The sequence below is a fragment of the Procambarus clarkii genome, chromosome 69 (assembly GCF_040958095.1).
Source record: "Procambarus clarkii isolate CNS0578487 chromosome 69, FALCON_Pclarkii_2.0, whole genome shotgun sequence".
NCBI classification, from domain to species: domain Eukaryota; kingdom Metazoa; phylum Arthropoda; class Malacostraca; order Decapoda; family Cambaridae; genus Procambarus; species Procambarus clarkii.
This window is the reverse complement of record NC_091218.1, coordinates 9,526,131-9,598,219: the sequence shown is the minus strand read 5'-3', so window position 1 is coordinate 9,598,219 and position 72,089 is coordinate 9,526,131. Positions and strand designations below refer to the sequence as shown.

The following is a 72,089-nucleotide window of genomic DNA, read 5'->3' as shown; positions in this document are numbered from 1 at the left end:
CACTTCTGGGCCTACTATGCAAGGCCCGATTTGCCTAATAAGCCAAGTTTTCATGAATTAATTGCTTTTCGACTACCTAACCTACCTAACCTAACCTAACCTAACTTTTTCGGCTACCTAACCTAACCTAACCTATCAAGATAGGTTAGGTTAGGTTAGGTAGGGTTGGTTAGGTTCGGTCATATATCTACGTTAATTTTAACTCCAATAAAAAAAAATTTACCTCTTACATAATAAAATGGGTTGCTTTATCATTTCATAAGAAAAAATTTAGAGAAAATATATTAATTCATGAAAACTGGGCTTATTAGGCAAATCGGGCCTTGCATTGTAGGCTGAAAAGTGAGTTCTGGCTACTAGGTACGACATATATATATATATATATATATATATATATATATATATATATATATATATATATATATATGTCGTACCTAGTAGCCAGAACTCACTTCTCAGCCTACTATGCAAGGCCCGTTTTGCCTAATAAGCCGAGTTTTCATGAATTAATTGTTTTTCGACTACCTAACCTACCTAACCTAACCTAACCTAACTTTTTCGGCTACCTAACCAAACCTAACCTATAAAGATAGGTTAGGTTAGGTTAGGTAGGGTTGGTTAGGTTCGGTCATATATCTACGTTAATTTTAACTCCAATAAAAAAAATTTGACCTCATACATAATGAAATGGGTAGCTTTTATCATTTCATAAGAAAAAAATTAGAAAAAATATATTAATTCGGGAAAACTAGGCTTATTAGGCAAATCGGGCCATGCATTGTAGGCCAAAAAGTGAGTTCTGGCTACTAGGTACGACATATATATATATATATATATATATATATATATATATATATATATATATATATATATGTCGTACCTAGTAGCCAGAACTCACTTCTGGGCCTACTATGCAAGGCCCGATTTGCCTAATAAGCCAAGTTTTCATGAATTAATTGCTTTTCGACTACCTAACCTACCTAACCTAACCTAACCTAACTTTTTCGGCTACCTAACCTAACCTAACCTATCAAGATAGGTTAGGTTAGGTTAGGTAGGGTTGGTTAGGTTCGGTCATATATCTACGTTAATTTTAACTCCAATAAAAAAAAATTTACCTCTTACATAATAAAATGGGTTGCTTTATCATTTCATAAGAAAAAATTTAGAGAAAATATATTAATTCATGAAAACTGGGCTTATTAGGCAAATCGGGCCTTGCATTGTAGGCTGAAAAGTGAGTTCTGGCTACTAGGTACGACATATATATATATATATATATATATATATATATATATATATATATATATATATATATATATATATATATATATATATAAAAGGGGGTGGTAGGAGAAGTGAACACTCTTTCGTATTCAGAGTTAAATGTCAAGTTTTTCCCTGAGTGCTCTGTGTTCCCTTCTCTGAGGCTGTGGGTCCCTATAATTGCACCAGTGGTGGTACCCCCCTATATATTTAAAAAAAAAAAATATATATATATATATATTTATATATATATATATATATTTATATATATATATATATATATATATATATATATATATATATATATATATATATATATATATATATATATATATATGTCGTACCTAATAGCCAGAACAAACTTCTCAGCCTACTATGCAAGGCCCGATTTGCCTAATAAGCCAAGTTTTCATGAATTAATTGTTTTTTGGCTACCTAACCTACCTAACCTAACCTAACTTTTTCGGCTACCTAACCTAACCTAACTTTTTCGGCTACGTAACCTAACCTAACCTATAAAGATAGGTTAGGTTAGGTTAGGTAGGGTTGGTTAGGTTCGGTCATATATCTATGTTAATTTTTACTCCAATAAAAAAAAGTTGACCTCATACATAATGAAATGGGTAGCTTTATCATTTCAAAAGAAAAAAATTAGAGAAAAAATATTAATTCAGGAAAACTTGGCTTATTAGGCAAATCGGGCCTTGCATAGTAGGCCAAAAAGTGCGTTCTGGCTATTAGGTACGACATATATATATATATATATATATATATATATATATATATATATATATATATATATATATATATATATATATATATATATATATATTGGAGTATACTGACAGCAGGTTTTCTTTCAAACATGTTTCATTGAATATGACCGCATATTCTGTATTTATTATTTTCTGGTTTAGGGCTTCTATCCCTCTAACTATTTTCTAAGCATCAGAGCTTAGTTGAAATAGGAGTTCTCCAAAACTCATTTTCGTACTTTTAAGGTAAAGAAAAGAAGTGATTTACTATAAATGCTTCTGGACGATATCCATAAGCTAGAAGACAACAAAAAAGTCATCACCACTGACACACTTCAAGCTGAACTACTAGCAGAAGCGGGGAAAAAACGAGGAACATATTCATCTACAATCTTAACCCCACGACTCAAAGAAGCAGCGAAACAACTAAAAAATCTGAAAGACGTAACAATAAGAAAAGCCGACAAGACAGCAGCATATGTATTGATTCCTACCCATGAATACATGAACAAAATTAGCGACATCCTTACTGACGACTCCAAATTTCAACGAATCACGAGGAACCCCGTAGAAGACCTTAAGCGGAAAGTAAACAAAACAATTACAGCAATCAATGCAAAGAAAGGTAGTGTGCATTTCAATAAACTTCAAGGTGACTATGGCTTAGGATATGCCTACGACAATGTTAAGACGCATAAACCAGGTAACCCACTACGCCCTATAATCAGCCAAATTCCAACCCCAACTTATCACCTGGCAAAGAAACTCAATGAACTCCTAACTCCATACATTCCAAGTAAGTTTAGTCTACAATCATCAGCAGATTTCCTAGAATTGATCAAATCTACCCAGCCCGATGGAATCATCGCATCCCTGGACGTTGAATCCCTATTTACCAACGTCCCAGTCGACACAACCATAGGAATGATATTGGACAGAGTATACAGAGACGAGAGCACCCCCAAATTATACATACCTGAGCCACACTTGAGTCTTCTCGAACCATGTACAAAGTAAGCCCCTTTCATCAGTCCACAAGGAGACATGTATTTACAAATAGACGGAGTAGCACTGGGCTCTCCCTTAGGAGTTTTATTTGCTAATTTTTATATGGGAACCATCGAAGACAGGGTTTTCAGTAGCAGACAAAAACCAACTGTATATTGCCGTTATGTAGATGACATATTCGTAATAGTAAAAGACTCAGATGAACTAATTGACCTAAAAAGACATCTAGAGAGAGAGTCAGTACTCGGATTTATACATGAAAATAGTGAAAATAACAGTCTGCCATTCTTGGATGTACTAATAACAAAAACAGGAACCTCTTTAAGCACCAACGTATATACCAAGCCCACCAACATAGGATTATGCCTGAACGGTAGAAGTGAGTGCCCCCAAAGATAAAAAGCTAGTGTTCTCAATGCTTATATTCGTCGAGCGCTTACCCACTGCTCTGAATGGAGCAACGTGAGTAGAGAGTTTGAAAGAGTAACTCAGGTATTGGTGAACAACGGATATAGCAACGCGGAAATAAACGCTGCTATAAGAAGACACTTGGACCGTTGGTATAATCCAGAACCTAGAACAGAAACCACAACACCTCCAATAAAATTATATTACAAATCAACCATGCACAGTGAACATATAAAAGAGGAAAGAATAATGAAAGAAATAATCCGTAAAGGAGTAAAAAGCACTACTCCTAACCAAAACATAAACCTGATAATATTCTTCATAACCAAAAAGACTTCTGAACTCCTTATCAAAAACAGCCCGAAGCCGACGGAGAACCCTCTACAGCAGTCAAGCGTTGTATACATGTACACTTGCCCCCACGAAGGATGTAACCTTCAATCTAAGTACATAGGTATGACGTCGACCAAGCTGACGAGGCGTTTGATATGCCATCTTCAATCCGGTGCCCCTAGGAATCACACGAGACAAGCCCATGACATCACTCTAACAAGAGAAATGTTGAACAAGAATACCTGCATAATAGACAAAACCCAAGATTCAAGAAGATTACAAATTCTTGAGGCAATTCACATAAGAATAGAACAACCTACCATGAACACCCAAATCACGGAACTATTTACTCTACCCACCATGAGAGTAAGGACAAGACAAGAACATATCGATGCCGACACAGAAGACAATGTCCAACATAACAGGCCAATTACACTGGATTAATCTTTGTGTTTAGATAGGAGCTGCCTCGTATGGGCTAATAAGCCTTCTGCAGTTACCTGTATGTTTCACCTCACATTTATCCCTTATGTATCCCCCCCCCATGTTTTCACCTTTATTGTATTATCACCTGACCCAGTGCGGGTATAAAATCAATCAGCATTGTAAGATCTGCTCACTTGAGAATGAACCATGGAGGTTCGAAACGTTGTGCAAATTGTATAAATAAGTGTAATACATTCTATAGTAAATCACTTCTTTTAATCACCTTAAAAGTACGAAAATGAGTTTTGGAGAACTCCTATTTCAACTAAGCCCTGATGCTAAGAAAATAGTTAGAGGGATAGAAGCCCTAAACCAGAAAATAATAAATACAGAATATGCGGTCATATGTAATGAAACATATATATATATATATATATATATATATATATATATATATATATATATATATATATATATATATATATATATATATATATATATATATATATATATATATATATATATATATATATAGTGGTAATTCGAAAATCAATTCTCCAAAATTCAAATAAAAATAAATAAAAAATAAAAATGAATTTTGGAGAATTGATTTTCGAATTACCACCAACAGTGAAAAGAAATGTACGAAAGATTGAAAAAATTCGTGTTAGAATTATTAATCTTACTTTTTCGGTCATATTTAATAATATATGTCTACAGGAAAGACTGCTACCAAAATATACTAATATTAAAACGCACGACCCAGCAGCAAGGAATCAAGCCTTCACGATAAAATATCGCCAGGATCTGATTCGTGATCAGATATACAAGGCAGAGAATGAAATCAAAGACAACAAAACGCAACTACTTCTTGCTACGAACGAGTGGAGAAATAGCAACATCGACGAAAGTATCCGTACCCGCATTGAACAACACCTCTACATCCTCACAGACCGACATCACCTCAGCACTGAAACAAGGATTATCAAGAAAAAAAATAAAATATATATATATATATATATATATATATATATATATATATATATATATATATATATATATATATATATATATATATATATATATATATATATATATATATATATATATATATATATATATATATATATATATATATATATATATATATATATATATATTATTAAATATGACCGAAAAAGTAAGATTAATAATTCTAACACGAATTTTCTCAATCTTTCGTACATTACGCTTCACTGTTGGAGGTAAATCAAAAATCAATTCTCCAAAATTCATTTTTATTTTTTTGGAGAATTTTATGAATTTTGGAGAACTGATTTTTGATTTACCTCCAACAGTGAAGCGTAATGTACGAAAGATTGAGAAAATTCGTGTTAGAATTATTAATCTTACTTTTTCGGTCATATTTAATAATATATGTCTACAGGAAAGACTGCTACCAAAATATACTAATATTAAAACGCACGACCCAGCAGCAAGGAATCAAGCCTTCACGATAAAATATCGCCAGGATCTGATTCGTGATCAGATATACAAGGCAGAGAATGAAATCAAAGACAACAAAACGCAACTACTTCTTGCTACGAACGAGTGGAGAAATAGCAACATCGACGAAAGTATCCGTACCCGCATTGAACAACACCTCTACATCCTCACAGACCGACATCACCTCAGCACTGAAACAAGGATTATCAAGAAAAAAAATAAAATATATATATATATATATATATATATATATATATATATATATATATATATATATATATATATATATATATATATATATATATATATATATATATTATTAAATATGACCGAAAAAGTAAGATTAATAATTCTAACACGAATTTTCTCAATCTTTCGTACATTACGCTTCACTGTTGGAGGTAAATCAAAAATCAATTCTCCAAAATTCATTTTTATTTTTTTGGAGAATTTTATGAATTTTGGAGAACTGATTTTTGATTTACCTCCAACAGTGAAGCGTAATGTACGAAAGATTGAGAAAATTCGTGTTAGAATTATTAATCTTACTTTTTCGGTCATATTTAATAATATATGTCTACAGGAAAGACTGCTACCAAAATATATATATATATATATATATATATATATATATATATATATATATATATATATATATATATATATATATATACGTTGTTAAATTTGACCGAAAAATTAAGATTAATAATTCTAACACGAATTTTCTCAATATTTCTTATGTTTCTTTTTACTGTCGAAGGTAATTGAAAAATCAATTCTCCAAAATTCGTTTTTATTTCTAGTCTGACGCGACGCTTGAACGCGTTTTGTAATAACTTATTACATTTTCAAAGACTTTAGTTTACACACACAAATGTAACCAGAAAACACTAAACAGAGTCAGCTAATCCGTCATACTTATACTCGCATTTGGGTGAGGTGATATGGTGCAACAGTTTTGGATGAGGTGAACAAACTTGTGACAAATTCAAGACAGAACACGAAACTGTGGGTATTAATTGGATATGAGAGCATAAGAATGGAAGTAACTGCAGAGGGCCTATTGGCCCATACTTCCTCTTGATGCTTCTATATTGGTTCGCAGTCTTGAAGTGGGTAGAATGTAGTTGTGCATTAATTGGCTGTTGATTGCTGGTGTTGACTTTTTGATGTGTAGTGCCTCGCAGATGTCGAGCCGCCTGCTATCGCTGCACATATTGATGATTTCTGTGTTGTTTGTTAAGACTTCACTGGTGATGGTCTGGTTGTGAGAGGAAATTATATGTTCTTTTTTTAACTGAAAATCCACACCCCAAGAAGGATTGGAACCCAGACAGCCAGGAGCACTATGCACATGGCGTACTCGGTTCCATAAGCACTCGACCAACCGTGACTGTACAAAAGTCATTGGTAGCCGAGCCTATATCCCCAACGACCCGACAGCACTTGGTGGTAAGCTTGGGCATAGATATTTCATTGAATCACCTCACTTTGTGGGGCCACATGAGCAACACAAATGCGAACAAGCTTGAATGGTCCCCAAGCCAATATGCAAATGAAAACTCTACACCCCAGAAGGATTTGAACCCAGACAGCCAGGAGCACTATACACATGGCGTACTCGGTTCCATAACTACTTGACCAACCATTACTGTACAAAAGTCATTGGTAGCCATTGGGTAAGTGGCCCTGCGGGCCACTCCAAGCAACAGCCTGGTGGACCAAACTCTCACAAGTCGAGCCTGACCTCGGGCCGGTCCTGGGAAGTAGAAGAACTCCTAGATCCCCCATCAAGCAGGTATCAAGCAGGTAAGCCGAGGCTAAAACTTGACCGTCACGACCGGACAAAATATGATGGTAGCAGAGGCTAATTCCCCATCATCCCGCCGAAACTCTGATGGTAATCTTGGGCATGGTATTTCATCAAATCACCTCATTCTTTGGGGCACATGTGAGGAACACAAATGAGAGTTTTCAGATGCATATATGCCTGGGGACCATTCAGGTTTGTTCGCATTTGTGTTCCTCACGTGTGAGGAACACAAATGCGTCATAAGACTCGTCAGCAAAAATGTTTATGTTAAAATCAATCCTCCGGTTTGTGTAATAGGGAAAAATTTAGTTATATTCAGCTTACGTAAAGACTGGGTTAGAGCTTTCTTAGCGCGACGGTGTTTACCTACGAAGATTTTCCTTCTTAAATGTGTACCTGAATCCCGACGTAGCCGCCACGAAGATTCTATGAAGAAAAACGTTTGTAAGTACTTGCGTAACTGCTTTGTGAATCTGGCCCCAGGAACCAATTTTCCTATTGGGTAAACAGAGACCACAGTTAAGGATTACTGCCCAGTAAATGCATCAAATGAATATTTTGAGTTCATGTTCATTCCATGAACAAAAACTATATGCAGATAGTTTTTGTTCATGAACATTTTTGTTCATTTGATGCATCACGCTATTGTTATTTCTATGTGTAAGGCTAACTCGTTCCGGGTGGCTTGCCCAACATTCTAACCACGTGACATAATTCACTATATGGCCATGAAAGTTAAAGTATGTCTGTCAAACGGATATGGAACACTTCCCTATTGGCTAGCGAAGGTGTGCTGATTGATGATGATTTGGTTTCCCACCTCACTTTGACTAGAGGGAAATATTCATGGGGCGTTGCAAGCATGCTCGCAGGCAAGGTTAGTAGTAATTGGTGTCGAAATTTCCGACACTGATGCACAGGTAAATACTGTGCATAAATATTGTCTGAGGATGGCTATATACAGGCTGGTTATGATTACCGGTGACTTAATATGCAGGAAGTTCATTATTGTTGGTAGTGGAATAAACACGAGGTTTAATATTCCCGATGGGTGCTTAAGTAGGAAGTATATTATTCAAGGTGGTTCAATATGAGAGAAGTTTAATATTCTCGGTGGTTGAATATTCAGGCTTATCAATATGCTCTGTGGTTGGATATACAGGCTGTTTAATATTTTAGGGGTTTTCACATGCAGGTAGTTTATTATCCTCAGTGGTTGGATTTGTATTTAAAAATTCCTTGTGGTTACATAAGCAGGTAGTTTATTATTCCCAGTGGTTGGATATGCAGGTACTTTAAAATTCCTGGTGGTTGGATATGCAAGTAGTTTATTATTTTCAGTGGTTGGATATGCAGGTACTTTAAAATTCCTTATGGTTGGATATGAAGGTAGTTTAAATTTCTTGGAGGTTTGGTTTGCAGATCATTTATTATTGTTGGTGGATGTTTATGACTCCAGTCATGGTGGTTGGTGAATCAGGTACTGTAGCAGTCTCAGAGCTTGCATTTGTAGGTAGTTCATTATTCTCGGTTATTACAAGGGCAGGTAATTTATTTTCCACGGAGGATGAATATGAAGGAAGGTTAATACTCACGATGGTTGTAAATGATGAAGGTTAATACTCACGATGGTTGTAAATGATGAAGGTTAATACTCACGATGGTTGTAAATGATGAAGGTTAATACTCACGATGGTTGTAAATGACGAAGGTTAATACTCACGATGGTTGTAAATGATGAAGGTTAATACTCACGATGGTTGTAAATGACGAAGGTTAATACTCACGATGGTTGTAAATGATGAAGGTTAATACTCACGATGGTTGTAAATGATGAAGGTTAATATTCTCTGTGGTTGAATATGCAGATAGTTTTGTGCATTCTCTGTTTTGATATAAGAAGTTTATTATTATCGGTGATTGTCTGTGAAAGTAGTTTAATATTTGCATGTAGCTTAATATTCTCGGTTGAATATGCAGGTTATCTTGAGATGAGGTTATCTTGAGATGATTTCGGGGCTTTAGTATCCCCGCGGCTCGGTCCTCGACCAGGCCTCCACCCCCAGGAAGCAGCCCGTGACAGCTGACTAACACCCAGGTACCTATTTTACTGCTAGGTAACAGGGGCATAGGGTGAAAGAAACTGTGCCCATTGTTTCTCGCCGGCGCCTGGGATCGAACCCAGGACCACAGGATCACAAGTCCAGCATGCTGTCCGCTCGGCCGACCGGCTCCCCGGGTTAGGTAGGTTAATTGCGTAGTTGGATATGCAGGTAGGTTAACTGCGTGGTTGGATATACAGGTAGGTTAACTGCGCGGTTGGATATACAGGTAGGTTAACTGAGTGGTTGGATATACAGGTAGGTTAACTGCGTGGTTGGATATACAGGTAGGTTAACTGCGTGGTTGGATATACAGGTAGGTTAACTGCGCGGTTGGATATACAGGTAGGTTAACTGCGTGGTTGGATATACAGGTAGGTTAACTGCGTGGTTGGATATACAGGTAGGCTAACTGCGTGGTTTGATATACAGGTAGGTTAACTGCGTGGTTTGATATACAGGTAGGTTAACTGCGTGGTTGGATATACAGGTAGGTTAACTGTACGGTTGGATATACAGGTAGGTTAACTGCGTGGTTGGATATGCAGGTAGGTTAACTGCATGGTTGGATATGCAGGTAGGTTAACTGCGCGGTTGGATATACAGGTAGGTTAACTGCGTGGTTGGATATGCAGGTAGGTTAACTGCGTGGTTGGATATGCAGGTAGGTTAACTGCATGGTTGAATATGCAGGTAGGTTAACTGCGCGGTTGGATATGCAGGTAGGTTAACTGCATGGTTGGATATACAGGTAGGTTAACTGCGTGGTTGGATATGCAGGTAGGTTAACTGCATGGTTGGACATACAGGTAGGTTAACTGCATGGTTGGATATGCAGGTAGGTTAACTGCGCGGTTGGATATGCAGGTAGGTTAACTGCATGTTTGGATATGCAGATAAGTTAACAGCATGTTTGGATATACAGGTAGGTTAACTGCATGTTTGGATATGTAGGTAAGTTAACTGCATGTTTGGATATGCAGGTAGGTTAACTGCATGTTTGGATATGCAGATAAGTTAACAGCATGTTTGGATATACAGGTAGGTTAACTGCATGTTTGGATATGTAGGTAAGTTAACTGCATGTTTGGATATGCAGGTAGGTTAACTGCATGTTTGGATATGCAGATAAGTTAACAGCATGTTTGGATATGCAGGTAAGTTAAGTGCATGTTTGGATACGCAGCTCAGTTAACTACATGTTTGGATATGCAGGTAAGTTAACTGCATGATTGTATATACAGGTAGGTTAACTGCATGTTTGGATATGCAGGTAAGTTAACTGCATGTTTGGATATGAGGATAAGTTAACAGCATGTTTGGATATGCAGGTAAGTTACCTGCATGTTTGTATATACAGGTAAGTTAACTGCATGTTTGGATATGCAGATAAGTTAACAGCATGTTTGGATATGCAGGTAAGTTAACTGCATGTTCGGATATACAGGTAAGTTAACTGCATGTTTGGATATGCAGGTAAGTTAACTGTATGTTTGGATATGCAGCTCGGTTAACTACATATTTGGATATGCAGGTAAGTTAACTGAATGTTTGGATATGCAGGTAAGTTAACTGCATGTTTGGATATGCAGGTAAGTTAACTGTATGTTTGGATATGCAGCTCGGTTAACTACATGTTTGGATATGCAGGAAAGTTAATTGCATGATTGTATATACAGGTAGGTTAACTGCATGTTTGGATATGCAGGTAAGTTAACTGTATGTTTGGATATGCAGCTCGGTTAACTACATGTTTGGATATGCAGGTAAGTTAACTGCATGATTGTATATACAGGTAGGTTAACTGCATGTTTGGATATGCAGGTATGTTTCCTGCATGTTTGGATATGCAGGTAAGTTAACTGCATGTTTGGATATGCAGCTAAGTTAACTGCATGTTTGGATATGCAGGTTGGTTAACTGCCTGGGTGGATATGCAGGTAAGTTAACTGCATGTTTGAATATGTAGGTAGTTAACTGCATGTTTGGATATGCAGCCAGGTTAACTGCCTGGGTGGATATGCAGGTAAGTTAACTGCATGTTTGAATATGCAGCCAGGTTAACTGCATGTTTGGATATGCAGCCAGGTTAACTGCCTGGGTGGATATGCAGGCAGGTTAACTGCATGTTTGGATATGCAGCCAGGTTAACTGCCTGGGTGGATATGCAGCCAGGTTAACTGCCTGGGTGGATATGCAGGCAGGTTAACTACGTAGTTGGATATAGAGGAATGGTACTACTCTTGTTTTTGGAGATTAACGTAGTTTAAATGTTCTCGGCGATTGGATATTCAGGTACCTTGTGGTCTCGGTGATTGGGTAATCACGTTGTTTAATATCCTCAGTAGTTTGATGTGCAAGTAGTTTATTATTTTCGCTGGCTGGATATACGGGTAGTTCAATATTCTCGGGGATTGTATATATGGAGTTTTTTATTCTCTGTTGATGGATTCGTTGGTTATCTTGAGGTTATCTTGAGTTGATTTCGGGGCTTTAGTGTCCCCGCGGCCCGGTCCTTGACCAGGCCTCCACCCCCAGGAAGCAGCCCGTGACAGCTGACTAACATCCAGGTACCTATTTACTGCTAGGTAACAGGGGCATTCAGGGTGAAAGAAACTTTGCCCATTTGTTTCTGCCTCGTGCGGGAATCGAACCCGCGACACAGAATTACGAGTCCTGCGCGCTATCCACCAGGCTACGAAGCCCCTCTGAGCTGGTAGTTTAATATTCAGGGTAGTTGATTATTCACTCAGGTTAACACATTCGCTGGTTGGATATGCCAGTAACTTAATATGGTCGGTGCTTAGATGTGCAAGTAGTTAATATTGTCAGTGGTTGGATATGCCAGTAACTGAATATGGTCGGTGCTTAGATGTGCAAGTAGTTAATATTGTCAGTGGTTGGATATGCAGGTAGTTTATTATTCCCGGTGATTGGCTATGTTGGTTGTTTAATATTCTTGGTGGTTGGGTTCGTAGTTAGTTTAATTTTGCTGTTGGTTAAATATATAGGTAATTGAATTCTTGGTGGATGAATACACAGGAGGTTAAATATTCTTATTGTTGGATATGCAGGTAGTTATTCATTATTGGTGGTTGGATGAGCAACTAGTTTAATATTCTCGATTGCTGGATATTCAAGTAGTGTTATACTATCAGTTGTTTCATATGGAGGTAGTTTAAAATTATCAGTGGTTGTACCTGAATAAGGTTCCGGCAGTTCTTCTACTCTGCAAGCCCGTCCCTTGACTTCTCAGAGCTTGGTCCGACAGGCTGTTGCTAAGAGCAGCCCGCAGGCCCACATATTCACTACATCCCGGTTAGTTCAGTACTTCTTACAGAGAACTGTCCAGTTTTTTCTTGAATACTTCTACCGTTGTTCTGTACTTTCTATGTATATATTATTTGATACCTCCCTCGTCGCCTATCTAGAAAGTATATTTTGAGAGTTTTGGGAAAATCTCAATAATTTAGGTGATTTATTGTATCTATGGTGTATATGTTCTCTGTATTTTCCCTATTTCAGCAATCTCCTGCTCTGAAAGGGAGAGTGAGTATTGATCAATACTCAAAGCGAGACAGCACAAGTGATTTGAATTGAATGAACATTGCGATGGGATCCCTGGATATGAAAGTTCTCATAATCCATCCTATCATTTTCTTAGCAGACGCTATATTTGCTTGGTTATTGAGGCAAAGTGAAATTTACATCAGTTACTCCATCTATCATCATTTTATTATGCAGGAAGAACCGCACATCTATGGGTCATCCAATAAGGTTAGCAGATTTCTAGATGTTACCACTGCTAGGCTTAGGCTCGGCTACAAGTACCTCTGAGAGTTTGTAACATCTGCTGATGTAGATTTGACTAAATGTAAACTCTTTCAGCAGAACTATTCGCATACTTTGCGTCATTACATTACGGAATGTGACAAAATCTCTGAATTCAGAGATAAAAATCGCGGAATTCAGAGATAAAAATCGCGGAATTCAGAGATAACACCATCAATGGAGTCCAAGAAATGTGTAAGTTCTTCAGTCATAATGATGTGCTGCTGGGAATCTTAGCGAAGTATCCACAATTTTCTTAATGTAGGTAATGTATGCACCTGACTGTAAAGTTGGCGCCCAGTTGGGTGGGTGTGGAGCAAGACTACTAACTGTGTGACTCACCATAGATGTAAAGTGCCTTGAATAGTGACTGTTGTGAGCCTCCTGTTGGATCGCTTGTGATACAAAAAGATTATTGATATGTATATGTATTTGTGTACATGGATGCACATATATGTACATGTGCATGTAACAGTAAGAATGGTGCAGTAACAATGCTTCACAAGTCTGTTACTTTCTTAGCTAAAGGAACAATGGGTTTCAGTTCCAGAAGCGATTTTGTGCCTCTATCCATTTCCACCACCGCTCATGGGATGGGGTATGGGGTGCATAATAAATAAATTAAATGAAAATTATGCTCCCTAAACGTTAAGCGGTCAGATATAATTTTGGGGGATTTGGTCCTTGCATATAAAGCGAAGACCCAACCTAAATTTCTGCACAGCCACATCAGTAGGAAAACAAAAGTGAAGAAACAGGTAATGAAACTGAAAAAAAGGAGTGGACAGGTTCATTGAGGATGACAAGGTGCGTGTGAGGAACTCACCAAGATTATTCTATGAGGTATTCACAGTAGATCCAAGAGACGTTCCAGATATAAGAGAGGGAACGTCGTACAAGGTACCACTGGAGGAATTTGAGATTACCAGTTTTGGGGTAAGGAAGCATTTGATAGAGTTTGATGTGACAAACGGCATGCAACATCTGTGTGTGATGCCAAAAAGGAAAATGGTGAAACACTTAAACTGAGGTGTGCCAACTGTCACATGGAGGGAGTTCCAGCCTGGAATGAGGACTGTGCCTCACTCCCGCTGAGACGGACTGCCTGGGGTACACCAGCAGGGGGGTGCCAGTAACCACCCAGGTTCATCAGCGGTGCCACCACCGGACACTAAGGCATTTCCTCCCTTCCCCAACCACTCCAACGCCACAGCAGGTAGCTCGAGTGACACAGTTGTAGTCTCTACCAATACATGTTGGTCGAGGGGCCCGGATCAGGCGCAGACAATTGCTGAGCTGAGGAATACAGTAGAAAAACAAAGCAAAATTGTGGAAAAGTTGAGCACGCAAATAACTGAACAAAATAGGAAAATCATGCACCAAAAGATGACGATATCCACTCTTCAGGAAACTGTGAGAGTATTAATGGAGAGCAGGACACACCACCCTGGGGTACCACCAAGTGTTCCTATGCGGCCAGTACCCCAGGGGAGAGCCCAGCTGGGGGTGTCCCAGCCCTCACCCCAGCTGGCCCCACCCACCACGGCTCCCCACGCCCCAGCCTCATCAACGCCGTGCGCTATGAATAGAGGTCAACTATTCCCTGTTGAAACGCAAAGTGTGGTCGATGAGTATCACGATGCAACTGATCATGAACAAAGTGGCAGTGAGAGTGAGAATGTTAATGAGGATAAAGGAGATCATGATGTGAATACAGGTGCTGATAAACTCTGCTTGAAGGAACATAGTAGTGGAGACGATGATGAAAGCGACTGTGATGACGAACAATTTGAAACCAGTGACGCCTGTAGTGATAATGAAGGAGTGGAACTGGACGTGGATGACATCCTCGGACTGCACGCGACACATCCCGGATGGTTCCGCCGGAATAATATTAAAAAGCTGGTGACAGGTGATGTGCTGACCGAAGAGGAAAAAGACACCATAACAATGTTCTACAAAAAGTATCGAGATTTACTTGTTCTTGTGCAACCGCAGACTGATAAACTAAAAACAATGAACAATGGCGCCCTCTCAAACTCATAAAAACAGGTACAGTGTCATCAAGATGCTCAGTTGGAATATTGCTTCTCTTAGAAAACGGTATTCTGACCTTCATCATTAGGTTATGAATGAAAACATAGATATTATCTGCATCCAAGAAACCCTAACTCCCGCAGGTAAAACCCCCACAGAATCTGCCTAGTTATCAGTTATGGGAACCGACCTGTAAGATTTATATTTATTTAATTTATATGAATTTATATGGAATTTATATTTACGTTAATTTATATATTTCGATAGCAATTTGTATGATGTTAAGTGGACTGTATTTCTGCAATAATCTCACAAATCGATCAACTACACATTAGGGGGGGTTTATATTGAATTTATATATATGCAGCCAATCAAACTACAGTATTAGACTACATACATTGAAGAGGTTCCTTATCTTATTTGTACAGCAGGCCTTAGTCCACCAGGTATAACTAGGGTGTAGACACCAAATTTTCCTCGTGTAAGGTGGCTTCCATCACCCTGGTAACTGATGCACAAAGCATGCTTCCTCGTCTTGACCTGTCAAAAGGGTTATCTTCTTGAGGTTATCTTGAGATGTTTTCGGGGCTTTTAGTGTCCCCGCGGCCCGGTCCACGACCAGGCCTCCACCCCCAGGAAGCAGCCCGTGACAGCTGACTAACACCCAGGTACCTATTTTACTGCTAGGTAACAGGGGCATAGGGTGAAAGAAACTCTGCCCATTGTTTCTCGCCGGCGCCTGGGATCGAACCCAGGACCACAGGATCACAAGTCCAGCGTGCTGTCCTCTCGGCCGGCCGGCTCCCTAGCTAGGGCGCTAGCTGTAAAGCCAGAATCCTAATATATGACAGCTATATCAGAGAAAACACTGTACAAGGAACCATAAAGACCTAGGCTTAATTACCTTGTTTGAGTCGATCATTCATGTTCTAACCAGTACGCCCTATCTACTGACATTAATGGCCAAAAATGATTAGATAAACGGGTTTCGGAAAGATACTTCCCTTGAGATTGATGACAGCGTGTTGATGATGGCAGATCACTACTCTGATCTTCCATAACACTTTGTCCAAGAGAATTTATAGGAGCCGAATTTCCTCCACGACTCTGTGGTCTTAACAACAATAACAATGGCTGACCACTCCCTCCTCACTGACACTACTGGCCTACATTGTCCAGATATCAGAAAGTGATAGAAGGTTCACATTTACTCTATTTTAATATTGATAATTAAGTTAATTTATATGAAATGTTTTATGATGGTAAAGTCCAAAGACTAATGTATTTAAGAATAATTCCCACCATAATAGGTGGTGAATTTATAATAGTATGTGGTAATGATATCCCGTTTTCTATAGACGGAAAATTCCACTACAAGTTACATTTTCTATGGGTTAACTTGTTTATACAATGCAGCAATAATATTATCTGCCTGCATGTAATATTATTAAATGGTGTCGGATTTTCCGACATCAGTGTTATAATCCCAGATCAAAGAATACGTGTCTCATGTATGTTAAAAAATCACTGCCACATGAGCCACTTCCCGCTCAACATCGCGAAGGGTTTCAATTTCATGAAATCCGGGTACACGTTGGTAACTCTACACTTAATGTTTTGAATGCCTATGCACCTACTGGCCTCCTCCAGTATACTGACCTACCTAATTTTGCATATACTGACCCTACGATCTTAATTGGGGATTTAAATGCTAAACACAAAGAATTAGGGGATCAACTCACAAACGCCAATGGGAGAAGATTGTTGGCACTTCTCGATGCATATGATGACGTTCAAATTATCAGTAAGAATCAACCAACGCAAATATATGGAGGAGTCCTAGATAGGTGCATTGGCTTTCACCTGTCTGTCAGGAGACATATTTTTCCTGCTCTCTCGTGCACTGGATGAAGTACGGAATTGCATAGTGCACCAGTGATGTGCACCTTGATTCAACTTTCTGAATATAACTTTTTCCACAGTCGTGTTGGGTGTCGTTGGACAGCCCGTGACATTTGCTAGCCATTGATGTCATTCTGATCGCTGTATTAGGTCTGTGAAGGAAATTACAGGAGGGAGATGATTTGAGGGAAATTTTTGTGCAAGTCAAGTGTAGAGAGTGAGGTTTGGGGGGTTAACGACTGTAGACTACACCCCCCCTATCACTTGTCCACCTCGTGAGAGAGGTATTATAGACTGTGGGTTGGTTGTGTTGTCGTCGTTGATCCTTCTCTACGGACAACCCAACCCACAACTCGGTAGAGTGCTTATACTAGGAGATCACCCTTGGCGCTTCTGGCTCTTGGAGAGGGGCTCAACGTCACACGTTTAGGGGATGCGGCTCCGACACTCAGCCTCGTTGTCACGTGCACACACCCACTCGAGCCGCTGTGACTCCCCACTCTCTCCTTAGGTGATATGATCTCCTCAATCCCCTTTTGACTTATTAGTATTACCTTCTACCCTGTCCACAGCAGTGGTTCTTGTTTCTTTCTCTCTCTCTCTCTTCTTCTGTACTATTTCATGGGAAGCCTCACTAGGACAAGGGCAAACACCAGCAAATTGGGATACATTTACTGGACGAAGCACATACACGATACATACACACATATAATAATAATGAATCCTATACTCTATAATATTACAATCAGGTTGCTCTCCAACACCATCAGAACTCTATTATCAGCTTATCAAGTGGTATCCTATCTCCTGGTTCACCACCTGATACTATCAACCACCTCAAGTTGATCAAGTCTACATACACTGTTGCACCATCAGCAAGATAATATATATATAGAAAATCAGCATTTGAATGCAATAACATATCAGTATAAATGTTCATTGATACACAACAATGATCAATCGATCACTCTATCAGTCCTAGAACGCATACGTCTGTAGGTAATCCAGCCTACGTCTGTGACTCTAAACTTCAGTATAAAACACTCCTTGACATAAGAATGCAAACAACCACTCACCTCTCACTGCGTCTTGCACACTAATGACAACCAAACACTATCAACTCCCTACAAGTAATCCACCAGAACTTCCCTTCCACCTCTGGAAGTTCACTACCCTGATATCTTCAGGTTCTTCCGGGCTTCACTACCAGGATCCTCTGCAGCTCCTCCAGGCTGCTATCATGAAGTTTCCCTGAGCAACTACGGTGCTTCACCCTTCTGCTAGGGTCCTCCACACAGCTCTCTTGGCTGCTACACCATGAAGTTTCCTCGAGCAACTATGGTGCTTCTCCACCTCTACAGAAGCATGTGACACTCCTCTTCACTGCTTCTCCTCCCAGCTCGAGGTCCTCTGCTTCACTACCTTGGAGTCTCATCAATTACCTCATCTAGGCTGGCTTCGAAGTTCTCAGCAACTTCTTCCCCAAAAACAAACCTGCAACCCATCGACACTCCAATAAAATGTTTCCCCTTTAACACATAAACAAAAATAATCACACAATATGCTTGTCTCCAACCTCTATCTGTCCTCTACATACAGTGAGAGTAGACTCCCCCGTTTTGGGCGGGTCCATACTCCACCTTGCCTGGCGGCGGTCCTCACTCGCTGGGAGGGTCTTCCTCCGTCAGGAGCCGGGCTCCCTCAGTCGTCTGTCAGAGCTCAGAGGGGACGGACGCCGCTCCGTGTTCCTCCCTCTTCACTCTCTTATTTCAGGCCTTCTGCCTTATTAAAACATGTCTAACTTATAAATAAACATCGCTACTGTCGCTGGGCACACGACCAACTACAAGCAATCACTATGAACTGGCGTATATCGTGCTTACCACAGATTAACTGGTCGAGGGTGCTTCTCCCTCTGACGGCGTCTGGTCAGGGCGCTCCCACGGCCCACAATAATGTCTCTGGCCGGCTTGATACTCTCTTCTTCGACCAGGACTTGAGACCACAACGTTCCCAGCTCAGTTCCACAGCTGGCACGTCTACACACTTCTCTTCTCTACGAGATATATCACTAGGGGTTCCCTTCTGACGGGAGCTCAACGGAGCGCAGCTTTCCCCTGCGATGTCTGGCACTCAAGTGAGGTCAAAGCCCCTCCAGAAGCGAGCCTCACGCCTCCAGCAAAATGTCCCTAACTAACAGACTAACACGCCTCCAGCAAATATAGACGCCTAGTCTATATTTCCATATAGACTAGGGTAGCAGCACATTGCTGTGTATACCTAATCTTCTTAATAAAAAAAACAGTAATAAAGATTTTAAATTATAGTTTGTATTATTACAAGTACTGTATTATCCTTATTACATCATCTTAACCATGGATCATTAAGATATCATGTTGATATGTAATAGTCATATATCTTTTGAACTGCTAATCCATGCTAATCATTTTTTAATCATTCATTAAATTGTACATTATGTCTCAATTTTTCACTTCCTTGGATATACTGCACAGTACAAAAAGATAGGATAAAAATAAACCAGTAATATTTCTTTCATTATATTTTTTATTTAAATAACTGCATCAATATTTTTACAGCTGATAGGATTTGTTTTACCATACAGGTGCATTATTTGTTAAAAAATATTTGGTTTATTGTTACACACAATGGTGCTACATAGCCTTCCCATCTTGGTGCCTTCTTTTAATCCTTACTTACTGATTAATAAATAAATAATAATAAATAAATTTTATTCAGGAAAAGTACATACAGTTGATTTACAATCATAATGTTGGATTTATAGACAGAGCTAGTACATACAATACCTAAAGCCACTAATACTCATAGCATTTTGGGCAAGGTGTGGAGGAAAAAACACTTAAACTAAAACTAATAGCAATCAGGATTAGGTATAAATTGTGTTGAAAGAAGAAATAAAAAATAAAAAAGAGGGGGGTAACATAGCACAAATCAGCAATTGTACACGTTGGTGAACAGCATTGTTTAAAAAATAGCAAGACATGGGTTGACATTTAGGGGGTAAGGTAGGTTACATGGAGTAATTAGGTAGTACTTGGTTTTACTCTTAAACTGGTTGAGAGAGGTACAGCCTTTGACATGATTCGGGAGGTCATTCCACATTCTGGGTCCCTTGATTTGTAGAGCATTTCTAGTTTGATTACACACAGCCAAATTGTGTAACAGGAAGAGGTCTTGGACACAAATTTGTTCCATGCTAAATTTATTTATTTATTTATTTATTTATTTATTTATTTATTTATGCATGTACAAGAAGGTACATTGGGAATGTGAGGATACATAATATGGTAATTACAATCTTGTAAAGCCACTAGTACGCGCAGCGTTTCGGGCAGGTCCTTAATTTAAGAAAATTTTAAGTAGGTAAATACTTGCAAAATTTAAAAAAAAATGATAACAGTTACATGGCAAGTAAAAAAAAAGATGATAGAAAATTGTAGGTACAGTATATTAAAGCACATAGGTAGCTAAGATTGATTGCAATGACAGCTTGAAAGGTAGTTGACAAAAATTGGTAGGCACAATACAGCATATGGCTAGCACATAAAAGAAGACAGCAATGAACACAATGATAAGGTTGTTAGGGTTAAATACATAAAAATTAGGAGATTGGGTAACACTAGGTACAGAGCAAATTTAAAGCTCAGTGTAGTAAACTAAGAAGATGAAATTAGGTACTTTTTGGTTTTGCTTTTAAATAAGGCAAAAGTTTTACAGTTTTTCAATTCACTAGGGAGTGAGTTCCATAGCCTAGGTCCCTTAATTTGCATAGAGTGTTTACACAGATTAAGTTTGACTCTGGGGATGTATAGGAAATGTAAATGTATAGGAATCAGCTGAGTATTCCTCAAATAAAATAAGCTGCCTCAGCTTATAAGGTAAATAAAATAAGCATTTCTCAAATAAGTAGCTACCTCTCCTCACTTCCTTACTGCTACATAGCCTTCCCAGCATGGTGCCTTCTTTTGATAATTACTTGTTCCACACCCAAGTTGTGTAACAGGAAGAGGTCTTGGACCCCTACTTCCCTCTCTCTTTTTTAATAGTTCATATAGTCATAATTATAGCTTTAAGTATTCAATGAATAAAGTTTTTGACATTTTTTACCCTTCTCCTTACCTAACATCATTTGTGCAGCATATTTTTATTTTATGTCTCACTCAGATTTAATTTCAAAATAAAAGTAAATAAATTAGAAATGGGTATGTATAGCTAAGGTACACCCTTACTACTAGGTGAACAGGATCATTTAGTGATAGTAAATGATCCCATCAGGCAGGTCTCATCACCTTCTCTCATATTTTATGTTCACCAGTGTTTATATAAATAAATTAAATAAATAAATTTTTATTCAGGTAAGGTACATACATACAAGGTAAGATACAAAAGTTGGTGGATTTATAGATAGAGCTAGTACATACAATGCCTAAACCCACTATTACGTAAAGTGTTTCGGGCAGGAAAAGCACTAAGACTAAAACTTAATACTAATTGAGATTAAAGTATATTTTATTTTATTTTATATTATTTATATATATATACAAGAAGGTACATTGGGTTTGTGAGAATACATTGGATAGTACAGTATTTACATTCTTGTAAAGCCACTAGTACGCACAGCGTTTCGGGCAGGTCCTTAATCTAGCAGATAATTTTAAGTAGGTAATTTCTATCAGAATTGATAAATGATAAAGATACATTGCAAGAGAAAAATGAGATGAGAGAGATAATTAAGTATATTAAAGCACATTGTTATATTAAAGCTCTGATTGATTACATTGACAGCTTGATTAGTAATTTAAACAAGATTAATAGACACCATACAGCAGATTGACAGCACATATAAGACAGCAATGATCACAATGGTAAAGATGTTCAGATTGGGTACATAAAGATTGGAAGACTGGGTAGCAAAAGATACAGATAAACAAGATTTATAAACACCATACCGCAGATTAGCAGCACATATAAGAAAACAGCAATGGTCACAATGGTAAAGATGTTCAGATTGGGTACATAAAGATTGGGAGACTGGGTAGCAAAAGATACAGATAAACAAGATTTATAAACACCATACCGCAGATTAGCAGCACATATAAGAAAACAGCAATGGTCACAATGGTAAAGATGTTCAAATTGGGAACATAAAGGTTGGGAGATTGGGTAGCAATAGATACAGTGCAATTTTAAGGCAAAAAGTGAGAAACTATGAAGATGAAATTAGGTAATTTTAGTATTGATTTTGAATGATGTAAAAGTTGGACAGCTTTTCAATTCAGTAGGGAGTGAGTTACATAAACTGGGTCCCTTTATTTGCATAGAGTGTTTACACAGATTAAGTTTAACTCTGGGGATATCAAAGAAATATTTCTTTCTGGTGTGGTGATAGTGGGTCCTATTACATCTGTCCAAGAAGAGTTTCAGACAAGGATTTCCATTTAAGAACAGGGTTTTGTAAATGTAGTTGACACAAGAGAATTTGTGGAGTGAGATTATGTTTAGCATGTTTAGAGAGTTAAACAAGGGGGCTGTGTGTTATCTGAAAGCAGAATTTGATATTATTATGATAGCAGATTTTTGCTGGGTAATGATGGACTTGAAGTGGTTTGCAGTGGTTGAACCCCATGCACAGATACTATAGTTGAGATAGGGATAGATTAGAGCATAATATAGAGAGATGAGAGCAGAGTTAGGTACATAATATCTGATTTTGGAGAGTATTTCAACTGTTTTAGAGACTTTCTTAGTTATGTGTTGTATGTGGGTACTGAAGTTGAGTCTCTTGTCTAGGAATATGCCAAGAAACTTTCCATCATTTTTATTGCTAATGTTTACATTGTCAATCTGAAGCTGAATTGCATTTGTAGATTTGCTTCCAAATAGGATGTAGTAGGTCTTTTCTATGTTAAGTGTTAGTTTGTTGGTTGACATCCATAAGTGGACTTTTTTTAGTTCATTATTAACAACATCATTTAGTGTATGTGGGTTGGGGTTGGAGTAGATGAGGGTAGTATCATCAGCAAACAAAATAGGTTTCAGGATGTTAGAGACATTAGACAGATCATTAATGTATATAAGAAATAGAAGAGGTCCCAAGATGCTGCCCTGTGGCACTCCAACGGTTATTGGTAGAATGGGAGAGATTATATTATTGATGGCTACACATTGGTGTCTATCACTAAGATAAGATTGGATATAGTCCAGTGTATGGCCTCGGATTCCATAATGATGGAGTTTACATAAGAGGTAATCGTGATTAACAGTATCAAAGGCCTTTCTCAGGTTAATGAAGAGTCCAATTGGAAACTCATTTTTGTCAAGGGCTGAGTAAATTATATCAAGGAGACTAATAATTGCATCGTTGGTACTCTTTTGAGAGCGGAAGCCAAACTGACAGGGGCTAAGAATGTCGAATTTTACGAGGTAGGAGTAGAGCTGTTTGTAGATAATTTTTTCAAATATTTTTGATAGTATGGGGAGGTTCGATATTGGTCTATAGTTGTTTATGTCTGCCGGATTACCTCCTTTATGAACTGGCGTTACTCTTGCTTTTTTAAGGATATCAGGAAAGGTATGACACTCAAGGGATTTATTGAACAGCAGAGCTATAGGTGGCGCAAGGGCATGGGAGGCGCTCTTGTATACAATGGATGGGATTTCACTGATGTTCCCAGCTTTGGTTTTTAGTGAGTGTATGATAGATACAACATCTGACGGGCTGACTGGTGAGAGGAGAAGAGAGTTTGGATAGCTGCCTGAGAGATATGCGTTGATATGTGTCTGAGTCTGTGGGATTTTACTTGCAAGGTTAGCACCAATCGATGAAAAGAAGCTATTAAATTCATTCGCCATTTCTAAGTCAGATGACGGTGTAAGCCCATCCTTAGAGAGTGTTATCTGGTTGTGGGAGTGTTGTTTAGTTCCCAGGATATTATAGATGGTATTCCATGTGCTTTTCATGTTGCCTTTTGCTTCTTTGAATCTAGTCTCATAATATGAAAGTTTTGCTTTTCTTATGATACTGGTAAGCACTGATGAGTACCTTTTAACTACTTCCTTTGAAACTAGGCCACTCCTAAATTTCTTTTCGTATTCATGTTTTTTGTTGATTGATTTAATTATGCCACTTGTGAGCCACGGGTTATTTTTTCTTTTATCAGTTACTTGTTTGGTAATGAGGGGACAGTGAGTGTTGTAGAGGCTTAGAGTTTTGGAGAGAAAGAGGTTAGTTGATGAGTTTATATCCTGTGAATTATTAAATTCAGATTCCCAGTTAATATTGTGAAGTGCATTAGAGAGATTGCCTAAAGCTGATTCACTTTGTAGCCTGAATGAAAGTTTTTTGGTTTCTGGTGGTGATGTGTCAATGTTTGCTATGAGGAAAGTCGGATAGTGGTCAGTTGTTCTGTCATAAATTACCCCAGATGTAAGGGGAGCTGTTATATTAGTCCATAGGTGATCCTGGGTAGTGGTAGATGTTTGAGTGACTCAGGTGGGCTTGGTGATTGTGGGGATTAGCATACAGGAGTGTATGCTGTTACGGAAATAGTCAACTTGAGGGTTGTTATGAAGACCCAGGTCAATATTGAAATCACCTCTCAGAATGATGTGATTTTTGTTGAGATTGTTATTTATGATAAGATTCCTTACATTGTCAGAGAATAAAGCTATGTTGGTATTAGGAAATCTATAGATGGCACCGATAGTCAGGGAGGATTTAAGGGATTTACTGGAGAACTTGGCAAAGGTATATTCACAATAGTCATCTCTATCACTAATAACACTATTGCAAATGAAGGTATCTTTGTAATATATTGCTGTACCGCCACCTTTTTTATTAGGCCTACAGTTATGAATGGCTTTATAACCAGCTAAATTGTAGAGTTGGGTATAGTCATTACTTAGCCAAGTTTCTGTTAAAATGATGAATGATAAATTAGTACCTAGTGCTGTAAGTAGTGCATTTATATCATCAAAATGTTTACCAAGTGACCTAACATTTTGGTTGTAAACTGATAAGCAGTTGCTATTTAGGAGTTTGTTTTTTGCAAGATTTGCTGTGTAATACCTGCAATAATGATGATCAATGTGCTGATTTGTGTGGATATGGGACAGAAGATTTCGATCAGGATCAATATCAGTAAGCATATAGATAAGATAATGTCACGATACAATAAGATAAGCAATTACAGGAACAGATAAAAACTAAATCTGCTGTAAAATAGAAAGTAATTATAGCAAAACACAACAATATAATAATATAACAATACAATAAGAGCTTACAAAGTATTGAGTCTGCTAAAATTAGAGAATAATTATGGCAAAACACAACAATAAATGCAAGTAAACAAGGAATTGAAACAATTAGAGGTAGAATAAAGGTCACTAGATAGCCATGGAGGATACACAAGTTTGGTGGAGAGAACAAAAAATCAGTAGAGACTGTCAAGAAGAATATATACAAAAATTTGACAAATGATAATTGTAAAGTAAAATAATCTTAAAGATAATAAATTTTATTTAGCTTAGTTTTTAACCTAAAATTAGTATGAACTTAATTAAAAGAACAAAATGAGATCAATAATTGATTTCAATAAATGACATAGATCAATACAATTAAATTTAAAATTTAAATGAAATAGGGTAAGATTAGATTTAAGAGTAAAATTTTACAATGAAACTGAGGTAGATGCTTGCATAAGTGCATGGAGACTTGACGGATTATTTAGGAAATTATATGAATGAGAGAACATTAGGTAAATGGTAAGGCAGAGACAGCACCTTGGACAAAGTTAGATTAAGTTAGGTTAGGCTCAGGCACTGAAAGACTTATTTTAAGTACTTTGCATTGGTCGGGTTCAGGTTTTCAGATATACCACAATCTCTAAAGAAAGCCAGTAGTTGTTGGTCACATTTTATTTCATATCTTTTTCCTGCACTTTCCTTCTTCGCAATAATCGTTCCATTCCTAGTGTAGCACTGCTTGATAAGACCAGGGTTTTGTTTGCGAATTTGACGCAGCCTGAAGAGGAGGGATCCACGCTGCTTTGTAAGACACTCATTTATATAGAGGTTGGTTTCATGCTTAGCAGCTGATTGTATGAGGTCAGACTTAACAGAGGGATTTGCAAGTTTGATGAGCATTCTCCTACTGCTACGGGGACTGTTTTTATCTATCCTGATAGCTGATTTGATTTCAACATTGACTCTGATCTTTGAATTAATTAGGGTGTGGGCTATGTTACAACAATTCTCACCTTGTTGTTCATCAGGTAGATCAGTAGAGCTAATTATCAGGGAGTCATGAAGTTGTTGTTGCTCTTGGTCATCTTCGGAAGCCGCCTGGTGAATCTGAAGGAGGTTGATCTGTTTTTCCAGCTTTTGAAGGAGGTCACTTTGAGCTGAGAGGGTTTCCTCGGCCTGAATCTTATGTATTTGATCCATTGCATCATTTGCAACAGTTTGTAAGTTGAGAATTTCTTGGTTGTTGTTCGTCGACGATTCAAGGAGGCAGTCTATGGTATGTTGTTGTCGGGTGACTGTGGCTTGGAGGGCCGAAATAGCTTCAGATTGCATTTTCACAAGGTTGTGCAGTTTCTGAAGCCATGGGTTACTTCTGAGAGGTTTGAAGTTTAGACAGGGAGCCATAGATTGAATGAATTCTACAGCTAGAGATTCGAGGTGAGTTGAAGGGGGGGAGTGAGGAGGGGGAGCGGATGCTGTGTTTACCAACATCGGCGAGGGTTGCAGCGTTGCCAGTGTTCCATTCAGATCTCTAGGAGTAATGGATCCAGAGCGAGAGGCACCCCTACCATGCTTGTTGTTATGTTTGGGCATGTTTTCGGCGATAGATTCTTGGTAGTGTTTCTAAAGGTAGATACTTGGAGAATTATAGTAGGGATAGGCGTATGGGGAACGCTTGGCAGAAGGGTCGTAGATAGGCAGGCGAAAATTGGTTAATTTTGGTTGATTACTGTTGAGGTTCACTGTGAGTTATGGCATATTAAGTCTCCATGCACTTAACTCGTACTGGGCAGCAGTTAGGCCATGCAACGTTGAGTGGAGACGAAATTAACACAAATTTTCTGCAGCAGTGTCGGAGCCGGTACCACCCGCCAGCGTTTCCCGCCAACAATGAATTGTGATGAGAAAAAATAAGAAAAGAATGGAAAAAGGGGGGGGGGCGGGAAACATAGCAGAAAAAAAAAATACAATTTGGTCAACAAAACAGCATTGTTTAAAATAGAAGACATGGGTTGACATTTTGGGGGTGAGGTAGGTTACATTGAGTTAATTAGGTAGTACTTAGTTTTTATCTTAAACTGGTTGGGAGAGGTACAATCTTTAACAAAATTGGGAAGGTCATTCCACATTCGAGGTCCCTTGATTTGTAAAGCATTTCTAGTTTGACTAAGTCGTACTCTTGGAATATCAAATAGGTATTTGTTTCTAGTGTGGTGCTCATGGGATCTGTTACAACCTTCTAGGAAGCTTTTAAGGCCAGGACTGACATTACAGATCAGCGTTTTATATATATAAAATACACATGAGAGGATGTGCAGGGACTTAATATCTAACATATTCAGGGATTTGAGTAAGAGTACCGAGTGATGTCTGGGGCCAGAGTGAGATATTGTCCTACTAGCAGCTTTGTGTTGAGTAATTAGATGACGTAAATGATTTTGGGTAGTAGAACCCCAAGCACAAATACCATAGTTGAGATATGGATAGATGAAAGAATAATAGAGTGTCACCAGGGCAGGGCGAGGTACATAATATCTGATCTTAGAAAGAATGCCAACAGTTTTCGAAACTTTTTTTGATATATTTAGAATGTGTCCCTGGAAATTCAGCTTGCGGTCAATGAGAACGTCAAGGAATTTGCCATCTACTTTGTTACAAATTTGGGTATTGTTAATCTTGAGTTTTATTTGATTTGAGGATTTATTGCCAAACAAAATATAGAAAGTTTTGTCAATATTGAGGGTGAGTTTGTTGGCAGTTAGCCAGTGATGGACTTTATTTAGCTCAGTATTCACTGTGACATTTAGAGCATGGGGGTCAGGACTGGAGTAAATGAAGGTCAAATCATCAGCAAATAGAATTGGTTTGAGATGTTGGGAGGCATTTGGAAGGTCATTAATGTAGATGAGAAAGAGGAGAGGGCCAAGTATGCTGCCCTGGGGAACACCAATGTTGATGAGTATGGTAGGAGAAATTGAATTATTCACAGAAACATACTGGAGCCTGTCAGTAAGGTAAGACTTAATGTACTGCAGGGAGTGACCTCTGACTCCATAATGTTGTAATTTAAGAAGAAGGTTTTGGTGGTTAACAGTGTCAAAAGCCTTAAGCAGGTCTACAAATAACCCAACAGGGAACTCATTTTTATCAAGAGCTGTATAAATCGAGTTAATCATACTAATAAGTGCATCGTTAGTGCTTTTTGGGGGTCTGAAGCCATATTGACAAGAGCTAAGTATATTGAGTTTGGCTAGATAAGAGTAAAGCTGTTTATAGTTTAGTTTTTCAAATGTTTTTGATAAGTTTAGCAGAATTGATATAGGTCTGAAGTTGTTAACATCAATGGGATCACCTTATTTGTGGACAGGGGTTACTCTCGCTTTTTTTTTTAGAATATCTGGAACGGTTTGGAGTTCAAGTGACTTGTTGAAGAGCAATGCAATAGCAGAGGCTAAAAATCTGGAGGCTTTTTTGTAAATAAGAGTTGGTATCTCCTCAAGGGCACTAAACTTGGTTTTAAGGGAAAGGATTATGTCAGTAACATTAGTGAAATTAGTAGGCATTAGGTACAGAGACTGTGGATAGTTTCCTGAAAGATAGTCCTGAATATTAGTACTGGACGATGGAATATCATTTGCAAAAGATGACCCAATGAAAGAGAAGAACCTATTGAACTCAAGAGCAGTGTCAGAGGCTGAAAGCAGACCATCGTTATTTGACAGGAGTATTGGTTTGTTATTTATAATCTTCTTTGATCCCAATATTTGAGAAATTGTGCTCCATGTTTTCTTAATATTGCCCTTTGTGTGGGTAAATTTGTCTTCGTAGTATTTAATTTTGGCTCTCCTAATTATTTTAGATAGCAATGATGAGTAATTCGTTGAGGATTCTTTGGAGACGATTCCTAACCTATACTTCTTCTCAAGGTCATGTTTTTTATTAATGGATTTAAGTATCCCCTTTGTAAGCCAAGGATTGTTTAGCCTTTTAGTTGTGACTTGTTTCTTTAGCATAGGACAGTGGGTGTTATAAAGGCTGAGAGTTTTTTGAAGAAATGATTGCACTGCTAGGTTGATGTCCCCTATGTTCCCTAATTCAGATTCCCAGTTGATATTAGCAGCAGCAGCTATAAAATTGCCTATAGCAGTTTCATTGTGCAGCCTAAAGCTTATCTGCTTTGCCTCTAGAGGTGGTTTGTTAATGTTGGTTAGGAGAAATGTGGGGTAATGGTCTGTAGTGCTATCGATGATTATCCCTGAAGTAAGCGGAGAGGTTATGTTGGTCCAGATGTGATCAAGAGCCGTGGCAGGACTATCAGTGATTCTAGTAGGTCTAATGATTACGGGTATGAGGAAGCAGGAATTCATACAGTTGAGGAAACTAGCAGCAGGAGAGTTATCAGGCTCGCAGAGGTCAACGTTAATGTCACCAGATATAATTAAGTGGGTTTTGTTCAGTCGGTTCTCTAGTATAAGATTTCTATGGTTTGAGTTAAATTCAGTCACATCAGTGTTAGGAACCCTGTAGACTGCTCCCACAGTAAGTACAGTATCGTTACCCTTGACTCTGAAAGAGGCAAATATATACTCTCCATAAGGGTCTCTAGATTTAATTACTTTTAAGCAAGTCAGTGCATGGTGGTAGTAAAGAGAAGTACCACCACCTCTTTGTATAGGACGACAGTTGTGAATGGCTGATTAGTTTGGTATGTTGTAGAGATGATAAGTGTCCTCTTTTAACCACGTTTCAGTAAACACAATAAAAGAGAATTTGTTGTCAACTGTTTGAATCAGAGCATTAACATCATCAAAGTGCTTGCGAAGAGATCTTTTATTCAAGTTAATTACAGGAACATTGTGATTACACGCTAAAACATTGTTTACATCATGTGCTGTGTAATATCTGCAATTTTGATCATTAAAGTGCTAATTGTCATAGATACTAGATAAGAGGTTAAGGTCTGGATCTATAATAGTTTGCATAAGAGGGCTGTTTTACAGAAAAGCCAAAAAGACAATGATAAAAGAACTAGCTATGAAAAATATATATATATATATATAAAACTATACACAAAAATGGGGTAGGTTGCTTAAAAGTACTTTCAGGTACACTGTTGGGAAATATTTGCACTAATGATCAAAATTGCAGAGGCAAAGCAAAAGAGCACAATGGAGCAATGGTGGTTGGGCTAGGCAACCTGGGTTACAATGGTGGTTGGGCTAGGCAACCTGGGTTACAATGGTGGTTGGGCTAGGCAACCTGGGTTACAATGGTGGTTGGGCTAGGCAACCTGGGTTACAATGGTGGTTGGGCTAGGCAACCTGGGTTACAATGGTGGTTGGGCTAGGCAACCTGGGTTACAATGGTGGTTGGGCTAGGCAACCTGGGTTACAATGGTGGTTGGGCTAGGCAACCTGGGTTACAATGGTGGTTGGGCTAGGCAGCCTGGGTTACAATGGTGGTTGGGCTAGGCAACCTGGGTTACAAAGAAAAAGTAGAATAACAATTCTAAAGTAATATAAACTTAATGGTAATTTAAGTAATAAAAACTTAATGGGAACTTAGGAATGTAAAAAATGAACTAGAATAATTAATAACAATAGATGACCAAAAAAGTAAAAAAGCAATTATGGAATCTACAAAGTGAAAAGCTTGCTTGCTTAAAAGCTATTATAAGTACACTATAGTTGAGTACTAAAGTTACACTAAAACAAAATGAGGTAGTTTAAATAGAGATACACTCAGGAACACTGGATAATGAAGTTAATACTAGAGGACACAGGCAAAGCCAGTGTACTATGGAACATGGGAGAAAAAAGAAAAAAGACAATAATAAAGATGACAATTTTTTTTTTAACTAAAGTTAAAACCTTTTGAAAGGAAAGGCAGAGCTAAAGTACACAACGGTAGTTAAATGAGATTATAATTTGAATTCTGGCTATACAGCAGCTATTCCACAGTCACTGAGGAAGGAATTAAGGTGAGCTTCAGTGGTTATTGAATAGGTTTAATTTATTATTTTATTATTTACTTAATAACTACTGGTATAATATTTCAATTCTAATATCATAAAAGACATATTTACTCAAAGTTTCAAGCAGAGAATGCATATATAACTAACATGAAGGACTCCTCTTTACGAGATTCAATAGCTATAATTTTTTGTTTATGTTCCAAAATCTTAAAATCGATCCCAGTGTTATGTAATTGAGAAAAATTGAGTTATATCCAGTTTACGTAAAGCTATGAGTGGTCGACACCACACTTAGATCCCAGACCAAACTTACGAAGGTTTTTCGACTTAGTGTAGCTACCTGAATACCGACGTAGCCGCCACGAAGGCGCTAAGAAGGAAAACATTCGAAGCTAAGAAAAACCTTCGTAAGTACCTTCGTGAATCTGGCCCCTGATCTTTGAGGATCGACGCTCTCTCAAACAAGGTCAGTTGGACAGTGTTCCTAGGTCAGGTACAATATTTGATACTTGCGTAACAAATATTGTTATGCAATGCAATGTTACTGTCAGGTAATGTTACGCATGTAACATTATTTCTTAACAAATATGCAGTTATTTAATTTCAGGGTTTATTAGGCTTATCAAATACAGATGGAGTACGGCAATCATTTTAGTGCCTCGGTCACTGTGTCGTGAGATGAAAAAAGTGGAAAATCACTGCCTTATAGCAACAATACATTGAGAATGTGTAAGGTTTACAGAGTTGACGAGAAGATTGTGTAGAGTTCGCAGATAGTTTGTCCTGATTACAATCCACGTAAGTGTTCTCAGAGCTTGCCACCAATCTGTCAATATTTTAATGAATAAATTTACAAGGTGCATTAAGATGATTTGTCTCAGTTGTATGATGTTAACTAGTGAGAGGGAAGGCCCAAGAAACGAAACCCTGCTACACTACACTCAATAAAGAAAGCCAAGCCGTAATATTCTTATTCGTTTAGATCAATATTTTGAATTATGATGATGGGTATATCCTCAGGGCATGCCTCTTTGAACATCATGGGTATTCAGCATTCTTTTATTTGCCTCTTAGTATCTATCAGCAAATTTTGTTATCTGTTCTATATTTTTGTTTATTACTTAAACCAGTTATGTTTTGAAAAGCAACGTTGCACAAAATGATTATTGGCTAATGTTTATAGTAAATGCTGCAGAAGACATCGAACTTAAAGGATCTCTTCTGTTAATGTTCGTCAATTACTAAGGGTAATGTCATTATTCTGTTAGTTTAATGGACATCGTTCTTTTATTTTGGACAATTTCAGTCAGTAATTCATGTCTAGGTTTGGAATATGGGTAAATATGTTTTCAATAAGCATTTGTACTGATTGTTAAGTTCAGATAAGCGCCTCTCATCTGTTCAATATATTAAATAAAAATAAGCTTCATCCAGTTCCATTAGCCTAAAATATGTTAACTTGGTGCTGAGTAAAGATTCAACATTGATGAAACCTATATTTGCATATCAGTTGCATCTTAAAATTGCATTACAGCTGTCAAAACCTAAACAATCATAAATTAATTGGTGGGTATATGAGTATCTGTGCGTTTCAATTCTCTGGATATATTGCAAAGTATCTCACACATTTCAGATACTCCTAAGTTAAATTTAAAACATGTATTTTAATATTTAATGCCAAGAAATTAATTTAACATGCCATGAAAACCCAATTATGATCCTATATAAAAATGTTTTGCATGTAGTATTAATATTTAAGACATATCACCTCTCACTTCGACTTTGTTATGAGGAAACTCTAGGTTATGCAACACTCTGTGGATCTGCAGCTTGGCTAAGCTTCTCTTTTCGGGCTCCAGTCTCTTCAATGCTGGCACAAGACTCAAGCAGAATAACTTCTCACCGTTGTCTTCATCGTCTCCTCGCACCTCTTGGTGGGATGTGGCCACCTTCTGTAGATCTGGGTCCATCTGGCTCCCATTCAGTAGGTCCGGCTCGTATGACAGGGTCCTTGTCCTCTTGGGGTTGGGCAGAGTTGGGCATTGTGAGGGCGTGGGGTTGTGGAGGGTACTGGTGGAGCTGTGAATGCTGTTTGTGGTGTTGTGGATGCTAATGGTAGAGTTGTGAACACTACTGGTGGGGTTGTGAATGCTGGTTGTTGGGATGTGCTTCATCTCGACTTCCTCCTCGTCCGAAGCCTCTCCATCCTCCTCATCATCAGTTTCTCCTGCGTCAGAAAGGGTTTCGTGTCGACCGGCTCTGAGGGAAGAAGTTTGCATTTTATTTATTTATTTATTTATTTATTTATTTATTTATGCATATACAAGAATGTACATAAGGAATGTGAGGATACAAATATGGTAATTACAGTCTTGTAAAGCCACTAGCACGTGCAGCGTTTCGGGCAGGTCCTTAATCTAAGAAAATTTTAAGGAGGTAAATACTTGCAAAATTTATAGACAAAAAAATGATAACAGATTACATGAAATGAAAAAAAAAAAAGATGAGAGAAAATTGTAGGTACAGTATATTAAAGCACATAGGTAGCTAAGATTGATTGCAGAAAGTCAATGATTGAATCAATCAGATTGATTGATTTGAGAAAAAAGCTGATAGTGTGAACACAAGAACATGACAGTTAATGAAACTGCAAGTCTATTTACCTATTCAAAGTAGCTCCTGTTATATATCTACCAACTCCTTTATATATACCTCTAACCACATTAACTTGTGACCAAAGACTGAAACAATAAACTGATTCCATGTCAATTATGTCATCCGGTAATCAATTCCACTAATCTATTCTGCAACACAGGCCTAATTGAATATCAGATGCATGGTGAAGGCCTGAGGACAGGCGCAGACAAATGTTTGATGCAGGAACAAGTATGTGCTGCAGCGGCGTATGATTAGTGCCGGGATAACTTGTCTTGTGTCAGGGGCAGGTGTAGGCAAGTGCTAGATGCACTGGATCATCCTCCAGGCACGCAAGAATCATAAAGGTGCATATGTATCTTGCAGGTATGTATATATATATCCTGGAGATACATATGTATCTTGCAGGTATGTATATATATCCTGGAGATACATATGTATCTTACAGGTCCAAATGAATCCGGGAGATGCATATGTATCTTGTAGGTAAATATGATTCCTGGAGATACATATATTTACCTTGCAGAAACATATGAATCCTGGATATAAATAAGTATCTTGCAGGTACATATGCATCCTACAGATACACAGAGTGTATGATGCAGCTCAGAAGGAATTACTCACCTGAAGGGTCTGTGCTTGACATGTGAGGTGAGGAACATGAGCTGGGACATGAGTGGCCAGCTGCCCTGATACACCTGGAGGGCCGTCGACCCGGCTCTCTTCGGGTTCACGTTCTTCCTCATCTCGCGGACGAACTTGTCCCTCAAGACTCGCCAGCGAGCCTGACACTCGCGCGCTGATATGTGAACACCAGTCTTTGTATTAGTGTTTTGTTGCTTCAGGGCGCCACCATGGTCACCACGGTCGGGAAAACCCGATACCATTTACTAATATTTAATACAATAGGCAGATAATATTGCTGCGGTTCTATACACAAGTTAACCCATAAAAAATGTAGCTTGTAAATGAATTTTCCATCAATAGAAAACGGGATATCATTGCCACAGTGCTATAAATTCACCAGCTATTCTGTTGGGAATTATTCTTAAATACAGTAGTGTTTGAACTTATTACATCATAAAAACATCTCATTTGAATTAACTTAATTATCAGTACCAAAATAGAGTAAATGTGACCCTTCTACCACATATTGACATCTGGACAAAGAGAGCCAGGAACGTCAGTGGTGAGTGAGATCAGCCATTGTTAAGAACATAGTGGCAGGAGCAAATTCAGCTCTTATAACTCTCTTGGACGAAGTGTTATGGAGATCAAATTAGTGCTTCTTCCATCATCAACATGCAGTCAACATCTAAATAAGGGAAGTGTCTTACCGAAAACCGTTTATCTAATCATTTCTGGCCATTAATGTTAAGTAGATGTAGGGCGGACCGGTTGGGATGCGAACGAGCCACTAAACACAGGTAATTAGGCTTTGGTGCATATCTAGTAATGTATAAATGTTTTCTCTGATATAGCTGTCATATATTAGGATTCCGGCTTTACAGCTAGTGCCGTTTGTCAGGAACAAGAAGAGAAAGCAAGAATTAATGTTGGTACATCAGTTACTTGGGTGATGGAAGCTAGCTTCTCACAAGGGTAATTTGGTGTCTACATCCTAGTTATACCTGGTGGACTAAGCCTACTGTACAATAAGATAAGGCACCTCCTCAATGTATTTACTAATATATGTAGTTTAATACTAAAGTTTGATTGGCTGCATATTTATAACTTTAATATAAACCCACCTTAATGTGTAAGGATCGATTTGTGAGAATTTGCAGGAATACAGTCTGCTAAACATCATACAAATTGCTATCGGAATATATAAATTAGCGTAAATATAAATTCTATATAAATTCATATAAATTAAATAAATATAAATCCCACAGGTCGGTTCCCACATATATGGTCTTTTGAACCAAGATAGTACAGAACCGATTCGAATCTCTCACATTATATGGTCATTCGAACCAAGATGATCCAGAGAGCTAGATTATCATTAAATTTAATAAACTAGTGTAATAAATTAGTGAACAATATATTGCCAATCGAGACCGGCGGCGGTGACCCGCCATCTGCTTACGACCCCGAGCCCAGCTTCATCAGCGGTTTCATGGTCAACCACCAATTTGGTGGGGTGTTATTCCATGAAGTTACTGTGCTTATTTTAAAGCCAACCCAAATTAGTGGCTGCGCCCTCGCAAGATTATCCAAGAATTTGTGGTGTAATTTTGCGAGGTCACTAATAATATTTAATACTTCTAGATAAAACTAGAAGTTTCATAGAGGCTAATTAAGAGGCTATCATCAATAATTGTGTATATTATTTCTCTTATATAGAGAATTATTTAGTAAATAATGCACTAGTTTCACAATACAATATTTACCAATTGCCAACCCACAACAGGGTAGGATATACATTGACTAGTGTTTGATAACCTAGTCCCCTATTACCATTGACTAGTTGAACTATTTATTGTTCATCCTAGTCCCATTTATTACCATAGTCTAGTTGTACTATATTGAACAACCTAGCACTATTAATGAATGGTACAGACCCTATTTTGGGTGTAATTGTTACCAGCTTGAGTTGAGTTGTGTATATGTAATAATTTACTTATGATCATTATACCTTTGAGTGATTAATTAGTGTCTATACCATCCTAGGGTGATAATTGAGGAGCTAACCTAAAGGTACTTCCAGTGACACTAGTTTATCACTCAAATTATTAGTATGTATGATTATACTTATAATGTGTATTAATTTTAAGTGCTAACCTCTAGAAGAGGTAGGATTATAGCCTAGTAATTGCAGAATTTTATCCTAGGCTACCATCAGTACTTGTTCACAATTTATGAGCCAGTAATACCCAATTATCAAGTCACCATGACTAATCCGCAGAAAGCAAAACGTGTTTTAACAGCACATAAACGTCAACTGTCAAGAGATCTCGACCAATGTGAACAGTTGTTATATGAGCCTGTAGTTAATTATCGTCGGTTGAAAATACCACTGTTACAGATTCAAATCCAGCTGCATCTATTGAAAGCAAATAGGAAATCTTACCAAAATCAGGTCCACGACGACGACGACATTGTAGTTGAAGATGTGGAACCATTCCTATCTGACCATGCACAATATGAAGAAGAAACTCAAGCCAGGTTGGAGCACTTACACAGGATTATTGAATCATAACAAATAGCAAGTACATCAAACAAAGTAGATAACATAATAGATAATCTGGATATTTTTACCACTAAACACATGTAATTAGCCCTCGGTCCTTATCTAATAATATATAAATGTTTTCTCTGATATAGCTGTCATATATTAGGATTCCTGCTTTACAGCTAGTGCCCTTTGACAGGAACAAGAAGAGAAAGCAAGAATTAATGTTAGTACATCAGTTACTTGGGTGATGGAAGCTAGCTTCTCACGAGGATAAATTGGTGTCTACATCCTAGTTATATTTGGTGGACTAAGCCAACTGTACAATAAGATAAGGCACCTCCTCAATGTATTTACTAATATATGTAGTTTAATACTATAGTTTGATTGGCTGCATATATATAACTTTAATATAAACCCCACCTAATGTGTAAGGATCGATTTGTGAAAATTTGCAGAAATACAGTCTGCTAAACATCATACAAATTGCTATCGAAATATATAAATTAATGTAAATATTAATTATATATAAATTCATATAAATTAAATAAATATAAATCTCAAAGGTAGGTTCCCACAACCATGATGGTCACCACGATAGTCACTACTATGGTCACCACCATGGTCACTACAATGGTCACCACCATCATGGTTACTACCATGGTCACTACCATGGTCACCACTATAGTCATCACCATGGTCACCACTATGGTCACTGTTGGAAATTTCCAACATTTAATTACTAACACTTAGTACTTTAAGAAGTAATCCTTGTACTAGGCATTATAATTTGCTAACACTACTAACCAGTTGTGTAGTAATATTGAGTTCATTTAATTAAGGCGTAAAAACGTCTCATTTTCTCTAGAAATTATGGCTGGGTTGTTACATCAGTCACACGACCAGATGGATAGTGTCTACATGTACGTGAATCGAATTAAATTCATTTTACTTCAGCATTCTTTAATAAGAATTATTGACTGTTAATAGGTTTATCGTTGATTAACAAATATATTACCATTTCATGGAAATATTTTATTCAGTTAAGAACACCTGTGCCAGTGAATACATGAAGTACCAATTTTCTACTCTTAATTCTCTCGCCCATTTAAACACCGTTTCATTCAAAATATTTGCGTAGCGAGAACCTATTTGTTGTCATGTAAGACAAATTAATATCGTATAATTTAAGATTAACCTTGTCTCCATCATCTCGGAAAGTTGGACAAATTACAGCGATTATTTACAGAGTTCCAACATTGTGATCTGGTGCGCATGCGCGAGGCAGCCGAGGGAGACTTGGCAGAGATTGACGTCATATCAGGAGGAGTATCCTGGAACCTCTCTGATCTTCGTCTCGTATTAATGCCACCCGTGCTTCAACGAACTTCAGGAAGACGTGACGGCTTCATCTTAATCCAGACACCACATCCGGCAAGGCAAAGTTACCCCCGTTTATATAACTGTGGCCTCATTTATATATTAGATATATTAGATATATATTAGATATTATAGGTTATATAATATCTAATAGTTATTAGATATTATATAACTGCATAATCTAAATGGGCCCTAACCAGAGCAAGATAAAGCTGAAGAACCACACCAGGTGTCTTGTTACTAACACTTCGATTAATAAATCCCAGTGTCCTATTTGCCTTATTACAAACATTCATGCATTGATCCTTTTGTTTTAAATTCTTACTAATCATAACTCCCAGATCCCTTTCGCAATCCGACTTCGCAATCTCAACACCATCTAGCTCGTATCTTGTAACTCTATCATCATTACCTAGCCTCAGAACTTTACATTTATCAGCATTAAACTGCATCTGCCAATCTTTTGACAATTTCAAAACCCTATTTAGATCAACTTGAAGTAATAGTGAGTCTTCTTTCGTGTTAATTTCCCTACCGATTTTTGTATCATCTGCAAATTTGCAGATGTTGCTACTCAAACCTGAATCTAAATCATTTATATATATTATAAACAACAGAGGTCCCAGGACAGAGCCTTGAGGCACTCCACTAACAACATTATCCCACTCTGACTCAACCCCATTTATACTATCTCTCTGTTTCCTTTGGAATAGCCATGCCCTAATCCAACTTAATATAGCACCCTCAATACCATGAGCCTCTATTTTTTTTAATCAGTCTTTCATGTGGCACTGTATCAAAAGCTTTGCTAAAGTCAAGGTACGCAACATCACAATCCTTACCACTATCAACTGCCTCAACTATGCTGGAATAAAAAGATAGTGAATTTGTTAAAAATGAACGGCCATTTGTAAAACCACGTTGCGACTCATTTATTAATTTATGTTTTTCAAGATGAAGACGAATTTTATTTGCAATTATCGATTCAAGTAACTTTCCCACAATAGACGTTAGGCTAATTGGCCGATAGTTTGACGCAAGTGATCTATCTCCTTTCTTAAAATTGGTACCACATTAGCTACCTTCCATGACTCTGACACTCTACCTAACTCTATTGATTTATTAAATATGGTAGACAGTGGCTCGGAAAGCTCCTCTTTGCATTCTTTAAGCAGCCTGGCAAACACTTCATCCGGCCCTGGGGATTTGTTTGGTTTTAGTTTTACTATTTGTTTAATTACATCCTCCCTGGTAACTGCTAAACTAGTCAACCTGTCCTCGTCCCTACCCACATATATTTGTTCGGCTGAAGGCCTATTGTTAAGTTCGTTTTTAGTAAATACAGATATAAAATATTTATTAAAAATACTGTTCATCTCCTCGTCATTATCCATTATTTGACCTGTCTCAGTTTTTAATGAACCTATCCTTTCCCTAGTCTTAGTTCAATATAACTGAAAAAAACCTTTAGAATTTGTCTTTGCTTGCTCTGCTATGCGAACTTCGTAGTTTCTTTTTGCTTTCCTTATCACTTTTTTAACGTTTCTAACCAGTTGTACGAATTCCTGTTCTAAACTAACTTCCCCATTCTTAATCCTTTTGTACCATGCTCTCTTTTACCTATAAGGTTCTTCAGATCCTTTGTTATCCACTTTGGATCATTAGTATTCGATCTATTCAATTTATATGGTATACTACGTTCCTGGGCTTTGCTTAGAATATTTTTAAAAAGGTTTTATTTTGAATCCACATCGAAATCCCCTTTTCCGTCATGTGTCGCTGGGTTCACGTCTAGCCCACACCCCATGCCCAAGACATTCCAATCTATTGGACCCCCCAAAAATTTAGGCTATTGAAATCAGCTTTTCGAAAATCAGGCACTTTAACATAATTTTTTCCTACAGATCTATTCCATTCTATGCTAAATCTGATTTCTTTGTGATCACTGTTCCCTAGCTAACTCCCTATTTCCATGTCCTTAATTTGTGTTTCCCTGTTAGTTAACACTAAATCTAAAATATTATTTCCCCACGTTGGTTCCTTAATATGTTGCATAAGAAAGCAATCATATATTAATTCTAGAAAATCTTCTGCTTCATTATTCCCTGTTTTGTTCACCCCGTTTATTCCACAAAAATTAAAGTCACCCATGACATAAATACTGTTAGATCTAGATGCTCTAGATATTTCATCCCATAGATGCTTTGCTTCTATTCTGTCTAAATTTGGTGGCCTATATATAACTCCTATTATAATATTATTTGCTTTTTCGTTTAATTCTACCCAAATAGTTTCTGTGTGTGGCTCAGTTTTGATTCCCTCTTTGAGACTACATTTCACATTGTCCCTAACATATATGGCTACTCCCCCTCCTCGTCTAATATATCTATATGTGTGAAATAGTTTAAATTCATTTATTTGATATTCAGCTAATAGTTCTCTATTTTCTACATTCATCCACGTTTCGGTAAGTGCAATAATATCTATTTTTTCTGTACAGACAGGAGCATTTAACTCGTTTATTTTGTTTCTTAGACTTCTACTGTTAGCGTAATATACCCTAAGTGTATTGTTATTTTGAGGTCCTTCTCTTTCCCTGATCATTTTGCCAATTTGTTTCTCCAACAAACACATACTATTATTACCTCCTTCCTCCCTATCAATTCCAATACCACTATCTACTAACAGTTTAACTCCAAACAAATGCCTCTAGTCACTGGTTCCAACGAGTTCGCAACAGCAACAACCCCAGCTCTCGATAGATGCACCCCATCACAAGCATACATTTCATTTCTTCCATAGAAGTGTTCCCAGTTGTCTATGAAAGATATTGCATTTGATTTGCAATATCTTTCCAGCCGGCGATTGACACCAAGTGGCCTCGACAACCATTCATTCTCAACGCTCTTTCTCGGAAGAATGCCACATATGATTGGGATTCCTCCCTTGCTCCTAACTAATTCTATGGATTTGTTAAATTTCTCACTCCTAACCCGTCCAACATCATTACCCCCTGCACTAATACAAATAATGGGTTTGTTCCCATTTCCCGTCATAATATCTTTCATGTTGTCAACAATATCTCCAATTCCAGCTCCCGGATAGCAGACCCTTCATCTGTTCCCGCTATCTCTGGCACAAAACGTCCTGTCTAAATACCTCACCTAGGAATCTCCCACAACCAAAATTCGTTTAATATAATATACAACTCCTCACAGAAATTCAACATATAGGAAAAGAAGCCCATAATCTAAGGCTGTCAATCACCCTAAATTGGATACCAAGTCACATTAGCAAAGATGGTAATGAAAAGGCAGACTCAAGTTTCTCACAGATTAAGGAGCAAATCAAGAAGAAAATATTCTCAACTATCAAAAGTCGCCACAGAGCCAAAGTAGCGGAAGGAAGATCCACTGCGATATGGTACAAACAAGGCACTAGTTACTCCTCTTTCAAGCCTGGTAAAAAGATATCCAGAGACATTGCAGTAGCCATACACAGACTCAGACTTGGTTACAAGTGCTGCTGGGAGGTAATGAACCCAATAGTTAAAGTGTGTCACTTCTGTGAAACAGAAGCAGAGGCGCCACTATTGCACTACTTACTGGAATGTGAAGCTACTGAAGCCCTGCGCATCAAACTCAACATTAATCCAACGACAGCAGCTGCATTAGATGCAGATTCCACCGCGACTACAATGATTAGAAAAGCCGTTGAGGAATGGGACTCACTAGTGAACATTCTGCATCTACATCCGCCACCAAGATAATGTTAATAAAACAAGATTAAAACCAGTGCACTAAAACAGAAGCGATAATTAAGCAGGGAAAAAAGGAGAAATCCCCTCCTCCATTTTAAATTTAGACTCAAATATCACAGAAACAAGGTTATCGCGTATAACCAAACTCAATTATGGGCTCACCATAGCCCGTGCTACATAGACACTTTGTTCTGAGTAGCTAAATCTGAAACAACAACAACATTCCTCATCACAATTGACTTGAGAATGGTCCAGGACGGACCGAAACGTCGTCGTCCCTTCACCTTCTAGTGTGTGGTCTGGTCAACAACACTTGATGCCAATATTCCTGCTCTGGGCGATGTTGCTCAAGTAATATAACACTTCCAGTTTCTTTTGTCATCAAGTATGCTGTTATGCACTTTCAATGTTTTTCTCCATTTTCATGCTCTAAAATAACATTGCTGGGCTTCCAGTCATTGAACCCCAATGTAGCAAAGAGAGATTCTTTCTTAGACAATAGGCGACATACAAAGCAGTTCAAACGACCTTGGGATGGTGAATACAGTAGTCATTCGCGTTTTAGATACTCGGCATTCCGCAGTTCATGTTTAAACACATTATTTGATAAACACCTTGCCTTCATATTCTCTACTTCAGCTGTTTTATACTCTTTGGGAGTTTGAAAGGTTACTATCATGATTCTGACATGATGAGGGCTCACTACGAATCCAGTAATCTATTGTGTTAATATCATTAATGTTCCATATCCCCGGATCTATCTCTCGGATTGCAAACTCTTTTACTGTTACAGATTTGGGTATTTCCTCTTGTAAAATGTTACCAGCAGCAGCAAACGTATGTCTGCTGATGGTATATCTGTTGAAACTGGAAGACTGGTAGCAGGAATGGATGTAGATGTGAATGCTATAACTGAAGGAACAGTATTAGTGGCTGACATTGCTGGAGTGAATGCTGATGTGGATGCCATATCTACAGGCATGGTATGACTGGCAGTCGTTGTACCCGTTTTGAGCCATTATGTTAATTTTAGAAGTTTTCCAATTTTTTCTTTCTCCTCTGCAGCTCTCTTCCTCTTCTGTGCTCCACTCAAAACATTGCGTTTCCTTTCTGCTGAAAGGGTTATTCACCTGAAAATATATATCCTAAATATTTAGTATTTCGTCCCACACCAGGATGTAGGATTATATTATATAAATGTGCTTGCAACAAGACCTTAATATTTAAACATTCTGCTGCCATAATGAACATGTCCTATGCTCATGGGGCCCCCGGGCAAGTGCCCATCGGGCCCATGTGGTAAGACGGCTCTGTTTTCAGGTCCTCTCCAATACAGTTTCTATGATTTATACTACCACCTCCTTCCTTTTGTGTTTTGTTGTGCTTTATTAGACATTTAAAGGTTATAAGATGTACATTGGTTAATACAATGTGTGTTTAAAGATTATGGATCTCTTGGAGCTCTTCCGCTTCTGGACAGGAACCGAGGGCGTATCAGGCGTTTCTGCTCTGGACCGCCATACAGGTTCGCTGGAACAAGAAACTGGCAGCCCTTGGGTCTCTGATGATTTCTACGTGTCTGGAACCCAATTCCTTGAGAAATCCCAAGAACTTCGTTCGCCAGGGGCTGAGCATCTCAGACACTATGGGAACAAAGGTGTATTGACCTTTCAATTGCCAGTATGTGACTGATTTTGATATTTCTCTATGGTTGGCCCACACCACTTGTCTGATCAGCACCGAAGTGTATGTAGGTGCCAGCCAGAGTGGATACACATGTTTAGTCCCTCACCAGCTGTTGCCCTTCTTCCAGGGGCATCATATAATGTGATGCCATCTGGGCGAAGTGTGGGGTCATCCTGGTTTTGGTCCACTAGGATGTGAGGTTCTCTCTCTGCTGGGCACTGAGCTGAGGCAATGCTCCACTTGATGATGTCATTAGCCTCGTTGTGTCTTGCATGTTAGCTCTTGGAGCTTCTACAGTGCAACCCGTACAGTCCACATTGGTCTGCTTCCTCCCTGTTGCAAACACAGTTGTATTCAGTGTGAATTAGGGCACCAAGGCGGAGAGTCACTGCTACACGAAGGAATTCTGTATCTAGATGCGTGTTTGTTGCAGACATGTGAACTGCCAGAAGGAAGTCCCCTGCATGGGGGGGCACAAACTGCTCTGAGGTGGGTCTTTCTTTTTATTTGATGCTGCAGCACTGAGCATGGCATCAGCTATTTTTTCCACTAATGGGTGGTCCCGGCTGGACTATTTATGTATTTTTGTTGATTCTATATTGGGTGCAGGGGCTTCAAGAGCATTCCACTGATTTGAACAGGTTGAACAGGATTATGTATGCCTGCTGAATCACCCAGGAGTTCTGTAGGATATTTCTTACAAGGCCATACAATGCACGAGAGGAGGAAAGAAAGGCAGATAGAGCCATCTGGGAGGCCGTGTGGACACCAAGGCTGTCGTGTCTTACTGGGAGGGTTGTTTGCTCCCATTGAGATTCGTCCAATTGGAGGTTCAAGACTTTCTCCAACATAGACCTCAGAAGAATGTCATATTCATTTAATTTAGGGCTGCTGTAGGATGGAGAACACCTTAGAGAGGAAGTCTACTTAGGGAGAGATAGGCATCTTGTGAGGAGGAAGAGAGCATCATGGGAATCACTCATGTCAATCCTGTCCAGCATTCTCCTTAGGTCAGTGATTTTTGTAACCAGGACCTCCTCGATTGCAGGCCAGTGGGGGCACCCAGGAGGGTGCAGTCAGGTGTCGACAATGAGAATGTCTGGAAGAACAGGTTTTATTTGGCCAGTGATGTCAGAGTTGGGGTTGACTATTTCACATTTGGATAAATGGAGAATGAGGCCCAAGGTTGCTACTTGCTCTTAGATTTTTCTTATATCCTCGAAAATGGTATCTGCAGTTCCGGCGAGAGTGCCATCATCCAGGTACCGTATGTTTATCTCGCTTGTCAGACTATCGGTGACCTCTTTGATAGCTGAGCAGAAAAGGAATTTTCTTCTCAGATAAGGGATCACATTGGCGAACTCTTTCTCAGGTCTATTTTATGCTCCCTGGCTTTCCTGGGGACAATTGTGTTATTGCTGGTTATGATTCTAACTGCACCTGTGGTATTGCCCTCTTCTATTTTACTGGTGATCTGTGCTCTCATTTCGTGGTTTTTAGGTGATCAATTGTTAGTCGTCCAGTGGCAGCTGTTCCTGGCACTAGGGGGAAGCCAAACAAGGTTGTCTTCTCTGGGGAATTTATTGAGAACCATAATTACTGAGGTTGTTAATGACTCGTCTCTCTACGGCGGTAATGCTAGGTATATTCCCAAATAGTAGGAGATTGTGCCATGATCACGGTTCTAACAGCATTGCTGACCTGGGAGCTGACATTGCTGGGTGGGAGCCGGTCGGCCGAGCGGACAGCACGCTGGACTTGTGATCCTGTGGTCCTGGGTTCGATCCCAGGCGCCGGCAAGAAACAATGGGCACAGTTTCTTTGACCCTATGCCCCTGTTACCTAGCAGTAAAATAGGTACCTGGGTGTTAGTCAGCTGTCACGGGCTGCTTCCTGGGGGTCGAGGCCTGGTCGAGGACCGGGCCGCGGGGACACTAAAAAGCCCTGAAATCATCTCAAGATATAACCTGACCTTTGTCAGAAGACTGCTGAGTTTGATAGCTGCTTGGTGATGGACAGCCTTAGGGATGTGGGGCATAGCCTTGGTAGACGTCGCTTTGACTGCTTCAATCAGATTATCTACTGAAATGAAGTTGAGAGAGATATAGTTCCTCGTTGTTGGTTGTCCGTTGTCACTGCCCCGGGGTCGGCGTCTAGATCCTAAACAACCACCTGAATTGAAAGAATGTTGACGAACAGTTCCATCATGATTGAGACGAAAATGTCTGTCACATATCTGACAGTTTCCTCTTGGGTGTTCCCTATCTTGGCTGGAAGGGGATTGTGCGAATGGTGCGACATTCGCCATGACAGATGCCCTAACGACTGGTTGCCTACTGAGTGCACCCTCTCCTTCCCTCCTGAATGGACTGCAACATAGCAAGCATTGCCCTCCTCAGGAGTTGGGCATGGCCTGGGCACCGTTTGTGTGTGGGTAGGCTGTTCGTTGATGGGCGGCTGGATCATGCACAGGTAGGTGGGTGGAGGGGAAGATGGATCTGTGCTGGGGGGAAAGGGTAATAGAGAGGGCACGAGGGCATCACATGTCACCACTACCACAACAGATCAGCTTTTTATTATTATTATTATTATTATTATTATTATTATTATTATTATTATTATTATTATTATTATTATTATTATTATTATTCTACCACAGACGTGGCTACACATTTACAATGCTAACCAATATATATATATACACTTTCTTCTGTCCTCCATGGACAGGGTTAGTGATATGTTAAACATATAGTTCAGGGGTTCATTGAACAATCAACCACAGAAGGTGATGATTCGGTGCTTTTAAAATGCTAAGCTAACCTACATACGTAAATACATAGATACACAGTTTTACGTATGCCCTACATAAAGTGTTCGATGTGTCTTTTACATAGTGTCATTAATGTACATTTACAAAGGTGAAATGTAATTCTGATCAGCTTCCATATATACTTTATACACATACATATATGTACACACACATATACATACATATACATATATACATACATATACACATATACATACATATATACACACACACATGCATTCACATACATTTGTCTCTTTTACTCTGACAGGGTGAGATAGCTGATAGAGAAACTAGTGTGCAATTAAGCACTTAAACACTGAAGGTGATTAAGGTGCTTTTACAAGCTCAGGTTATATAGTTACATCACATACATACATTGTATAATTGATACATTACATGGTCAACCTTGAGGTACAAGTCCAATATATCATCAAGTGTTCCAGTACTCTTATAGTTTTTACAGAGTTCAGCATACCTTAGCCCAGGAGGGCGAAAATCAATCAGTATGGGACCTTCTACAATATCATTCACTCACATTCATTCTACAATCATCATTCAACATTCTACAAGATCAGCACTAACAGCATCACATGTCACCACTACCAGAACGGATCAGCACTACCAGCATCACATATCACCGCTACCACAACGGATCAGCACAACCAGCATCACATGTCACCGCTACCACAACGGATCAGCACTACCAGCATCACATATCACCGCTACCACAACGGATCAGCACAACCAGCATCACATGTCACCACTACCACAACACATCAGCACTACCAGCATCACATATCACCGCTACCACAACGGATCAGCACAACCAGCATCACATGTCACCACTACCACAACACATCAGCACCGCCAGCACCACATGTCACCACTACCACAACACATCAGCACCGCCAGCACCACATGGTACCTCTCCCTCCACAGATCAGCACTGCCAGCATTAAAGGTGAAAACTACCATCACAGATCACCAGCGACAGCATCACAGGTCGCCGCTATCACCACAGATCTGCACTGCCAGCATTACATGTCACCACTACCATCACAGATCAGCACCGCCATCATCACCTAGCACCACTGATCAGCACAGCCATTTGTCGGATATTTTTCGACGCTTTATCTACTAACTAATGACATACCAAGTTAAATTAGTTATGTCAGGTACTTACTAATATTATGAACATTACTAATTTCTCAAGAAAACGTAATCAGCAACATCCCAGAGAAACAGGGAAGTTGCCATATATGCAGAAGCCACTATTCGTATAATTTCTCTCTAGTAGAAACATAAAACTTTCAGTGTGAAGAATAAATACAATAGAATAATAATTATTAATAGTTACTGCACCTAAATATCCAGTAAATCAAGCGTCGTTCTTCCCACGTCGATAATGTCGTAATTTGAAGCAAGCAGGGGTAGCGTTCCAAGCCGAGAAGACACGCGACGCCATTTGACAGAAAGTACGAAACCCGAGCGCTTGGCAGAGAAAAACGTTATACGTTTTACCTCTATACTGCAAAATATAGTCACATCTCCCGAGTTCTTGCATAGGAAAGAAATATTTCTGCTCCTCCGATGAACTCAACGTATCAGGTAAGTGTTATTTCCCAGCAATTGTTGTAGTTTATGTTATTGCCCATTATCATGATCTCTGTATTACTGTCTGGTAATGACGCATGCGCTCTAGCCAAAATGGGCAAGCCTACTCTTTAATGTAACCTCATTTTCTTGAATATACACAGTGTAGTGGTAACAGTGTATAACTTATGAAATATTTGGCAGGTGCCGTACGAGAAGAAGAGAGTATCGAGTTGACCAGTGTATCACGAGGCTACTTAAGTCATCATTAAGACGCCACTAACTATCGTTTGTGACCAAGGAAACTGATGGCAATTATCCAGTCTTTATAACTCTTAGAGAAAAGAATTGACATTTTCTACTAATCATTGTAGTAACTCCACTAACAAATTATTCATTTTGTAGTTTATGATTATTCACTATTGTGGTATAAATTACGAACGTACGTATAACCCCACCCCCAGGGATGTGGAGGGATAACCCCCAGCAGGAATATTTAATACTAGCTGTACCCTTCCCTGTCCTCCCAACCATTCCCCACTCCCCTGTCCCCTACTCCTCCCCACCATACCCATCTCCTCCATCCCCTTGTCCTCCCCCACCATTTCCCCCATCCCCTATCCCCTCGTCCTCCCCACCATCCCCCACTCTACTGTCCCCTCGTCCTCTTCACCATGCTACAGTTCCCCGTCCTCTCCACCATTACCTCCTTCCCCGTCCTTTCGTCCTCCCCACCATCCCCCACTTCCATGTTCCCTTGTCCTCCCTACCATTCTTAAGTCCCCTGTCCCCTTGTCCCCAACATCCCCCACTCTCCCGTCCCCTCGTCCTCCCCACCATTCCCCACTGCCTCGTCTGATGCGTTCCCAAATGATCTGATGTTCCCATCAGAAAAATGGGAACATCAAATGATCTGAAGTTCCCATCATTGAAAAATAAGTAGAACAATTAAACAAACGAAACGAAAAACAATGTAAAAATAAAAAAATAAACTATACTCACGAAATGAACAATATGGTAAACAACACAGCTCAATTCCAACGTAATGTCACACTAAATATTTAAATAAAAATAAAAATAAATCCTTATCAATGAAAATGAAATTGATCAATGCAATCGGAAACATTGAAATGGAATTGTAACATATTTAGTATAGCGTGTGTTGCCATTATGTGCAACAGATGGTGCTGTTTTAAAAAAAAAAAAAACATGTTTTTACCTATCACAGGTGTGGCATCTATATAACAGGTATATAAAACATGCGCGAATTCGAATGGAACGTTGTGTCAAAATTTCAAAGCAATCGATGAAGAACTTTCAGAGATTACAGTGTTTTGCTCCTACGTCCAACATATGGAGCTGTTTAAAAAAAAAAACATGTTTTTTCCCTGTAACAGGTGAGACATGTATATAGTAAGTATATAAAAACACGCGCCTATTCGAATGTAACGTTGTGTCAAAATTTCAAAGTAATCGGTAAAGAGGTTTCAAAGATTTCCTATGCATGGAAAACTCATGAAAAACACAGATTTTCAAAAAAACTTTTTTTCCTGCCACAGACGTGACATCTATATAGTATGTATATAGAAGCCCGCTCGGGTGCGAATGAAACGTTATATCGCAATTTCAAAACAATCGGTGAAGAACTTTCGGAGATTAGCGATTTTGAACAAACAAATAATTACGTTTTTATTCATATGGATAATACAGTCCACTTACTATGTACAGGCCATTTCATTCATTTAATTTAAAGTAAAATTCTTTAGTATTTTAACAGTACTCAAACAATCCTTTGCTGGGTAAATTCCCAACGCCAGAATCACATGTCGCCACTACCACCACAGATTAGCACCACCAGCATCACATGGTACCTCTCCCACCATAGGTCAGCACCACCAGCATCACATGGTACCTCTCCCACCATAGGTCAGCACCACCAGCATCACATGGTACCTCTCCCACCATAGGTCAGCAGCACCCGCATCACATGGTACCTCTCCCACCACAGATTAGCACCGCCAGCATCACATGGTACCTCTCCCACCATAGGTCAGCACCACCCGCATCACATGGTACCTCTCCCACCATAGGTCAGCAGCACCAGCGTCACATGGTACCTCTCCCACCATAGGTCAGCAGCACCAGCATCACATGGTACCTCTCCCACCATAGGTCAGCAGCACCAGCATCACATGGTACCTCTCCCACCATAGGTCAGCAGTACCAGCATCACATGGTACCTCTCCCACCACAGATTAGCACCGCCAGCATCACATGGTACCTCTCCCACCATAGGTCAGCACCACCCGCATCACATGGTACCTCTCCCACCATAGGTCAGCACCACCCGCATCACATGGTACCTCTCCCACCATAGGTCAGCACCACCCGCATCACATGGTACCTCTCCCACCACAGATCAACACCACCAGCATCACAGGTCGCCACCACATCCACAGGACACAACCAGCACCTCAGGTCACCAGCAACCACCACAGGTTGCTACTGCCACCACAGGTCATTACTGTTTTCAGCCATTACCGCAGGTCACTACTCCTACAACATGACACCACTCTTCACAGCCACCCCCCACAGGTCACTACTCCCACAACATGACACCACTCTTCACAGCCACCCCCCACAGGTCACTACTCCCACAACATGACACCACTCTTCACAGCCACCCCCCACAGGTCACTACTCCCACAACAGGACACCACTCTTCACAGCCACCCCCCACAGGTCACTACTCCTACAACAGGACACCACTCTTCACAGCCACCCCCCACAGGTCACTACTCCTACAACAGGACACCACTCTTCACAGCCACCCCCCACAGGTCACTACTCCCACAACATGACACCACTCTTCACAGCCACCCCCCACAGGTCACTACTCCTACAACAGGACACCACTCTTCACAGCCACCCCCCACAGGTCACTACTCCCACAACAGGACACCACTCTTCACAGCCACCCCCCACAGGTCACTACTCCTACAACAGGACACCACTCTTCACAGCCACCCCCCACAGGTCACTACTCCCACATGACACCACTCTTCATAGCCACCCCCCACAGGTCACTACTCCCACATGACACCACTCTTCATAGCCACCCCCCACAGGTCACTACTCCCACATGACACCACTCTTCATAGCCACCCCCCACAGGTCACTACTCCCACATGACACCACTCTTCACAGCCACCCCCCACAGGTCACTACTCCCACATGACACCACTCTTCATAGCCACCCCCCACAGGTCACTACTCCCACATGACACCACTCTTCATAGCCACCCCCCACAGGTCACTACTCCCACAACATGACACCACTCTTCACAGCCACCCCTCCCCCACCCCACAGGTCACTACTCCCACAACAGGACACCACTCTTCACAGCCACCCCCCACAGGTCACTACTCCCACATGACACCACTCTTCATAGCCACCCCCCACAGGTCACTACTCCCACATGACACCACTCTTCATAGCCACCCCCCACAGGTCACTACTCCCACATGACACCACTCTTCACAGCCACCCCCCACAGGTCACTACTCCCACATGACACCACTCTTCATAGCCACCCCCCACAGGTCACTACTCCCACATGACACCACTCTTCATAGCCACCCCCCACAGGTCACTACTCCCACAACATGACACCACTCTTCACAGCCACCCCTCCCCCACCCCACAGGTCACTACTCCCACAACAGGACACCACTCTTCACAGCCACCCCCCACAGGTCACTACTCCCACAACAGGACACCACTCCTCATAGCCTCCCCCCCCCCACCCCACAGGTCACAACTCCCACCACAAATCGTTACTATTCAGATCACTGCCACCACAGTTTACAACCACCACCCCAGGTCACCACTATCACAGTCATAACCACCACAGGTCATAACCACAACCTCCACTACAGGTCACCACCACCAGCACCACCACCACAGGTCACCACCACCACCATCACAGGTCACCACCACCACAAGTCACCGCCAACACAGGTCAACGCCACCAACACAGTTCACCACTACCACCAAGGTCACCACCACCTCAGGTTATCACCACCAATACAGTTCACCATCATCACCACAGGTTACCACCACCACAGATCACCATCATCACCACAGATCACCACTACCACAACACGGCACCATCATCACCACAGGTCACCACAGATCACCATCACCACCACAGGTCACCACAGGTCACCACAGGTTACCACCACCGCAGGTCACCATAGATCGCCACCCTCACCACAGATCACCATCATCACCAACGGTCACCACAGATCACTACCACCACCCAGAGATCACCACCACCACAACAGGTCACCATCATCACCACACTTCACCACCACAGGGCACCATCATCACTACAGGTCACCACCACCCCAGGTCACTACAGATCACCATCACCGCCAAAGGTTACCACAGATCGCCACCCTCATCACTGGCCAACACAGGTCACCACAGGTCACCACCACTACTGGTCACAATCATAACCACAAGTCAGCACAGATCACCTCCACAGGTCGCCACCATCACCACAGGTCAGCACAAATCACCACCACCACTGGTCACATTTACTACCACCACCAGAGATCACCATCACCACAGAGTCACCATCACCATCACAGGTCACCACTTTCACCACAGATCACCACCATCACAGGTCACCACATATCATCACCACCACCCATAGATTACCACCTTCACCACAGATCACCATCATCACCACAGATCACCACCACAGTTCACCACATATCACCACCACCACCCATAGATCATCCCCCTCACCCCAGATCACCACCTCTACCACATGTCAACACCACAGATCACCACCACCACCACATGTAAACACCACAGATCACCACCACCATCACAGGTCACCACCACCACAGATCACCACCTCTACCACAGATCACCACCACCATTACAGGTCACCACCACCACCACCACAGATCACCACCACCATTACAGGTCACCACTACCACCACAGATCACCACCACCATCACATGTCACCACAGATCACCACCACCACCACTTGTCAACACCACAGATCACCACCACCATTACAGGTCACCACCACCACCACCACCACAGATCACCACCTCTACCACAGATCACCACCACCATTACAGGTCACCACTACCACCACAGATCACCACCACCATGACAGGTCACCACAGATCACCACCACCACCACAGGTTAACACCACAGATCACAACCATCATCACAGGTCACCACCACCTCTACCACAGATCACCACCACCACCACAGGTCACCACAGATCACCACCACCACCACATGTCAGCACCACAGATCACAACCACCACCACAGGTCACCACAGATCACCACCACCACCACAGGTCACCACAGATCACCACCACCACCACATGTCAGCACCACCACCACCACAGGTCACCACAGATCACCACCACCACCACAGGTCAACACCACCACCTCGTCAACTCCGGTCAAAGATGTGAAGCAGCGAGGCAGCAACCATTATTGACGTTTGTATTAAATCGTGTGACTGCATGTTATCTGTTTAGATCCTTCTTAATAATCTTAAGAAATTTCTCTTCAGACGGACCTGTTTAAACTCACTCACACACAGTCAAAATAATTAATTCGATATTAAATCTACGTGGAGAAAAATTAAAGATTTGTTGGAGAGAACTAACCATGCAGTCCTAGGCTGTCTGCTACAGACTGCCACATGCTTTCTTTTTTCCTCAAGTCCCGGTAGTCATAGCTGCCTTGATCATACAATCCCGGGTACTGTTGCACCTCGATGATCAGTTTCTCGTCCTGATCCAACTGATTCATCTTTCAGTATGTCACGTTAGGTAAAATACTTGTAAAGAGAAGCGTTCTCCAGGAGTGGAGTCGATAGATCTCACTGCGTCTGCTCTCCGCGAGTTGCCGGCGCTGTACGACAACTGCGGCAGTGCTGCGTCTGTCGTCGAACGCACCAAGAGCGTATGAGCAAATTGTTTGTCGTGTTTACATATACCCAGAGGTGAGAGTACTGTTGGAATTAAACAATGAGAGCTCCTAATGCCCTGGCCCGACTGTAGATGCTGAACGGATAACTTTTATGAACTTATCAGATAGTAAATAACGGCCAGGAATATCCTGTTATGAGTTGATATTCTCCCAGTCCTGCTCCGTCTCCACCCCCTCCCAATCCCTTGCACAAACTCACGCGCACGCACACACACACACACACACACACACACACACACACACACACACACACACACACACACACACACACACACACACACACACACACACACACACACACACACAACACTATAACTACTGTAACGTGTACTTACCTAGTTGTGGTTGCAGGGGCTGAGCTGCTGCTCTTTGGTCCCGCCTCTCAACTGTCAATCAACTGGTGTACAGATTTTGGAGTCTACTGGGCTCTATCATATCTGCACTTGAAACTATGTAATGGAGTCTGCCTCCACCATATCACTGCCTAATGTATTTTATCTGCTATCTACTCTCCATCGTGTGTTATTGTAATCAACACTACAACTACTATAACGAGTGTAGGTGGAGTCAACACTACAACTACTATAACGAGTGTAGGTGGAGTCAACACTACAACTACTATAACGAGTGTAGGTGGAGTCAACACTACAACTACTATAACGAGTGTAGGTGGAGTCAACACTACAACTACTATAACGAGTGTAGGTGGAGTCAACACTACAACTACTATAACGAGTGTAGGTGGAGTCAACACTACAACTACTATAACGAGTGTAGGTGGAGTCAACACTACAACTACTATAACGAGTGTAGGTGGAGTCAACACTACAACTACTATAACGAGTGTAGGTGGAGTCAACACTACAACTACTATAACGAGTGTAGGTGGAGTCAACACTACAACTACTATAACGAGTGTAGGTGGAGTCAACACTACAACTACTATAACGAGTGTAGGTGGAGTCAACACTACAACTACTATAACGAGTGTAGGTGGAGTCAACACTACAACTACTATAACGAGTGTAGGTGGAGTCAACACTACAACTACTATAACGAGTGTAGGTGGAGTCAACACTACAACTACTATAACGAGTGTAGGTGGAGTCAACACTACAACTACTATAACGAGTGTAGGTGGAGTCAACACTACAACTTCTATAACGAGTGTAGGTGGAGTCAACACTACAACTACTATAACGAGTGTAGGTGGAGTCAACACTACAACTACTATAACAAGATGGCTGCCTTGTGTTATGTGCTTTCTATCATGTTTCCTGTTGGCACACTCCGTATGGGTGGTGCGGGTTCTTGTTTGTGTGTACTATGTTCTATTTCCTGTGTTTGTGTGTACTATGTTCTATTTCCTGTGTTTGTGTGTACTATGTTCTATTTCCTGTGTTTGTGTGTACTATGTTCTATTTCCTGTGTTTGTGTGTACTATGTTCTATTATGTATCTCTAATTGTGTTTCCCCATTGGTGGTGTATTGTGTTGTACGCAGGGTTTCTGTGTGCAGTGTGGGACGTATTCTTTTGTCTGAGCTATGTTCATGTGTGTGTTCTGTGTTTCTGGTTCTGTGGTATGGTGTCTACTGTTGTGTGGCGTGACACATGTTACGTGTGTTTTACGTTTGTTTTACATTGTATTCTTTTTTATTTTACCTTAGTTTTATTGTGTTTTCTTTTATACACTTTTGTAGTTATCTTGAGGTTATCTTGAGATGATTTCGGGGCTTTTTAGTGTCCCCGCGGCCCGGTCCTCGACCAAGCCTCCACCCCCAGGAAGCAGCCCGTGACAGCTGACTAACACCCAGGTACCTATTTTACTGCTAGGTAACAGGGGCATAGGGTGAAAGAAACTCTGCCCATTGTTTCTCGCCGGCGCCTGGGATCGAACCCAGGACCACAGGATCACAAATCCAGCGTGCTGTCCGCTCGGCCGACCGGCTCCCACTGTTAGTTACTGTCCAATATTGGCACGTCCCTTATGTTTATTGTTATTCTGTGTTCCTTGTTATATTTTTTTTTCTGTGAGGTGTTACTCTGTATGTTTTATGTTGCATTTCTGTACTATGGTGTTTGTTGATGTGTGGTGTGGAGCTTATGCTCGGTTGTCTTTAGTGCTTTGGTACCTTTTATGTTGTATTTATTTTGTTTAAAAAAAGTACTAAAACGAGTGTAGGTGGAATCAACACTACAACTACTATAAGGAGTGTAGATGGAGTCAACACAACAACTACTATAACGAATGTAGGTGGAGTCAACACTACAACTACTATAACGAATGTAGGTGGAGTCAACACTACAACTACTATAACGAATGTAGGTGGAGTCAACACTACAACTACTATAACGAATGTAGGTGGAGTCAACACTACAACTACTATAAGGAGTGTAGGTGGAGTCAACACAACGACATATAAGCAGTAATATATGTAGTATTATTAAACATTATCATAGCCTAACTGGATTTTGGCTTGATTACACCAGCGTTGTCTAGGTTCTGTTATGAGAAGTGAAACACAAGGGTCCTATGTTGACACCAACGTCTGGGTTTGTGTAGCAAGTCGTAAGGTTACATTCCTAGCGGCTCGGTAACTTTAGTTTCATCATCTTCTCTCTATGACGGTTATGAAGACAAAATCCTGAGTCTGTGTATGATGCTAAGCCAGAACAATCTTCTCCATTAACGTTTTGGCACTTATTCCCTATAAAGACGACTCAATAGTTTGAGCCTAAATTTTGAGTGAATAATGCGTTTTGTGATCTTATTTTCGTTCGTGATTGCGTTTATCAACAGTCCGCCAAGACCCCAATCATTGTTCAAATGTTCAGAGAGTAACCCTTCCTCATCACAGCCCGTCCTTATCTACACAGAGTATAAACAGGTAGTGGGTCATGTAGTAGAGGACAGAGTATAAACAGTTAGTGGGTCATGGAGTAAGAGGCCAGATTATAAACAAGTAGTGGGTCATGGAGTAGAAGATAGTATAAACAGGTAGTGGGTCATGGAGTAGAAGATAGTATAAACAAGTAGTGGGTCATGGAGTAGAAGATAGTATAAACAGGTAGTGGGTCATGGAGTAGAAGATAGTATAAACAAGTACTAAATATAAATATAAACAAGTCATGGAGTACAAGATAGTATAAACAGGTAGTGGGTCATGGAGTACAAGATAGTATAAACAGGTAGTGGGTCATGGCGTACAAGATAGTATAAACAGGTAGTGGGTCATGGAGTAGAGGCCAGATTATAAACAAGTAGTGGGTCATGGAGTAGAAGATAGTATAAACAGGTAGTGGGTCATGGAGTAGAACATAGTATAAACAGGTAGTGGGTCATGGAGTAGGAGATAATATAAACAGGTAGTGGGTCATGGAGTAGGAGATAATATAAACAGGTAGTGGGTCATGGAGTAGGAGATAATATAAACAGGTAGTGGGTCATGGAGTAGGAGATAGTATAAACAGGTAGTGGGGTATAACAACCCTTTCTCCTGTTTAAATAGTAGTTTTTGTAACTATGTGCACTGTAGTATAAAGAATGCAATTGTAAGCAATTAGATAGTAGAACTTTGTACTATTCACTTTATTGAGTCGGAAAAAAAATGAAGCTAAAAATAGACTTAAATATTCCTAGGGTTAGTGTGGCACACACATGTACTATATTAAGCCTCAGATATCGTGTATTATGCCTAGGAATGTTTGGTTAGGTTACTTTAGTTTGTTTTTGCAACAAAAGTAGAAAATAGATTTTCTATTTGTCCAACTTAATAGTACCGATTTCTACTTTCTAATTTCGTTGTACGTCGCTATATATACTATAGTCCTCATCATTATTGTAAGTACTGCCAAAACAGGAAGATGGGCTGGTTATAAACGATGTATTTCTACCACATCAATTCCTTTCAGAATTTTGTATTTAGTAATCATGTCTCCCCCTGACTCTTCTGTTTTCCAGCTATATGAGGTTCGATTCACTTTGCCTTTACTCGTACCTCTTACCTCGAAGTTCTAGAACTAATTATGTGGCATACCTTTGAACCTTCTCCTATTATGTCTTTTGCTTGGATAGGCATTGGCTCCTCGCTGGAGCCCCTTGTTCCAGAATTGGTCTGACATTTGTGGTATATAACGTTAAAATTACTTCATATAAATATGTCTAAAGGCAGTTCTGATGTTAGCCAGCCTCGCATATTCCAGTGATGATATTATTTTTATGTGGGCTTTGGGATACAGGTTCGGTGTGATATCAACTCCTAGATTCTTCTCTATGTCCGTTTTCGTGTCCGGCCATCTCCCATTTGATACTTTGTGTCTGGCCTCCTTCTCCCTCCACCTGCCTTCATTACTTTACATTGTCTTGAGTTAAACTCTTGAGCCCATTTGTTGGACTATTCCTTCAATTTGTCCATATCGACTTGTAGCCTCTGGCAGTCTTCCTCTTTCATAATCCTCCCCATATTTTACGCATCAATGAAAGGATTGAGTTAAGGAACTGAACCCTATGGGACTCCACTATTGGCATCTCACCACTCTGAGGTCTAACTCCTCCGTAATATGCTGTCTTCTGTTTTTTTATGTACTCCCTTATTCATTAGGGAACTTTTCCTGTTACTCCTGCCTTCATCTCGCAATTATGCACTAAACTCATATGGAGTACTGTGTCAAAGGCTTTCTGGCAACCTAAAAATTTGCAATTTGGCCACGCTCCTCTTTCATGTCTTATTTTTGTTGCCTGGTCATTGAAATAAACCTTTGAGGCAAGAGTTTTCCATCCAAGAACCCTTGTTGGTAATGCATTACAAATTTCCTTGTCTCCAGATGTTCTACTAGATTTCTTTCACACTTCTCCATAACCTCCATTACGGACACTGACCTGTAGTTCAGTGCCACCTGTCTGTTTCCCTTCTTGAATATCGCGACTACATTAGCGTTCTTCCAAATTTTTGCTAGTTACAAGTAATTTGTTATATGCCATTTAGAATGGTAGGCAGAGTGCTTTTTCTCAATATTTCAGTATCCATGGTGAGAACCAGTCTGGTCCTATGATTTGATTTGATTGTTGCTGCCGGAGGCGGCTAGTTTATTGTGCACCCCATACCCATCCTGTGAGCGGTAGCGCAAAAAGTATTACAGAGGGCACACAAAGTCTTTATCAGACCTCATCCTAGATTATTACATAAAAAATTTCATCTATCCTTCACACCTTATAGTTACAATTCCAGCTAGTTGCAGAGTAAGTGCTATTTCAAGAGCTATATATTTACAGTAAGTCATTATACATTAATGGTAGGTCTTACCGCTCATACATAATAGTTTGACCAATGGAGATAGTCATAGGGTAGCTTCTGTTTATTATTAGTCTTCACAATACACTACTTGTTTCTTCATCTCATATGTCATTTATCTAGTGGAAGCGAAATATGGATACAGTGCAAGGATTTCAGGTAATTTATCCATGGTAATAAGATAGGTTGCCATATCATACAGAGTGAGCTTAGATTTATCTCTAAATGGCTCAATTTTACTACAATCCAAGATATAGTGTTCGAGTGTGTGTCCCTGTCTTTGTCCACACACTTTACACTCTACTTCATCTAGATCCCTATACAAGTCGAACTGCCAGAGATACTTGTAGCCAAGTCTTATACGAGCTGTGACAACATCTGTTAGTCTACTTACTTTGTTACTTGCCCCATACACATGTTTTACTTCACACATTTCATTGTGATGAACAATGGACCTGCTAGTTCCAGTTTGCACAGTTCTACTTTCCTCAAATCCATCCAGGAGTTCTCGTCTAATGTCACTTTTAAGGGACCTATTTGATAACTCAAGATTCCGTTCAATAGTGTCTTTATTTACTGCAGCCTTAGCAAGGGCGTCAACTTTGTCATGTTCCTGCAGGCCAATGTGAGAAGGAATCCACAGCATTTTTATATTTACCCTCTTGCTAAGTATTCTTATATATCTACGTCTAGCTTCCAAGACAAGCACGTTATTACTTGATTACAAACTGTTTATTCCTCGTAGTGAGGAAATGGAGTCGGAAATAATTAAGCTAGCTACTTCAGTGTTGTCATTAATTTCGAGTGCTACCAGTATTGCTACTAACTCGGCTTGCATTGTGGATGCCCAGTATTCGGATATTCCTTTGAATTGTGCTGCTATAGGGCTGATGAGCAATAACAGCACTTCCTGCCCTCCCTGTAACTGATTGAGTGATCCGTCAGTGTATATGGTCTGTGCTATGTTGTTTTCAGCTTGTATATTGTGAATGTGTTCTATGGTGCTTAATTTAGCAGCAAGCTGAGCATGAGGGTTGTTTGTGATTAGTTTCTTGGTGGGGTATGCAGGGGTCAGGATGCCAAAAGGTACTATCTGCCAATGTGGAAGGAAGTGCTGTACTCTTTCATCTGTATACACATCGTGCAGTCCCATCATTTTAATATGAGTGGCTGTTCTTTGAATCCATTTAGACTCGCTGGTTCCATTTCGTATGTGTTCTAACAGTTCAACTGACACAATGTTGTTTTTGTTATCACGCAGAAGCTTTAGTCCCATCATAAGATTAATTTCAAATATTCTGTCTCGATTGCTAAGTATATTTAATTCTTTCCGCATGTTGAGAACTTTAGTAGTTATAGGACAGCCAAGTATAATTCTGAGTGCTTCATTTTGCATTTTTTCCAGTCTATCAATACTTTTGCCATTTTGCAGGACCAAAGCTGGTACATGATAGTCTATCAGAAACCTTATATATGCTAAGTACATCATTTCTGCTATTCTAATATTAACACCGTACTTAGGGCTGTAGCCCACTATAGTTCTGAAAACCTTGAGCCTGTCTTTACACTGTTGATGTAACTTATTGACTACAACTGAGGTACAAGGGACAGAGACACCAAGGTATTTAAAAAAGAAGAGATATAGTCTATTGGTATGTTATCTGTCTTAAGTTTTTGTGGTCCACTTTTGCGGTTGACAATTTGTCTGTTAAATACCTTAGTTTTAGCAGCGTTGATTACAAGACCAAGGCTCTCACAAGCTGTATGTATACAATTTAAGACTGTTTGTGCTTCGCGGTGGGTTTTAGTATGTACAAGGATGTCATCTGCATAGCTTATAGTGATGTTTACCTGACTAGTTGGGATTACGTTTATTAGGGCATTAATTAGAACATTAAACAAGGTAGGACTGAGTACTCCCCCTTGTGGGGTGCCTAGTTACATTAATTTACTTTCACTCTTGTAGCCTTGGAACAGTGCAGAGGACTTCCGGTTGGTAAGATGGTCCCGTATCCATTTAATAATTGTCCACCTATATCCATTCTCGCTAATTCATACATAATCACTTACCCTATTAGCAATATCAAAGGCTTTTTTAAATCAAGAAATGTTGTGTACTTGTGCCTTTTATCTCCATGAACAGTAAGAAAGGTTGTGATACAGTTGTGTACACTTTTACCATATGTGAAACCATTGATATCAGGTGACATGTGCCCTTTAACTCTATACAATAATCTATTAAGCACCATTCTCTCAAAGGTTTTGCACATGCAACTGGTCAGTGAGATGGGACAGAAAGCATAAGGTTGGCCAGGCTTTGGTACATGTACAGTAAGACTGGTGGTCCATTATACTGGCAGCTGCCCAGTGACATAACTCGCGTTAAACAATTCTAATAATGGGTTACCGGGTACACGATGTAGGAGTCTTAGAATATCATAAGTGATACCGTCCTCACCCGGAGCAGTGCTATTGCCCCTGGAGAGGGCTGCATCCAATTCATAATCTGTACATGGAACATCACATTCAACATGTTGCTTGCTCAACATGAAATCTATGAGAGCATTTCTGTCTGTGGACCTCGCCTGCAATTTCTCCCTAGTGCTAGCTGGTAACATTCCAAAGCTGGAAACCTGAGCCCAATTTGTAATTAACTGATTGGCTTTCTGTAGCGGGTTTGGGTGTGAAACTTGTCTATTACTTTTGCCAATAATGTTGTTTATGCCTTTCCAGGCTTTGCCCAGGGGAGTATGCAGGTTAAGTCCACTAACAAAACCCTCCCATTCATTTTGACTCAGTTCAGTCATTCTCTCCCTTGCCGCTGCAAGCGCGGCCTGAAACAGTTTTAACATTTGAGGAGTTCTAAGGCTCATATATGCTTTACTTGTCTGTCTAGCAATTGATTTAAGCTCTTTCAGTTTAGCATCATCATAATACTGGTTATGTCTGACCTGCTTACCGGTACGTCTTTTTGTTCGGTGTGATTCACTATTTTTGATGGTCTCAAAAGTTTTATTCACGAGGTCATCATAAAACTGTTGTCCATTCTCCGGCTCATAAATGTTATACCAATGTGCTATGCTGTCTTTAAAGAATTTTTCTTGCTCTTTCATTTCTGCTAGCCTGCGTCTACCGGGATATGAAGCATGTCACACATCACCAATTCAATGGTCGGATATCCAGCCTTACACGTGAACTCCAGTCCCACGGAGTTTACACGCAGAACAGGAAGGAGATGGCTCCCCATGTCAGTACCGCCACGTCAACACTCAGCCAGGCAGCAACACCTTGGGACGCCCACACCCCCTGGCGACGAAAACGGCAAACACCCCAAACCACCAGAAGCCAGGCGGCACGTCTGTACCTCACGGCAGCTCCAGGTGGACTCCTAGGCGTCCTCACTTCGTACACGTGGTCGGTTGGAGCACGGGGTCCTAGGCCACGGGGTTGCTCCACACACAGAGACCAGGTGGCGTGAACACGCAGGCTTAAGGCAGCCAGACACAGTTGGGATGCGGTACCACGCCCATCCACTTGACATGATACCCTAGGATACGACATTACACGGTGTTACACGGCACGACGGTACACGAGACAGAGTCCTTCACTGTTCACTGCTAATTCCTCGGAATTACGAATTTAAGGTTTCTCTCATGACACTGAAACCTTCTCTAGATCGTCTCACTGCAGTACCTTCAAGCTATGATACGATAGATGGCGGATATCAATAACACAAGCCAATCACAGCCTCACTCAGTCCAGTTGCTCTGAGATGGCATCTCACGATCACGCGGCTTAGATGACTCAGTTCACACTGACTAAATCGTTGCATGCACCTTTTTTCGATGCCGAATTCTTACTGATGGCACCCGGAAAGATAGCATGACGATAAGCGTGACTAGTAACGTTGCAGGTGGTATTTCACGATGCTTAGCACGAGAAGTACGTCCTTCTACGGCAACGTTCTTGGTAAGAATAATGATCATTTTGGCGCCAGAACGGCCCCGGAATACCATGCGGTACCCCTCAGCATCTTGACCAATCATGGTTCAGCATTCCCGAGGCCCAAACGCTTTGGCCAATGGCGTACCTGCCTCACGACGCTACCCCCTCTGTTATGATCTCAGCCTACAGGAGAAACGAGTCTCCCTCCTTGAGAGTTATTCAGCAAGCCTGACCTAACTAGAAGATCTAGCAAATATTGAGGTGATAACCCATATAAAAATAGTATGGTGGATTCAATGAGCAGTTTAAGATTATGGGCAGTAAGTAAGAAAACAGATAAATGACTGGCTAGGAGATGTGGACATTTTGCTGGAGGCGTGAGGCTCGCTTCTGGAGGACCTTGACCTCACTTGAGTGCCAGACATCGCAGGGGAAAGCTGCGCTCCGTTGAGCTCCCGTCAGAAGGGAACCCCTAGTGATATATCTCGAAGAGAAGAGAAGTGTGTAGACGTGCCAGCTGTGGAACTCAGCTGGGAACGTTGTGATCTCAAGTCCTGGTCGAAGAAGAGAGTATCAAGCCGGCCAGGGACATTATTGTGGGCCGTGGAAGCGCCGCGACCAGACGCCGTCAGAGGGAAACATCCCGAAACAAAGTTCAAGATCCAAGAAGCAGGGATAAAGGAGGTGAAAGATGCCGCAGATAGGGCGGATATGATTACCGAAGCATACAAGAGCTTAAGGGAGAACAGAGTGAGAAGCGAGGCGAGACGCAGCAATGGCAGACCCAGTGGAGTCTGGGGAGGAAGAAATTATGAAAGACCCAGAAGAGTCTGGGGTGAGAAAAATTTTGATAAATGGGCAGGTAAAAGTAAGTACCCTAAAACTCAGAAGAGTAGGTCGCGCACTTCATCTGAAAGTGAGGATGGAGGGGCTAAGCGAGAAACTAATCGTGATCCAGGGAATCAAGAATCCAGTACTGCTACACAGAGTACGAGTAGTATGTCTGGCCCGAGGAACTCCAATACGAGTGGGCAGAGTCAGAGCTACTCTGGTACATATAGAAGAGATTTTTCCCAGGTGAGGTGTTACAATTGTAACGGATTGGGTCACGTGATGCGAGATTGTAGACAGGGCAAGAGAGTTGTGACCCTGGCCATGTGTGACCCCGGAAGTAAATATACTAATGTGTTCCGAGACAAACCACAGAAGATGAACTTAGTGAACGAGAGGTATAGGCCGTTCATGAGCAAAGGTTGGATCAGTGTAGGAGGCCAACCTGAGGTAGAAGTTGGTGTCTTAAGAGATACCGGAGCTAATCAGAGCTTGATTACGAGAAACCTGATTGGGAATGATCGACGGTTAGCTGGCAGTGGGAAGATGAAAGTATATGGGTTATTGTCTGAGAGTGACATGCCCGTATGTACTGTCCAGCTAAGGTCGGAATATGTGTCGGCAGAGGTGATGTTGGGAGTGTGCCCCGACATACCTATTCCAGGAGTCCAAGTGATCCTGGGGAATGACTTGTGCGGGACAAAGGTGTTGCCAAGAGTCATAGCGGAGACTGTGCCAGAGGAGAGCCCAGAAGGCCTCGGCACGGGTGGGACACCTGAGAGTGTGAACCTGACTGACATCCGAGAAGATGAGTCAGGAGACCGCCAAGCCATTGAAAACCCTGTCTCGGTAGTGATGAAGACAGAGGTGGCCGACAAGGAAGACGCTGGAGGAGATGAGACAGTGTCAATTAAACCGGTAGAAGATATCGACGTAGATATAGCGTGGTTGTTTGATGAAGGTCCAGCCCAGGAAAATGAAGTCTCGGTGAGGTCAAAAGTGAAGATGGCCCAGCCGAGGAAGACTCATGTGAAGAGAGCGGACCTGAGTAGAGCCCAGACTGCTGAAATTAAGAGTCGGAAGGCGAATGCAACTGTGCTGAGCATGAATGAGGAAGGATGTGGACAGACTGAAGACGGGAGTAGAGCGTCAAGTGGTCCACGAGCAAAGAGGCATATGGATAGTGGAGTTAAGTTGTTTGAGATGTCAGGAGTTGACATGTTCCACAGAAAACGTGGAGGAGAGATAGTGAAGAAGAGTAATAGCCGGGAAAATGAAAGGAGAAGAGACAGTATGTGTGGAGAGATGCCTACGAGCACTTTGGGAGAGGCAAAGCGACATGTATGGTCGAGTGCTGTTGGATGTAGTATAGTGCCCGAAGAAACTTTTAGGGAACGAAGAAGAGTTGAAAGAGAAGAAAGGGAGTTGTATAGAGGTGAAAAATGTGGGAAGAGGAAGATGATACAAGCATGGAGGAATAGAAGAAAGCCGAGGACTCGGTGGGAGTCGAACAGGATGAGGTCTCGGATAAATGAGGAGACGAAAGGGAGGATCGTCGGTGAAGACGAGGAAGTGAAGTATGATGACAGGAGACGGAAGTATAAAGGCAGTAGATGGAAGTGTGAAGACGACAGAGGAGGTACAGACAGTAGATGTCTGACTCTGGACGTGAAGAGAAGAAGACGAGGAAACGGAGGGTGGAGACAATAAGTAGAGTGGAACGATGGAGTGCAGGCGTCCAAGGAGGACAGCCTAGCCAAGAGGTGCCAGAGAGGTCAGATCGTTTGTGAGAAGATCGTGTTTCTGGAGAGTTGTGAGCCAGATGTTGCAAGGAGCAACGAACTAATTGTAGACTCTTAAGGGAGTATGTAAGCAGATCAACCGTTCGAACCAATCGGTTGAAGAACGAGACAGTGTGGTGGCGGATGTATTATCCCGAGCTTTGCCACTGGAATAACTCTCAAAAATAAGGGGAGGGGAGTGTTATGATCTCAGCCTACAGGAGAAACGAGTCTCCCTCCTTGAGAGTTATTCATCAAGCCTGATCTGATTAGAAGGTCTAGCAAATATTGAGGTGATAACCCATATGAAGAATAGTATGTTGGATTCAATGGACAGTTTAAGATTATGGGCAGTAAGTAAGGAAATAGATAAATGACTGGCTAGGAGATGTGGACATTTTGCTGGAGGCGTGAGGCTCGCTTCTGGAGGGGCTTTGACCTCACTTGAGTGCCAGACATCGCAGGGGAAAGCTGCGCTCCGTTGAGCTCCCGTCAGAAGGGAACCCCTAGTGATATATCTCGTAGAGAAGAGAAGTGTGTAGACGTGCCAGCTGTGGAACTGAGCAGGGAACGTTGTGGTCTCAAGTCCTGGTCGAAGAAGAGAGTATCAAGCCGGCCAGAGACATTATTGTGGGCCGTGGGAGCGCCCTGACCAGACGCCGTCAGAGGGAGAAGCGCCCTCGACCAGTTAATCTGTGGTAAGCACGATATACGCCAGTTCATAGTGATTGCTTGTAGTTGGTCGTGTGCCCAGCGACAGTAGCGATGTTTATTTATAAGTTAGACATGTTTTAATAAGGCAGAAAGCCTGAAATAGGAGAGTGAAGAGGGAGGAACACGGAGCGACGTCCGTCCCCTCTGAGCTCTGACAGACGACTGAGGGAGCCCGGCTCCCGACTGAGGTGGAGTATGGACCCGCCCAAAACGGGGGAGTACACTCTCACTGTATGTAGAGGACAGATAGAGGTTGGAGGCAAACATATTGTGTGTTTATTTTTGTTTATGTGTTAAAGGGGAAACAATTTTATTGGAGTGTCGATGGGTTGCAGGTTTGTCTTTGGGGAAGTGGTTGCTGAGAACTTCGAAGCCAGCCTAGATGAGGTAATTGATGAGACTCCAAGGTAGCGGAGGAGAGGACCTCGAGCTGTGAAGAGAAGCAGTGAAGAGGAGTGTCACATGCTTCTGTAGAGGTGGTGAAGCACCATAGTTGCTCGAGGAAACTTCACGGTGTAGCAGCCAAGAGAGCTGTGTGGAGGACCCTAGCAGAAGGGTGAAGCACCGTAGTTGCTCAGGGAAACTTCATGATAGCAGCCTGGAGGAGCTGCAGAGGATCCTGGTAGTGAAGCCCGGAAGAACCTGAAGATATCAGGGTAGTGAACTTCCAGAGGTGGAAGGGAAGTTCTGGTGGATTACTTGTAGGGAGTTGATAGTGTTTGGTTGTCATTAGTGTGCAAGACGCAGTGAGAGGTGAGTGGTTGTTTGCATCCTTATGTCAAGGAGTGATTTATTCTGAAGTTTAGAGTTGCAGTCGTAGGCTGGATTACCTACAGATGTATGCGTTCCAGGACTGACAGTGATCGATTGCTCATTGTTGTGTATCAATGAACATTTGTACTGATATATGTTATTGCATTCAAATGTTGATTTTCTATATATATATATTATCTTGCTGATGGTGCAACAGTGTATGTAGACTTGATCAACTTGAGGTGGTTGATAGTATCAGGTGGTGAACCAGGAGATAGGATACCACTTGATAAGCTGATAATAGAGTTCTGATAATATAACCAGGGTTTTACAGCCAACCCAAAAACACTCTGACCTTCGGTAATGACGTTCACACTCTTACAATAAACTCAGATCACAATGACGAGATATATGAATGAATATCATTTTGAGACAATGGAGTGACTTGAACTCCACAAGTCACTACATTACCCCAAAATTATTTTCATTGATATATGATGCCATTGTGATTTTACTACAATGAGGGTTATTGTGGTGAATTTTTAGGGAGGGTTATTTTAGTAAATAATTTTGAAAGTTAAAATGGTGAATTATTATTAATAGTGTTAGTGGTAATTTTTTAGGTTATTGTGGTGGATTAATTCAGAGAGTTATTGTGGTGGATTAATTCCGAGAGTTATTGTTGTAGATTATCAAGGAGGGTTATTGTGGTTTAATATAAATGAGGATTATTATAGTGGCTTATTAGGAAGGGTTAATGTGGAGGACTTATTATGGAGAGTATTGTGGGGGATTATTGTTGATGGTTATTTTGGTGAATTAATATGGAGGGTTATTGTGAAATATCTTGAAGGAGGCTATTGTAAGAAATTATTATTGTGAGTTATTGAAGATGGTTATTATGGTGAGTTATTGTGGATGATTATTAAAAGTATTATTATATTGCATAATTATGGATTTTATTGGGATGAATGGTTATGAGGAAAACATTTTGGTGGATTATTTTAGAGGGTTATTCTAGAGGCTTATTATGAATGGTTGCTGTTGAAGATTACTATAGAGAGGTATTTTGGTGGATTCCTATGAAAGGTTATTGTGATGGATTATCATGGAGGATTATTCTCCTGTAGTTTTTTTTCGGCTTATTATGAAGGATTACTTTGGTAGGTTACTATTGAGGGGTTATAGTGCTGGATTATTAAAAAGGGTCATTGTTGAGAATTATTATTGACGGTTATTATTGTGGCTTATATCTGGAGAGTTATTTTTGTGATTATTGTTGAGGGCTATTTTCGTTGACTATTGCAGAGGGTTATTGTTGTGGATTATTAGATACGTTTATTGTAGTAGATAATTATTGATGGTTATTAAGAATAATTATTATGGACTTTTATTGTGTAGGATTATTATTTAGAGTTATTGTGTTTGATTATTATTTTGAGTTATTGTGTTGGATTATTATTTAGAGTTATTTTATTGGATTATTATTTAGAGTTATTGTGATGGATTATTATTTAGAGTTATATTGTTGGATTATTATTTCGAGTTATTGTGTTGGATTATTACAAAACGTTATTTATGTGAATTAATATGGAGTATTATTTTTGTGGATTATTGTGGGGCGCAATTTTCGTGGAATAATAAGGTAAATTATTTGCGTGGATTATTTACAAATGGAATGCATTTGGAAGTTATGGTATGAAGGCAGACGCCATACAGTTTCAAATGTCGATATTATGGAGGCCAATGGGCCCAGAATCATGTGAATCACTTGATTGACAGTTGAGAAGTGGGACTAAAGAGCAAATGCTTAACCCCCCCCCGCTCCCCCGAAATCACAACTAGGTAAGTACAATATACAACATCGCTTGGTTGTCAGACAAGCAGCTCCACTGTATACATGATTATGTGATCACGTGGCTGTATGACAATTACTGTCCACGAGATATCTGCATCGTTTATGATTGATTTCTTAATAAAAAAGTAAATCCTTCGAATGTTGATAAATGGTAATATAAGTAAACACACACATACGGGTGACCTCTGATGACCCAGAGGTCATAACAGTCGTGTCACGAGTGATCACTTTCATTCTTACCATAACAGGAGTGTTGTATTAAGAGATCTCTGTTAATTACCATGAGGGCAGTTTTCACTCCTGTAAGGTTATCACTTCATTCAGATGAATGTTCTTGGTGTCACTGGAAATCAAAGCGTATACATAGTCTCTCGGGGTCACTTGAGGTGAAGGTCTATATAATACTTTGTGAATCTTGACTAATTAGGAAGAATCACGGCCTCAGAGTAGAGTCTACCGCCGGTGGCCGGACGGTCGAGCCCAAACTAGTGAACAATTCTTCCTTCTTGTTTTTTTTCATCCTATGTCTGGAAAAGTATTATAATGGACCACTTTTGAGGATTATTCTGTTGGATTAATATGGAAGTTTATTGTGGTGAACTGTTATTAGAATTGTATTTTTATTGAAGGAGATTTTCGTAAATTATTGAAGTTATTGTGGGAAATAAACATGGAGGATCTTCGTTTAGGGTTATTATGGGGGTTTATTCTTAATGGTTATTATGTGGGGTTATTGTGATGAATTATTATGTGAGGTTATTGTGATGAATTATTATTAAGGTGTATTGTGCTTGATTATTATTGAGAGTTATTTTGGTAATTTATTAAGTAGGATTATTGTGGGTTATTATTATGGAGGGTGATGGCTGTGTGTTATTAGAGAGTTATTGTTGATTATTAATATAGAGGTAATTGTTGAGTATTATTGTTAACATATTATAGTTGTGGATTACTATTAAGGGTTATTATTGTGGATTACTATTAAGAGTTATTGTTTAGGATTATTTTGATGATTATTATGTTGGAAAATTATATAAGATTATTGTTATGGATTATTATTATTTAACGTTATTGTTGAGGATGATTGTAAAGGGTTATTGTTGAGGATGATTGTAAAGGGTTATTGTTGAAGGTTAATGTTGAGTTTTATTATTAAAGGGTAATGTTGAAGTTTATTATTAAAGGTTAATGTTGAAGTATATTATTAAAGGTTAATGTTGAAGTATATTAATAAAGGTTAATATTGAAGTTTATTATTGAAGGTTAATGTTGAAGTTTATTATTAAAGGTTAATGTTGAGGATTATTATGGTACTTATTTTTATGGATTAAGATGTTGGTTTACTGTGCTGGATAATTATGGAGGTAAGACGATTCTTGTTCAAGAACTAAACACTGTGGTTCTCCACTAGTAACTCTCCTCCGGTTAGATACATTGTTTCTGATTAATGCCCTCATCTGTCTATCAGTTAGAACATTTTTCATCCATGACAGAAGTCTCACAATCACCCCGCCGGCATGTTCCAGGTTCCAGAACCGCCTCTTATGTGGGACTCTATCAAAAGCCATTTCTTTTAGGTCCAAAGAGAGACACAGTCAACCCAGGCACCGCTTTCTTGTATTATCTCTGTGCCTCTATCATAAAAACTTAATAGATTTGTTACACAGGATCATCCGGTATGAAAACCATTCTTTCTGTCTGTTATTTTGTCATTACTCTCGAGGTGTTCAACCCATTTAGCTTTAACTATTTTTTCTAGTGTTTTGACTACCTCGCTTGTTAATGATACGGGTCTATAATTTGGAGGATACTCTCGACTTTCAATTTTATAGATTGGTACTGTTTTTGCCTTTTCAATATATCTGCGAAGATTCCTGTGCACATGGATGTCTGGAATATTAAATGGAGTGAAATGCTCAATTCAGTTGCACATTCTCGCAGCAAGCCAACTGCTTTATTTCTTCAAAGCCCCTTGAGTAATTTTTTCACTTTGTCTTGAGATACCTCAATTTTTTGCTCTGGAATTGGTATTTGGTCCGGCTCTCTGAAATCCTCATTTTGTACAAACACACTTTGAAACTGTTCATTTAGCATTTCACACATTTCTTTTCCGTTCTAAATTGTCCTGTTCCCCCGCTCTCAATCTCTGGATTTTATCCTTTACGTGCAGCTTGCTTTTAATTAATTAAAAAAAATG

The 72,089-nt window shown here is 40.1% G+C and overlaps 1 protein-coding gene across 1 annotated transcript; it reads right to left on the bottom strand.

The window, feature by feature from the left end:
- Positions 1-33,377: 33,377 nt before the first annotated feature.
- On the bottom strand, positions 33,378-54,538 carry LOC123772348 (uncharacterized). The gene is made up of 3 exons (XM_045765441.2): positions 54,394-54,538; positions 34,903-35,077; positions 33,378-33,882 (listed from the first exon to the last, which is right to left on the bottom strand). Exons 1-3 carry the CDS (start codon positions 54,536-54,538, stop codon positions 33,378-33,380), a joined length of 825 nt encoding a protein of 274 aa, XP_045621397.1.
- Between the last annotated feature and the right edge of the window lie 17,551 nt (positions 54,539-72,089).

What these genes read in the sequence shown, in the direction of transcription:
- LOC123772348 (XM_045765441.2), bottom strand. Translation starts at nt 54,538, where the DNA reads ATGAATCAGTTGGATCAGGACGAGAAACTGATCATCGAGGTGCAACAG. An exon ending in AGACAGCCTAGGACTGCATG is followed by an intron (nt 35,078 to 54,393) that starts GTTAGTTCTCTC and finishes TTCACATATCAG; the next exon opens with CGCGCGAGTGTCAGGCTCGC. An exon ending in GTCAAGCACAGACCCTTCAG is followed by an intron (nt 33,883 to 34,902) that starts GTGAGTAATTCC and finishes TTCTTCCCTCAG; the next exon opens with AGCCGGTCGACACGAAACCC.